Source organism: Dreissena polymorpha, chromosome 9, assembly GCF_020536995.1.
Source record: "Dreissena polymorpha isolate Duluth1 chromosome 9, UMN_Dpol_1.0, whole genome shotgun sequence".
NCBI classification, from domain to species: Eukaryota; Metazoa; Mollusca; class Bivalvia; order Myida; family Dreissenidae; genus Dreissena; species Dreissena polymorpha.
Genome location: NC_068363.1, coordinates 11,828,488 through 11,900,576, shown reverse-complemented (window position 1 = coordinate 11,900,576; position 72,089 = coordinate 11,828,488). Strand labels below are relative to the sequence as shown.

The 72,089-nt window shown below is 34.5% G+C and overlaps 5 protein-coding genes and 9 non-coding genes across 14 annotated transcripts; 9 read left to right on the top strand and 5 right to left on the bottom strand.

The window, feature by feature from the left end:
• The first annotated feature begins 19,982 nt into the window (after positions 1-19,982).
• LOC127845036 (uncharacterized) lies at positions 19,983-21,390 on the top strand. The gene has a single exon (XM_052375658.1). It carries the CDS (start codon positions 20,070-20,072, stop codon positions 21,192-21,194), a length of 1,125 nt encoding a protein of 374 aa, XP_052231618.1. The 5' UTR covers positions 19,983-20,069; the 3' UTR covers positions 21,195-21,390.
• Positions 21,391-24,507: 3,117 nt separating this feature from the next.
• LOC127845035 (uncharacterized) lies at positions 24,508-26,704 on the top strand. Its single transcript, XM_052375657.1, has 2 exons — positions 24,508-24,767; positions 25,179-26,704. Exons 1-2 carry the CDS (start codon positions 24,566-24,568, stop codon positions 26,456-26,458), a joined length of 1,482 nt encoding a protein of 493 aa, XP_052231617.1. The 5' UTR covers positions 24,508-24,565; the 3' UTR covers positions 26,459-26,704.
• Positions 26,705-27,225: 521 nt separating this feature from the next.
• LOC127845034 (uncharacterized) lies at positions 27,226-29,647 on the bottom strand. The gene is made up of 2 exons (XM_052375656.1): positions 29,388-29,647; positions 27,226-28,964 (listed from the first exon to the last, which is right to left on the bottom strand). The coding sequence occupies exons 1-2, from the start codon at positions 29,486-29,488 to the stop codon at positions 27,539-27,541; spliced, it is 1,527 nt and encodes a 508-aa protein (XP_052231616.1). The 5' UTR covers positions 29,489-29,647; the 3' UTR covers positions 27,226-27,538.
• A 131-nt stretch (positions 29,648-29,778) lies between these two features.
• Positions 29,779-31,764, top strand: LOC127844832 (uncharacterized). The gene is made up of 2 exons (XM_052375341.1): positions 29,779-30,032; positions 30,444-31,764. The coding sequence occupies exons 1-2, from the start codon at positions 29,831-29,833 to the stop codon at positions 31,721-31,723; spliced, it is 1,482 nt and encodes a 493-aa protein (XP_052231301.1). The 5' UTR covers positions 29,779-29,830; the 3' UTR covers positions 31,724-31,764.
• A 6,744-nt stretch (positions 31,765-38,508) lies between these two features.
• Positions 38,509-39,762, bottom strand: LOC127846644 (sex peptide receptor-like). Its single transcript, XM_052378079.1, has one exon. The coding sequence runs from the start codon at positions 39,751-39,753 to the stop codon at positions 38,605-38,607; it is 1,149 nt and encodes a 382-aa protein (XP_052234039.1). The 5' UTR covers positions 39,754-39,762; the 3' UTR covers positions 38,509-38,604.
• Positions 39,763-59,154: 19,392 nt separating this feature from the next.
• Positions 59,155-59,226, top strand: Trnae-cuc (transfer RNA glutamic acid (anticodon CUC)). The gene has a single exon. It is a non-coding gene; the product is annotated as a tRNA-Glu (tRNA).
• A 158-nt stretch (positions 59,227-59,384) lies between these two features.
• Trnar-ucu (transfer RNA arginine (anticodon UCU)) lies at positions 59,385-59,457 on the top strand. The gene has a single exon. It is a non-coding gene; the product is annotated as a tRNA-Arg (tRNA).
• Positions 59,458-59,897: 440 nt separating this feature from the next.
• On the bottom strand, positions 59,898-59,969 carry Trnad-guc (transfer RNA aspartic acid (anticodon GUC)). The gene has a single exon. It is a non-coding gene; the product is annotated as a tRNA-Asp (tRNA).
• Positions 59,970-62,514: 2,545 nt separating this feature from the next.
• Trnae-cuc (transfer RNA glutamic acid (anticodon CUC)) lies at positions 62,515-62,587 on the top strand. The gene has a single exon. It is a non-coding gene; the product is annotated as a tRNA-Glu (tRNA).
• Positions 62,588-64,021: 1,434 nt separating this feature from the next.
• Trnad-guc (transfer RNA aspartic acid (anticodon GUC)) lies at positions 64,022-64,093 on the bottom strand. Its single transcript has one exon. It is a non-coding gene; the product is annotated as a tRNA-Asp (tRNA).
• Positions 64,094-64,429: 336 nt separating this feature from the next.
• On the top strand, positions 64,430-64,502 carry Trnar-ucu (transfer RNA arginine (anticodon UCU)). Its single transcript has one exon. It is a non-coding gene; the product is annotated as a tRNA-Arg (tRNA).
• A 447-nt stretch (positions 64,503-64,949) lies between these two features.
• Trnad-guc (transfer RNA aspartic acid (anticodon GUC)) lies at positions 64,950-65,021 on the bottom strand. The gene has a single exon. It is a non-coding gene; the product is annotated as a tRNA-Asp (tRNA).
• A 105-nt stretch (positions 65,022-65,126) lies between these two features.
• Trnae-cuc (transfer RNA glutamic acid (anticodon CUC)) lies at positions 65,127-65,198 on the top strand. Its single transcript has one exon. It is a non-coding gene; the product is annotated as a tRNA-Glu (tRNA).
• A 157-nt stretch (positions 65,199-65,355) lies between these two features.
• Trnar-ucu (transfer RNA arginine (anticodon UCU)) lies at positions 65,356-65,428 on the top strand. Its single transcript has one exon. It is a non-coding gene; the product is annotated as a tRNA-Arg (tRNA).
• Positions 65,429-72,089: the final 6,661 nt, after the last annotated feature.

The window sequence follows — 72,089 nt, the reverse complement described above, 5'->3', positions numbered from 1 at the left end:
GTAAGCGCTAATGAAATTAATGCCAGCAATTTTGTTAATTGATCTGCAATTGAAAATTTGTTTTGGCATTCTTCAAAAACTATCCATACTTGCGAATTTTGGCAAATGAAAGCCATTATGGTTTTTATTCATACACATGACATTAATTATCAACAATAGAAACACAAAAAAGAACAAAAACATCAACAAATTGCATTTTATGATATTATTGTTAGATTGTGACTGCCCTAAAGTGATGTAATTACTACAACCAGAACAGGTGACCTACACATAAAGTAACATGTGTCTTTGTAACATGCAGTAGAAAATTTCCTGTTTTCAAATTTCAAGCCGGTTGAGTAAGTGCAGTTTACTTTACTTAGGTGAAAAGAACCTATTGTCTTTTCCACACAATATTACGTTCCTAATAATATTTTCTACAAGTATTCCTCCTTTGTTCTCAAGGACGGATAATGTTGATATCATTCTGTGTGCATATGACTGTAAACATACAATTGAATTTTTTTTCCCATTATGCATAGACTTGGGCAACAATCAATCTTGATAAAAAATTTAACACTAAATTTTACTTGTAATCATAAGACTTATAATTTTTCTGAATATAAATTAATTTATTTTCGCGGAAACGATTGTTGTTTACTGGTTTCTATAGATACGACAACGGACTACTTTGTCTGTTTCGTTATGTACGGATTGCCTTGGTCGAGATCGTAAGTACAATAGAATGACGCAATTTCCGTACCACGCGATATGACGTTATTCCGCATTTTGTTAACTGCCTGTGCTAGTGTTATGATCGTTAAAAACAAACGTTTACAATTATATCTCGAGCAATCTGCGGAAATTTCTCGAGGTAGAAAACGGAAGTAACGGGAATCAATGGAGGACTTTACCCGATTCCTTATCAAGGTATTGTTATTTCTTGATTTGGGGGTAGATGTTTCATAAAATGTTCCTTCAATACAAACAACGAAGCGGGGTGCGGTGTGCGTTGGGAATCTGTTACTACATTATGTCTTATTTAGCCAATGAGCTATACTTTGGGGCGATCCCTGAATACGGGTCAGTCACATGAAATACGGTGTTAAACAAACCGCGCACGCGCCAGACTCGCTGTAGCAACTCATTGCGAGGGGCTGATTATGTGAACGCGCTTAGTATATTCTATTTATTTTTCAAATATATATTTAGATCATTTCCGTTAAAAATGGACACAGTATTTTAAACAAATTATCTTAGTTAAGCTCACAAAATCATGTCATAAGGTTGTGACAATAAGCTATTCTACTTAAAGTACTGTAGCAAGACTATTTTCTACTATTACAGTATTACGTATTTCATATTTCATAATATTTAACATTGTTTTTGGCCATATATCATGTTCTACCAAAGTTATTAATCAATTGGGGTTGTTTGTGCACATTTATTTTATTCTCCAGACATTTCTTTTTCTCCTAACATCAACTGTTTCTAAAATTCACAGTAATCCAATACTTAATTGTGTCTACTTTATTAATAGCTTGTTTTCAGTGTGATCCCAGTCTGTTATCATTCCCTTGCCGAACCACGACGTTTCGTGTATCTGGCATTTGTTAGAAAAACATTTGTCCTACACAAGCCTCTATCGGAGATAATAACGACATTTTTTGTGGAAAATTAGCGAACACGTATTTTCGTGAACGATTTTGTCTTAAGTGTTGTTAAAATTGTTACCTTGATTTTATCAATGTCATAATTTCCTTTCAAAGAAATTCGGCATTAATTCGGGTAATATTTGTCACATAGAATATTCTATTTTCAATACAAGTTAAACTCACAGGTTTACGACACAAATTCTCAATATGATTTTTTACGAAAAGATAAGTATATAATGTGTTATGACAGGTTATGTTATTTTCCTTCTTGGTACTCCTTGCCTAATTAAAAATTGTGCAGTTAAAGTAAACCATTTCTTGCATCGTGAACAAACAGAAAGTTAATTTATTACACAGTGACAATCGCTTGTAGGGTCCATTACTTTGTTTGCAGGGAGATTCCATCCGGTCGCCCGTTTTACCTGCGGCATAACAAATGCCTTTCCCCGTATTCATATAACGCAAACTGTTAGGCAAGACCTTGAAATGTGGTTAACATTTTTGCGCTAATACCATTGAGTGTCAATTTTCAATGACATTTTCCTTGCGGTCATATGTAAGTTGGTTTCTAAGGGATATCGTGTAAACGTTACGTCGGTGTATACATACATGGATTTACTAAGTCTATTTACTCCTAAATTCAGTTGGTTCTAGGCTAAAGCTAAGTCGGCAATGCAAGCTGAAGCAATCTATTAATGCTATCCACGTTACCAAGGCTTTTCTGGATATTTGACTTTCAAGAGTAATTTAACTTTTTTGATTGCTCTTAGGGAGGTTGGTACATTATAATTTTGAGTAGAATACTTTTTCAAGTATTTTACACACTTGTCGCGAACTGCGATTAATTATACCTTGGGCGTGGATGCTGGATCTGAGAGAGAGTTTGTTGGGTTTAAGAATAAATTCGCTCTGTTTCTAGCGAGATGACATTTTCAGCTGTTTATGTTGTGAATGTTGATAAGTGTGGGTCTGTTTTCACTCGGGTGTAAACTAATTCACGTGTCATTGCTTAGATTTACCAAAAACTGTTATACTTTGTTGAAACGCAAGGCTGCAATCGAAAGGGCAAATTGGGCTACTTCTGTTAAAATGTGTTATTTCATTATGGTTTGGGTCATGTGTAGGTTTATCAGGATACGGGTAATGTTGACGCATGTTTTACACCTGTTCAAAGATCGCCTTATTTTTGTCACACGCAACAATGGCATGGGGGTTTATTCGACTCGTCAAGGTGTCAGATTATAATCATTGCTTGTACAAGAAAATACATTTTTCTTAAAAATTACCATTCTCCTATAGAAAGCGCTTGCAAAGTACAGCTGCTCCACCAACCAGTTTATTATTAAACCTGGACGACATCTTGGTATAGCGCATGCTCTTAGATATTGTCCACATTGTCTAATTGTAGAAATAACTTGTGTCATTGAAAACGAATGTCACGTATTTTTCATTGTTCTGTTATTCAAAACAATAATAATAATAATAAACTAACAATCTATTACCTTTTTTATTGGTATTGCGGACACAAGGAATAATTCGTTTTTTTAATCTTATGAAACGAAAACATTATCTACACTTGTATAAAATTACATTAATTATATATACCGGTATCTTAATGCAAAAAGTATTTTTAAAAAACCATAAATATTCTTTTATATGCGTTGAACATTTAAGCTTACAAGATAGAAGCCATACCGTACGAGAAAACCTTGTATGTGTCTAATCGCTGGTTGAACGATTCTTGGTATTGAAGGTCCGAGTAAAACAGTGTGTAATCGCTGGGTGAGCGATTATGGTGCTTACATGGCCGTGTTGTAAAAAGTGTGACTTCGCTGTGTAGGCAAGTTATAAAGCCACGTCACAGGTTACCAATAGTTTGTCGTTCAACTCGTGACTTTCGTGCTATACCGCACCAGAATTTGTGGGGGTAGATTTGTGAAATTTATTTCGGCGGAAAATTCTGTTTGCCGGAGGATCGGATGGGGAATGCGTACTTATTCTACAAAATTTATCTCTACATGCTAACATTAGCGACAATGAATCAACACGTTGGCTCGAATGGACTTTGGGCTTCAGGCGTAGTATATCAACCTAATTTAAAGGTTAAGCTTTTAAAATAGTAGCAATGCCGCAGGGAAAAAACTTATATAGCGCTTATACGTATTAAATGTCCGAGATAAAGAGTGTGTACTGGTCAAGTGACCATTGGTATTAAATGTCCAAAGTATTAAATGTCCGAGTTGTGTCCGAGTTAAAAAAAATGTGTGTAATGGTCAAGTGACCATTGGTATTAAATGTCCGTGGTATTAAATGTCTGAGTTTAAAAGTGTACTATAGCTATAGAAGGAATATTGTCCCGTGCCCCTGGCGCTCCTGTTTTTTATTGAACTAGAATCATTATCATTCTCAGATTTTATATTGTCAGAACAAATATTCTCACAAAGATTCACAAAGATTGCAGTACAATGTGACTTCTAGAGTGTCAAAAAGGTTTAAATATAATCACATAAGGCAAATTGGCGGAATTTCTTTCAAAGAACCGGAACCATGTTGTCAGAAGAAAAGTTGGATGGACATTGTGAAAGAGTGGACGTCTCTCCCAATGGTTTAAGTTCTCTAAACAGCCCACAACAGACCTGACTGGCGGAGGGTCTCTTTGTCGTCGTTCCTCATTTCCCCATAACGGCCAGACCGGTCGTACACAAGCCTTTTTAGAAATTCACCCTTTTGCCGGCGTTGTAGCGACGCTATTATTATGGTTTTCAACAAATCCATAATTATATTTCTAATACTGATTTTTTAACATCACAATTTGTTTGTAATAATCGCGGGAGTGGAAAAGTGCACAAACACTGGCATACAATTTAGCAAAATTATGCCCTTTTATGTCCTCAAAGTGAGTTCCTTCGAAATTGCTGTAAATTTGTATTACACTGAAGGGCCTTACAATAAAAATATTCATTATTATTATGTAAAGCACATAAATCAAGATATGCAATATGTCATTTTGGACAAATTACAACGAAACCATTTAAATTATAGAAGACTACATTTTTATATTTTGTTATGTATACTTAATTCGAGTTATTGATCAGGTTAAAACACCCACTGCGTTTCAAGCCGGTGACCCTAAAGTTAAGGCTTGTGTAAAACAAGTACGTGTCTCGGTTTCAATAGTTCTTATTTTAAAGAAAGCAAGATGAAACGCATTGAATATTTATTTCGGCGTTTCAATTGACGGGTCGCCAAATTATCGATCGCTCCGCCCACATAGTCACCTGGTATAGTGATTGGAAAACTCCGACAAGAAGATCGCAGTGATAGCGGAATAGGCGGTGAAATCGTATATTTTGTAATGACGTATCAGGCTATTTTCTACAATATTAAGTGTTATCAATTACTTAAAACTTAAGATTCAAATTGAAAAGAAATTGCCCTTCACACTGATACACTTCAAATGGAAAAACATTAAACTTACATAAACAAGTCCAGTATGCTTTATACCCACTTGATGCAACTCATCCTTATTCATAACTATTCTGTTGTTTTCGTTGTTTTTCTTTTCCTTTAAAAACACCTATTGTTCTAGTATTATAGAGTTTACCAGGTTTAAGTCACGTGATGCACTTAGCTGACTGTACCTATAAACATGCATACACTGGAGCTCTGCGCTCTCTCTCATACCAGCTTTCCATCGTGTTAAATCTATTGTATTCGCATACTGTTATATTGGTGCTTATTAAAAGTAGTTAGAACACGCCAGTGTCGTTCTTTATTAACACCAACAGACAGATAACAAAACATGGTGTCAGAAGCCTAAATAGCTCTTGAAATAAAAATGGATTTAACTGGTGTACCTACCCCGCGGATGGACTGGGATAGTGCCAACCTTTTAGAGGCATTCCGTCGTTTCCGTCAACATATGTCTTTAATTTTTGATGGGCCGTACAAGGACAAATCGGACGAGGCAAAAGTTGCATATCTTTTGTTATTTGTCGGAGAGAGAGGCCTGGGAAATATACAATACGCTGAATTTGAGTGCAGATGATCGCAAATCAGTAACAACAATAAGCAACTTTTTTTCAACACCACCTTCAACCAAAATCAAATCCTGTATTTTGTCGATATAAATTCAATAATGAACGCCAGGGAACCAGCACTATCGAGGAATTCGTAAGCAAAATCAAAGTTCTTGCTCAAGACTGTTGCTTTGGTGCCTCATACCGAGATGATATGATAAGAGACAGAATTGTATTTTGGCTTTAGTCAAAGAAAATTCGGGCCAAACTGATCGAACAAGGTGACAAATTGGCTCTAACAAAAGCCATTGAAATTTGTCAGTCGTATGAATACGCACAGTCGCAGCTCAATCAAATGAAACCGGACTGTCAAACCATAGGTTAATGCTTTAAAAACGAAAAGAAATCCAATCACCAACATCAGGCATCCAAATCGTCTATCAAGTGCACAGGTACATCTGGTGCAAAGCAGACAACACTGTACCGTAGACCAACGGAGGGCGCTTCCACGAACCGAGGATCAACGTCGAACGGCAACACATGAGGGCCGACGTCGGGTGCATTCAGTCGTGACCGAAAATGTGGAAACTGCGGGGGTCAGTGGCACTCGTCGCGTGACCATTGTCCAGCAAAACGAAAGCAGTGTAACAAATGTCACAAATGGAACCATTTTGCAAATGTGTGTCGGTTGCAAAATGTGAACCCCGTCGCAGAAAATGTCGTGTTTGTGGACAGTGTAAAATTTGGCGTTAACAATGGCCAAGCGTTTGTATCATTTTGTGTTGGGACTAAGCAAACGTTGGTCAGTTTCAAAGTTGATACAGGATCGCAGGTAAACATATTTTTCCATATTCTGTATATCAAACATCTGGTGTTAAAGGGCCATTACAATTGTCGAATGTCCGTCTGTCAGCGTATAACAATACACCTTTAAAATCAAAGGGTATGGTAACTTGAATTGTACATATTCAAAGACAGGTGAAAGAAAACGTGTACTGTTTCATGTTATAGAAAACAGGTCTTCTCCACTTTTGAGCCTCCAAACATCGCTTGAGTTTGGTCTGATTCAGGTCTCATTTGCTGTGGAATCCCAGAACAGTGATACGTTCTTGACAAAACAGAAAACACTAAGGGACTTCCCAGATCTTTTCAATGGTATAGGTTTAATGCCAGGTCCATGCAAGATTCATTTAAAACATGATGCAATTCCTGTTATTCACCCGCCAAGGAAAACCCCAATTGCACTGAGAGATAAGGTCAAAATCTGAGTTAGATCGAATGGAAACTTTAGGAGTCATTAGTAAGGTCATTGAACCTACAGAATGGGTTAACTCGATGGTAGTTGTTGAGAAAGACCAGGGCAAACTGCAAGTTTGCTTGGACCCTACAGACTTGAACAAATGCATTCAACGTCCTCACTACCATATAAGAACATCAGATGATGTATTACCATCACTATCAGGTGCAAAGTATTTCACCAAGCTAGATGCTAGGTCATGTTACTGGTCAGTAAGACTTGATGAAGAGTCATCCTACCTCACTTGTTTTAACACTGAGTTTGGAAGATATAGATACCTCAGGTTACCATTTGGTCTTAGTATGAGTGGTGATGAGTACATTCGTAGAATGGACCAATGTTTTGAAGGTCTAGATTGTGTCGTAAGGATTGTTGATGAGATCTGTGTGAGTGGAAAATCGAGGGAAGATCATGACGAAAATCTACTAGCAGTGCTATCAAGAGCTCGTGAGAAGGGTGTTATCTTTAATGATGAGAAAATATTAGTAGGTGTCACAGAAGTTCAGTATTTTGGACACGTACTAACTTCTGAAGGTCTGAAGCCCGATCCAGCAAAGGTCGCTGCGATCACCGAAATGTACATCCATCAAACAAGGGAGAGTTGCAAACATTTATGGGCATGGTCAATTATCTCTCTAGGTTTGCTTCTATCTGAGATAACAAGTCCTCTGAGATAACTATTGCAAACAAATGTGGCATTCTCATGGTTAGAACCACAGCAGCAAGCATTTAGCAAAGTGAAAGATTTGTTGACAAGGCAAGGTCAAGTCTTAGGATATTATGATCACAAAAAACCTCTTGTTTTGCAAACAGATAGCTCTAGAATAGGTCTTGGTGCTACTCTCTTGCAGGAAGGTCGACCAATTGCTTATGCAAGCAAATCACTTACCTCAAGTCAACAAAACTATGCAATGATTGAATTAGAGTGTTTAGGAATTATGTTTGGTATTAAACGGTTTCACCAATGGGTCTATGGTAGACATGTTACCGTAGAAACAGACCACCTGTCACTTGTTCCTATCTTTAGGAAGCCGCTTCACGGCGCACCTGCTCGTTTGCAGCGCATGTTATTGCAAATGCAGCCATACAACATTGAAGTAAAGTATCGTCCGGGTAGAGATATTCCCGTCCCATATACATTGTCTAGGAAACCACTGCTGGATACATTTCCAAAATTATCCGAAAAAGCTGACATTCATGTTAATATGGTTATGTCAAATTTACCAGTTAGTAACAGAAAAATGCAAGAAATTAGGCGTCAAACTGCAAAAGAAGCGCAAATGGTCACACTGAAACAAACAATTTTGTCGGGTTGGCCTAATTGCAAAAGGCAATGTCCTTCCACATTAACAGAAGTGTTGGTGTTACAGAGATGAATTAACCATCAGTGATGGTATCATCATGAAAGGTCATAAAATTGTGATACCGCCATCGTTAAGAAAAAACATGCTTGAACTTGTTCATATGGGTCACATGGGAGTAGAAAAATGCTTGAAAAGAGAACGTACCGTAATGTTTTGGCCTCGTATTTCAAGTGATATCAAACAGCTGGTGCTCAATTATCCTGTCTCATTAGAGCATCGCAGTTAAAATGCGAAAGAACCCCTTATTTCACATGACATACCAGAGTATCCGTGGCAAATGGTTGCTACAGATTTGTTAACATGGAATGGCAAGAATTACATAGTTGTAGTTGATTACTATTCGCATTACTTTGAGGTAAAAGAATTGCCAAATCTGCGAAGTGAAACAGTTATCAATCGCATGAAAGGTATATTTGCTAGAACGGGCATCCCAGATATTGTGCTTTCTGACAATGGACCGTGTTACAGCAGTGCTGAATTTGCAAATTTTGCAAAGCAATATGATTTCATTCACAGAACATCCAGTCCACATCATTCTTCGGGAAATGGTTTTGCAGAGGTGTATGTTAAAATCTGTAAAAAGATTTTATCAAAAGCAAAAGCTTCTAAAACCGATCCAATGCTAAGCATACTTGAATACAAAGTCACTCCAATGGAATGTGGTTACAGTCCTTCTGAGCTTCTTATGGGCAGACAGCTTAAATCAAGTATTCCCACGGCTAAGTCAAATTTGCTACCCAGATACGTTTCTCCTGAGATAGTTATATAGAAAGCAAAAAGCAAAATCCATTATGATAAGAATGCGAAATCACTGCCTCCACTTGATATAGGAGAGTCGGCAAGAATTCAGAGCAAAAGCCTAAAATGGAAACAGGCTGTTGTTACTGATAAACACAATCGTAGATCTTATACTGTACAAACCCCTGATGGAGCCTCTTACCGGCGTAACAGGCGTCATCTTCTAAAAACTAATGAGAAATTACCGGAAATACCAGATTTTGATTTCCAGTCTATGGTTGATGAGGAAAGTACTTTTGAAAATGCAAATAATTCTCAAATGCAACAGAACGTGCAACAAAATTATCCAAACGAACAGCCAAACATTGAGAACCAGCGGCCAGTCTACACTTCACGTTATGGTCGACAGGTCAGGCCGAAAGTGATAATCGACTTGTGAAGACATAGCAGACATCGTAAATGAGTTTATTAATCTGTTCCACGGGTGGAAGTGTGAAACAACTGTGACAGTTATAATTGTTCTCGCCTAAATGCTTCTGATAAGATCTGTTACTTGCAAGGATAGGAAATTACCAGGAATTTCATTCGAGTAATTGTATTCTGATTAAAGCAACAATTTCATTTTGCTGTTAACTGCGCTTGTACACTTTAGTTTTGCTGTGTTTTACATTTTGAAATTAATTTGAATTAAAAGGGGGCGATGTTCTAGTATTATAGAGTTTACAAGGTTTAAGTCACGTGATGTACTTAGCTGACTGTACCTATAAACATGCATACACTGAAGCTCTGCGCTCTCTCTCAATCCAGCTTTCCATCGTGTTAATTCTATTGTAATCACATACTGTTATATTGGTGCTTATTATAAGTAGTTAGAACACTTCATAGTCGTTCTTTATTAACACCAACAGACAGATAACATAACACCTATCACACACAACTAAAGGAAATCAAAGCGCTGAAGGCACTGAAGATGTTCGCTATTGCATAATTTAACACGCAATTCATTTTTGAAAATCAATCGCAAGTTTGAAATGAACACACGCCATTCAACTTTATAAAGTGTGTGTCATAGCGCACGGGTCGAGTTTTGTGTGCACTTTTTAACATCCTTATTATTTCATAGAAATAACTAAGACAAAATGAAAAAAACATGCTTTTTGGAAGTTCTAAAAGCATAGAAAGTATGATGAAAATGGTAATGAGAACTTAATATAAAGAAAATTTGCAGTCACCATCATATTAAAGGAATATTTTTTCTAATATAAAATGACTATCTCACCAAGAATATAAATTCATAATGAAAGTTCCGTGTACAAAACTTTTGATTTTTGACACCATATTAATTCAAAATATACAATAATCTTCGTATCTTGTATATGGAGGAATAAAAGTATATAAACATTGCTGCTTATGCTTTACTTGTTACCCGAGCAGTTCACACGGTGTCAACAACGCTAACATAAACATAGGTATAGAGCACTAATGCGCTTTTAGGCGTAGCTGTTTCAGTTTTCATCTTAGTGACTATTACACAACGCCAACAGACACGCATGAATATTTTCGAATATTTTATAAGCTGATTCGAGATACAACCTCTGAATTTTTGCTACATCACTGCGTATGTGCTCAATTCAAAGGATGTAGCACTGTTCAGTGTATGGAATTCCGGACTACTCTCTGTATGCTCAAACGACACAAATTGTGGCCCTGTTACAATTACGCGTTACAATCCATCTCGCAGAATTTCACTTTCGCCTCCAAGATGAGAAAACAATCATTAGCGAAATATTATAGTGTCACGATAAGAGAAAATCGTTTAATTATCATACCACAATGTTTGCCGTACTTGGTCAGCACGTCTGGAAATCATTCCTTAATGTGTGGATAGGCTGCCATTATTAACAAGTTTGCTATTTTGAATTCAATTTTGTATCAAAAAGCATTGTTCTTAAATGTGGCATTTTCATTCGCAATGAGATTTGTAATGACCCTCGTCATGCGAAAATGGGTCTTATTATATATGCGCCCATAATATAAATAGCCCACTCAGCTATCCCTCCTTCTGGTAAGGAGAAACATAACATATTGAGTGATTTTAAAGCGAACAGCATCGCCTATGGCCTGACTGGGCAAAAGCACATGTTGGGTTTAACAAACGCTTGTCGAATCGCATAAGACCCATTTTCGCATGACGGCGCTATTGACGTGTGATTTAAATGTGTCGAAAGAAAACTGCGTTTAAATCAAATATAAACATACGATATATTTCGATAGTGAAGAAATATACTCATAACAAGGCATATGAGGACACATGTGAAGTGCTCTCCCGTAGTATATTTTTTATTTACTCACACTTTTGTGTGGTTTGACAATGCTAACACACATTTTATGCGGTGAATATGCAGCTAACAAGTGAAAAACAAAACACAATTGTTTAACATTTGTTTAATTGTTTTTAAGTATTTAGAAAAGTAAATTGCTCACTTTATTTCAAAGTCAGCGTATACGCCGACTACATTTTTAAAAGACAATTATTGTTATAAATATATTTAAAATAATATATTAAGTTGTTTTCGGTTTTAGCGATTAAAAAGCATTTTCGAGGTTGCCTTTATTATGCTTATAGTAATTGATGAACTCATATCCAACTGTCTATGTATTGAGAACTGTGAATATAAACAAGCTTAACCTTCTACTAACCTTCTACTATTGCATTCGTATTATTATTATAAATTGTTTGTTATATTCGGGTTTAGCGATTATGAAACTTTTATTGTCTATCGTATCGCTGAAGTTATTGTTGAACTTATGTTCAACGTTTTATAAATTGAGAATATAAATAAGCGTCAACTTTTTCCCGAATCTCTCAATTTACGACCTGTACTACGTCATTGAGTTGTATGCGAGAGCGTAACCTATTGCGTTGTAATAACCCGTAAACTTTCCTTTGATTATCAACAGGTGCATCTATTAATACCCTCATATCATGAATGCCAAAACACCCGCGAAAAAGAACCACGTGACCAAATAGGACGCAAAACGCAAATACCACGCGACTACGACTTTTATTATATAAGAACGCTCCGAATTCCATGAAGCCGGAGCCTTGTGATTACTATTACGTAAAGAATTGACCTCTTACTGAAGTAAGCAAACGAAACGCAGCACCTAATTGACTCATTCCTTCTATGTGCGAAGGCAGATTGAATTTTACTAATGTATGGTTTGCCTATTATAACACACATTATAATGCGGTAAATATGCGACTAACAAGTAAAAAACACTATAATTAAACTTTTGTTTTGAATTAAGTTATTTAGAAACCAAAATGCCAAACCTTATTTCAAAACAGCGAGACTACATTTTTTAGAGAATATTCTTGTTATATTTAAATGTTTTTTTTAACAGTTTCAGCGATAATGAAACATTTTTTATGTTGTCTATTGTATCCCTGTAATAATTGTTGAACTCGTGGTCAACGTAGTATTAATTGAGACCTGTGAATATAAACAAGCGTAACCTTATACTAGTGCGTTATTCTCACCCGGACTCCCCTTTGTTTATCGCCAGCCTCAGAGTTATGAATGAGATGAGCGAAAATACTACGTCACGCAGAAAAAGCAGAAAGAGGACTATTTTAACCATTCATAAACAATCTCCTCCGCGACACGTACAATACGATCATTGTTTTTTATTCTTTTCTATAAAACACCATTCGAAACTATTGCATTTAACAGGATATTAATATAATGTTTCCATTTGTGAATAAACATAATTGGAGAACTCAAACCTCTTGCATAAATTATACAACTCTTTCTTGCGCGTAGTAAGCGGGAATTGGGTTGATAATACCTAGGCCGAACCGACCTGAATTTTACACTAAGCACTTTAGCGACCCATCTAAAAATACATATTAACTTTTTTTAACCAAAAGGAAACCACAAGGTCAAAAAGTATATATTAGCATATCTTGTATAACTATGTATGAATATTATTACCATTACATGATATCACTTTGTTTTATGATCATATACATGTATACATTATATGTCTTATATTGAATAAAAAAATTAAGTGTTAAGGCCACAAAATAAAATAAACTGCTTTGTAAAACTTCAATACAATCATATATGCTGTAGAGAGAAATTGCGTAATCAAAATAAATGAGTAAACGAAAGGCTGACTATCAGAAACGTTTCATATACATATACAGAGAGCTGTTTAAAGATCCCTTGTAAAAATGAACATTTATTTTTTATTATAAACTTGGATTTGTATTTAACGGCCTTATGGCTATTTATATATAATTATTTGGATGAATATATTAAGTACCCAATCCAAATGACGCATCTATATCATTATGAATGAGTGCGTTTTTTTCCGTTTATTTAAATGTATAAATCTCTGGTTTATTGTGTTATGTTCAAAAATACACCGATTCTCTTAATTTAGATATAAATAACATTTTTAGTAAAACCATAATTTAATATATGTCTAGTTCCGTGGTTTCATTTACATATAGTCTGATTTGCATTTTATATCATGCTTTTTTAATGCAAACCAGTTACAGTTCACTCTCAAAAATTAAATAATGGTTTTCCAGTGCTGGAATTTTTTATGTATATAATGCATTGTTTATAACTAGATCACCTTTATATGTTCATTGCAATGTTCACATTTTCCCCCGTATTAATATAATGCATTGTACACATGAAGTCACTATAGCTGTCTAAGCCGCGTTGAAAACACATTTTTTCTGTTGTTTTTTTTACTTAGGTTAATTTTTTTAATTTAAGTTAGTAATAATGAATGTTTCCGTTGCTTATAATCCACAGAAAATAAATATATTATTGAAAGTAACTAAACAGTTTTCTTTTCTTGTGTACAGTACCTAACAATGCCTCAATGTTAATACATTCTGATGAACATATACTGTAATTCATTAATTATCGACAATTACACCGAGAATATTAAAAATTATTAGGTTGCCCAAACTGGTTAATAATATTTTGCATCAAACGGTTTAAAACGTTTTAGAGAACGCACAACAGTTGTGTTCATATTTGTTTTCATTACTCGTTCATATTTTCAAAAATAATAAGAAAAATAATGTCCTTTTCTACAATGTGTATAACACCTTCAATTTTAAATTATGATCAAACAGCAATGAATTTCAAATAAAATCTGTGTAAACCCTTAAAAGTTACGCTCATTCCATATGAACGACACGCTTTGTTTGTCGGCAAAAATGGCGGTCATATAAGCGCTGCTAAGAGATGTGTGAAAAATCGATTTCTGATTGGCTAATCGGAAAATTTGATTTACAGTTGGCGACTGGTTAATTATACCCATTGTTGATTAAACGTCTTTTGGTAGCTTATATAAATATCCAACAAAAAAAACTAGAAAGTGGGAACTGACTTCAAATGGTAGATTGGGTTTACTGAGATTTAATCAAATACATATTTTTGTATTTCTCCTTTAAACATGCTATATTTATTAACAGCAATATATATTTGTACCCTGTAAATATAAATGTGCAAATGTAATTCTCCATTAAGTTTTCCTTTAAACATGCTATTACAAAAAAATCTGATAATTTTAACATGAAAGCATACAAGTGAACTAAAATGTCATTTTATTTCTCCATTGAGCTTACCTTTGAACACTTTGAACATGTAATATTGCTTTACAATTATATAATTGTACCTTGAACATATAACTGTTTTTATTAAATGCCCAAGTTTTTTCTCAATGAGATGTCTTTTAACATGCTATATTGTTGTATGCGCATTAAACCGGTTAAAACACTCACTGTTTTGCAACGACCGTTCCAAGGCGGTGACACAAGCGTTAAGACTTGTGTGCAACAAGTACTTATCTCGGTACCTACTGTTTTAATTTAAAAGATAGCAAGTAGCTTTGAATATACTTTCGGCGTTTCAGTTACACTCATCTTTGATAAAATGTTAGTTTGAAGCTGATATACATATAAAATTAAAAGAACGGTGAAAGTGAGATATGACTTACACACAAAACGAAAATATATAATGACTAAATGATAGATTGGATAAACCACTGTATCCTGTATTTTTTATCAAACATCTGATTTTTTAAGGTAATAATATATATGAATTATTTATAAGATAACTGATATAAAATGTACAATAAACTGTCGAAGCGTACAAAGGGTGGAGCGTTCTGTTTTGGAAAAGCTGTCATCGTACTTATTTTTAAAAAATCGTTATATTATTATTTTAATACATCAAATGTTGCGGAAAAATTGATATCATTTTTTCTTTGTCATTAAAGTTATTGTATTAATCTATCGAAATGTTATTTAACCGCTTTGTAATACTTAACAGCCCCATTACTGTTCCCCTACAATAAAGATAGGTGTCTTTTATGTCATCCGAACATCCATTCTGTTATATTTTTATTCTTCCGTTGTTCCCATCGATGCTACCATTTTCCATTGATCATTAAAATTTATCTCTTAAGCACTATGATATTTATAAAGTATACCCATCTGGATGCCCACCGTTACAAGCTTAATTGTAATGTTTAACTAGTTAAATCTGTTTTCATCATGATTAATATTTCGAAGTAATAAACGTGGTAATTCTCTATGTCTCCTAATTAGAGCGCCCTTTAGCTAGGGTCACTGCCCTCGACTCCTACGAAATAATAGCTGAAAATCCGCGATGCTATTTTAAAAGCCCTTACTTGACTAATGGAAAACTTTGATAAGTGTATCTAAGACCGGATGTTTATCGACGTCAGCAGGAATTTCATCGCCCCAGAAGATGAATAACTTGCGTTCTTAGTGAGGTCAGATAAATGTACTTGGGATCGAGAGATCAAGAACATGTTATTTTTTTTAAAGTACACCTGACTTAATTGAAAAACACGGATACGCGCTTAAGTAATATGATCGTCAATGGGAACTCGTTAAATATGAAGGGTAGGTGATCGAAAGATCCGCGATGTTGCAAACCTCAACTCGACTGATTTTTATTCGTAAGTGATCAAATGTATATCAAAATACACAGAATATTTTCAAGTATGTCAATGTCCCACTTAACTTTGTTTTATTTTGCTAATAGGCCTTGACATTGAAATCAGATTTGAGATAATGTGTTCATCCATTCAGCCAGTAAGTTCTTAATGCTTAACAGTTATAATATTTAAAACTTTCCATTCGTCTCTAAACGGTGCTGGAGGACGGTATTCATGACCTGGTTTTAGTAAACCTTCATCATTTTCAATTAAGAATAATAACATATTACAATAATTGAAACAACTAAACAAGTATGTGGATTAAGTTGGAATTTCAGAATCCTTTTATCAAAACTATTGCCCAAATAATGTGGAAATGGCTATTTTAAGATGTTAAAGCAAGCTTTGCAAAATAAATTTGTTACAGACAAACTTATGGAAGAGAAAATCCGTCAGCACATGCATGCTGTTAAATGACATTCTTATTTTAATACAGAACATGCATGCTGTTAAATGACATTCTTATTTTAATACAGAACATGCATGCGACTAAATGACATTCTTATTTTAATTCAGAACATGCCTGCTGTTAAATGACATTCTTATTTTAACTACTGTCATATGCTTTTTGATACATGTTAGTTGCATTTTTCCTAGTTATATTTGCTGTGAAAGCACGTCATCAAATTGTCACTTATTGATAAGTTTATAATTACTTCATATGTATCTTTAATTTGTGTGTGTTATTGACAATTGCACTTTAACTTTTAAAATGTGCATTAATGCTCTACGCAGCTTCTATGTTTACTGAACTGTTCATTTTATGTGTGGGTATGTTCTATTCTCAATAGTTCGTTTTCAGCTACACTGCACTACTTTTGTCAATTGTCATGAATTCATAAACAAGCCAAACAAAAACACTGTGCGAGAATCAATACAAACTTGTCATAATCATATTGATAAATTAAAGTCTATCTATGCTTGTGTCAGACAATACATCGACACCAGTACACACACACACAGTATAAAAGCTTTATAATTAGGAGAATGGATCGAATATCTAAAGATCATTTATAATGTAATTAAATGATAGTTAGAATATGCTGCAGGATATTCCTACTAGAAAGTTTAATATATGTGATACAAATATTCGGCTGTATTTGCGTTGTTGCACACTAATGTCACAACTGTATTATGTTCAGTGCGATGAATTTAACGCCAATTGAATTGTACAAACGTCACTAATTTAGGGAAAGACAAACCTTACTCTTGAACATTTTAGTGAACCTTGACGCGTATTTTTACAAGAAAATGTTAAACGATAATAAATAATCGTCGTTGTTCATGATGTTGTTAAATGTCGCGTGCCATATCGTGTGTGAAACTGAACGGGCATGAGCTGGAGTCCTCATATAAACTTTCTTAGAAGTATGGTTTGTGTTCGAGACCTTGTGTCAAAACGAATTAATATTCGAGAGACAATATCTCCCTTAACGCTTTCTGAAGCGGAACGATATTACAATACGCTACAATACGCCCTGTAAGAACCATAACTTCCTGAGATCAGACGCAAAACTTTCATAAGAAAACGTCATATTGTTAATCACTGAGCAATAACTCAAAAGGTATTGGAGAAGAACAACCCAAACATGTACGCATATCTTCTTCATAGGCATGCTGTATATAAAGTATATAAAGTTGAATAAAATTCGGAATATAAGTGCCGAGACGAAAATAAATTATAATTGAAAGGCCGATAACTTAAAACATCTTCAGATTTTATAGAATGCGTAGGTTTACCCTTGACGAAACTTGCATATTCAGTTTTTTTTAAGGCAGATCATAAGCTCATATGATCTCGCGCGCAAACAAAAAGCATGAGTGCTCGAAAGACAACCGGAAGTATCAAATGACAAAAGTACATCGAGTAGGGCGAATAGGTATAACAAATATGTGACTTAATGCTGCTCCTATTAGGGAAGCATACATATATTTGTTTTGAAATATGCCCCTAGTGGGATTCAAATGCATGTAAGCCAACATCGTGCGTTTCAATTAGAATTTTACTTGATTACAACAAAATTGCGTATTTATTTCATGTTCATATCGTCATAATGATTCAACTACTTTTAAATTAACGTATTTCCCCGCTCACTTTGAAAGTGTACACAGGAAACTTTTGATAAATAAAAGTTTACTGCGCGTGTATGAGAGCGAGTCTTACATACATCTCAACCATGTAATTAATATTTCTTAAATGATGATATTTTAAAGGTAGCCGCTTAACACATACATGCTCCTTTACACAAGAACGCTTGAAATGATCTCTTAGTTAGTATTGATTCGCCATATGATCGCACTTGAAATGTTGATTGAGAACATCATAAAGCTCCATGAAGGTGACTATAGGAAGGGTTCTTTCTCAAATGCAGACACGCGAAGTAATGAAGATCGTATTATGAAATTTGCCGAACCATCGCTGCAGTCGCAAAATGAAGAGCAAGAGATGACTTGAGCGAGCTATTAACAGCGACGCCTTCTGCTGACCGTGTTTTGGATTGTGTTGTCACGATTGGTTGAGCAAACTGTATCATTAGCTCATAATACAATTCATTAAAGAACATGCTATTAACGTTAATTTGTTCTCTATACTAGACGGCTGATCACAGAATAAAATTAATGGAAAAAACAAAAGAGCAGCGCATCTCGGCACCAAAATGCATTGGTTAAGTATTTTGTATTGGAACTACTTTAAATTGATATCAGATGTAGTGCTGATATAAAATAATATTTTTATAAAAACAGTTGCATGCGGCACGCTACGTTGGAATATCGTTAAAACGCCAAGGGACTCTGATATAAACGGACTGCTGTTATTAGTTCTTAAAAAAAGGGATTACGAGTTTTTAAGATTGCATTGTTTCATTTAAAAACAAAATGTTAGTTTCAGATGATAATGTTTCAGGCAATAATGTATCAAATCACCCTTACCAGCCTATTCTGTTTGGGACGTTATTGACTCTTGAGATATTAATTGGACATCTCTTTTCTACGACGCTTTGGCAGGTAGTTTACGACATTTATTAAAACAATGAGCGACTTTAGTGAGTAATGTCCCCTGTTTTCCGATATAGGTGGCGCTCTGGTCGAGTAGGTTCATCTATGCGGATATGTTCGGATTTTATCATAAAATTATCGCCATTGTTATTCAGCGAAGCGTTTGACAGCTTGACAATAGAAACATAAAATAATGCCTCAAACCATGTGTTGCGTTCCCTTTTGTTCACGAAAAGGTCGACACAAGTTCCCGAAAGACAAACAACGTCAAGCAGCATGGGTACAAGCTATTCGACGGGTGAAAACAAAGTTCGAAATCTGGACTCCATCCGAATACTCGTACGTGTGTGAAAACCACTTCACCGAAGATGATTACCACACAATAACATATGCAGGTAGGTTGTTTGTTTAATTTATGTTGAAAAACATCACAAATGCAAAAACATATTACGCTTATAATGCTGAATTTGTGTTTTCTCTCCATTAGATAATCGTGGCAAATATATCATTTTAAGTGTATGGACACGGTGAACGTGTACATGTATATACTAAAAGTCTAAATGTATTTGTTTCCAGGCTTATTTTTCATATATTTTCTATCACCAATGACAGTACTGCTACACAATGTTATTTTGTTGATTTATTAAATATGCAATAAGTATATTTGACATATTGCTGGTAATAAATTAACACTATATTTTGGTGTAATAAGGCAGACTTTTTTCTGTTTACTCATTCTGTAATCCATTAACAAAATCTGCAGCAAATTCATACATGCATTTGTTTATGGCATACTTTTTTTCCAGGAAATGAAAGACGTAAGCGGGCATTGCGAAAAACAGCTGTCCCTAGTATTTATTCCTGGAAGAACAAGGCGACTGTTGCTAAGAGCCAGGAGAGAAAGGAACGTCGTCTAGAAAGAGAAAACCGGAAACGTAAGCTGTTTGAAGATGTAACAAATATGGAACAGTCTGGTGAAAACACAAGCTTTGAACCAGAGTACATTGCCACAAAAATTGACATTGTTACCTCTGATATCGATGTGGGTGCTAGCAAAGAAGTTGTGACACAGCAGGAATGTGTCGAGCAAATAATCTCGATCACAGATGAAAAGGTGACATTTATGGACTCATTTGTACAAACAGAGTGTGAAACGGAAGATGCGGCAATACAAACAACAACTACACTTGCATTTAGCATCAACAAGTTCGAGGATGATGAAGCTGCTGTTCATTTCTACACTGGACTCGAAAATTACATGAAGTTCTTTTTTGTTTTGAACACACTCGGACCAGCAGCATACCATCTTAATTATGTGTATCATTCTATAACAAGTATAAGTGTTGCTGATCAATTTTTTATTACGTTGATTAAATTAAGGCGACACATGACAAACTTTGAACTGTCGCGATTATTTAATGTTTCGGAAAGTGTTGTGTCAAACATTTTTATTACGTGGGTCTTGTTCATGGAAAAACAGTGGAAAGAAATTAACATTTGGCCATCACAAACTTTAGTCCACTATTTTGCTCCAAGCAGCTTCAAGAGACTGTACCCCAAAACACGGGTTATAATTGATGGTACTGAGTGCCCAATTAAAAAGCCGAAGAATCCAACAGCTCAACAAGCCACTTTTTCGACTTACAAGAACCGAAATACAGTTAAGGTTTTGGTTGGCAGTACCCCTGGCGGTCTTATTTCTTATGTGTCTCCAGCCTATGGGGGTGCTACAAGTGATAGGCAAATAGTTGAACGGAGTTCACTGACCAGGCTTTGTTCCAAAAGTGACAGTATTATGGCTGATAAAGGTTTCAATGTGCAGGACATTTTTGCACCACATGATGTGCATATCAATATACCAACCTTTTTTAAGAAGCAAAATAGAATTTCGAATGAAACTGCTATTAAAGATAGAAAAATTTCAAGTAAACGTGTTCATGTAGAAAGCATTATTGGGCTAGGAAAAACATACACAATTTTAACTGAATCTTTGACTAGCACAGAGACTAAGTTGTCATCAGAGATAATTTTTGTTTGTTTCATGCTATGTAATTTCAGGAATGGCATAGTGTCTACATATGCTTAAAGAATAGCTACAATCAAAGTTTTGTATGCAGCTAAGAGGATTAAAATGTCAAATTTGTATTGTCAATAAACATTCTGCAAAAAATATGTCAGATGTGCGCTCTGGTTATGAGTGTTAAGAAGTACATGTAATGAGAGTAATTAAGCTAATGGACATGTGATTGGAAGACTGTTTTTTTATAGTTTTCATTTCTTAAGTTTAGGTTGATGTATTACATGTGATTGCTTAATAAAGTTCTAAAATAGTGTTTTGTTACTTTCCCATCTTTTAAAAAGCCAAAATGTATGTGAACTGTCAAGGCTAAGAACAGTTTTGACCTGAAATGATTAACGGTATGTGAGTCGACGCTCCTTTGTAAAGTACCTCAAACAGCACTTTCCCAATCTAGGGAAAATTACATATTTCCCAAATGAAGGTTACATTGTTTGTTTTTAACCCTTTGCTTGCTGGAAAAATTTTCATCTGCTAAAATGTCGTCCGCTGAATTTATAAAATTTGCATTTTTCGATTTTTTTTCAAAGAATACTATCAGAATAGCAAACAGTTTGGATCCTGATGAGACGCCACGTTCTGTGGCGTCTCATATGGATCCAAACTGTTTGCAAAGGCCTTAAAATTTTGGTTGCCGCGCCGTAAGGATTAATGAACTTAAATTAATTAACTTATGGCGCTCTATGGCTAGAACCTTAAAGTAAATATAATATTAACAACTTGGTACAGTTATTTTTAATTTTAAGGTATATGTAAGCAAAAAATCAAATACGCTAATTTCCGAATTCGAAGAGTTCACGACGCATTTTTCCCAATTTCAAGGTGTTCACGAGTAGTAATATTAGTCAGTTCATGAGACGGGTTCCACTTTACAAGTATACAATTCTCTCATCATCATAAAATAATAATCCTGACAATATGGTTTTTAGAAGCGAACTGTTGAAAAAACAAATTTTTAAAAACAAATATTTATTTCTAATACAATGCATTGTATAACACATATAATAGTCAAACAAATATTTTAGAACCAAACCAGGAACTACAAGAAACATGGTAACAAAAGTATTTACACATGCAGGGAACTTATTTTAAACATCCTTGTAATACAACTTTTTCAACAATTCAGTCTTAAAATAATTCTCAAAGAAATGTTCAAGTTTTAACAGCATCTGTGAAATGAAGTCCTCATTTTTGTGTACCCTTATGTACTTTATGTCAGTCAATGTATAAACGATCAGGTCACAGTACTTGCGTTCCGAACAAAACAACTGGCCCTGAATCTGATAATAATAAGGATGTTTTGCACTCAATTTTAGTTTACCGTTCACATCCTTAAGATATGGCACTGTCACTGAGGAAATCTCTTTATTTATAGCACTGAATGGGCATTTCACCTCAACTATCAAGTCTTTATTTACAATTCCATCTGGAGATGCCCCTAGAAATGGGTGTGTCCGTGAAACCGTTATGCCACAAGACTTGACTTTAACATTCCTTGCACTCTCATAAATGTGTATCGCAGTTTTTTCATACTTGCATCCATGTCGCATCGCTTCATTTTGCCTCACAACTTGTCCCTGCACTATTGTTGAGGCCAATCCAACTAAACTTGTCTTTTCTGTCGCAGCACAGATTCGGTGGTAGTTTGAGGACTGAATGCGCTTTCCACGCTCCTCATGCCATCGATCATTGGTATTTTGTCCCCTCGTCTGTTCTTCAATACATTCACACTCTTCTGATGTTATTTTGGTAATTTTGTTGAGGTTTAGAAAGTTCTGTTCATGTGACGTACTGAAATAGTCGTGATCATTGCTATAAGCGTACATATTTGCTGGCTCGAAAGTTTGAAAAATTGGAGTTTTTGATATTGTAGCAAAATTCATACATGTGTTGTAGAAATGGTCTTTGTAATTGGCAGCATTTCTAAACTGACTAGGCCTGGGGTCAAAGTCTGCAATATTACAAATCTCAGCTCCACCTATCTTGAGGTCTCGAGCCTTTACCGGGGATCCTGTGTGTTTCTTCGATTTGTGGAAAGACTGAAGCTGTTGGGTACAAGATGATTCCACCTTAACTTCTCCGGATTGAATAAATTTCACACACGCATACAGAACAGTCCTTATATGTTTACAATGTCCGAACGGACCTTCACCAGCACCACATTCACACTGTGCCTCATGCACAAAGCCATGTTTGGTGAATGTAATGTCAACGACATAATCAATTTTCTTTTTCATTTCTGCCCTACATGAACTTTTTACATAGCACAACTTTTCTGAAGAAAACATCCTAAGGTACAACAAGAACTTGTCACCATACAAAGAAGTCACCACTTGGTCGAACTCAACTCCAAACCGTTCCATATATGCATTCGCCTTCTCACGGTCAAACGAGGCCATCTTCATGTCGGTGTTGACATCTTTGTAGCAATGGGTGGCTAGAATTTGCATTCGAAACTCTGGCATAAGCTCCTCGCAGTTGTTAAAGTTCTGATTGCGATCATATGCTTCAAGTCTGAAAGATCAAATATGAACATACAACAATTTTTCACTTTCAGTAAACATTAAAAAAAACTTGTATAAACAAAAACTTATGCGTCAGAACAAAGAGTAATACATACTCAGCATAGACCCCTACACATTCATAGAGTCCCCTAAATTTAATAAAGAACATGGGTGGGTGCTGTTGTAAAAAGTTTTGTCTTCTAAAAAACAACAGAAGTATACATGTACATTTCCCCACCCAACCTTTTAACAGAATTTACATTAACTTGTAAATAAGATATTTAACAATAAACCTTTCAAACAGTGATGTAAATAATAAAAGAATGAATCCTGTATGTATGTTTTTAAAGCCTTTAAACTGATTTGGTTTTTAGAAAAGACCGCGCAGGAATTTTCACGACATGAATCAAATTAAAAAATGGTTTCATATTACCTCTCGATTAATTCCTTTTTTCGTCCAGATAACTTTGCATTTCTCTTTCTTAATTCTGTGCGAAGTTGTCCTAAAGATAAACTGCTAAATTGTGAAGCCATAGTTTAAGACTTATCGTATAAACTATCATAAAATTATTGTAAAAGATTGTGTCTAACTCGGTTAATCGCTTGTCAAAATATGCGGAAGTAAACAATTGGAAAGAACAATAGACCTATTCGACAACAGCGCCACCTTTACGGGCACCTGCTAGACAGGGGAAGATAATCCACTAAAGTTCCCCAATGAGCGACTTTAGTGAGTAATGTCCCCTGTTTTCCGATATAGGTGGCGCTCTGGTCGAGTAGGTTCATCTATGCGGATATGTTCGGATTTTATCATAAAATTATCGCCATTGTTATTCAGCGAAGCGTTTGACAGCTTGACAATAGAAACATAAAATAATGCCTCAAACCATGTGTTGCGTTCCCTTTTGTTCACGAAAAGGTCGACACAAGTTCCCGAAAGACAAACAACGTCAAGCAGCATGGGTACAAGCTATTCGACGGGTGAAAACAAAGTTCGAAATCTGGACTCCATCCGAATACTCGTACGTGTGTGAAAACCACTTCACCGAAGATGATTACCACACAATAACATATGCAGGTAGGTTGTTTGTTTAATTTATGTTGAAAAACATCACAAATGCAAAAACATATTACGCTTATAATGCTGAATTTTTGTTTTCTCTCCATTAGATAATCGTGGCAAATATATCATTTTAAGTGTATGGACATGGTGAACGTGTACATGTATATACTAAAAGTCTAAATGTATTTGTTTCCAGGCTTATTTTTCATATATTTTCTATCACCAATGACAGTACTGCTACACAATGTTATTTTGTTGATTTATTTAATATGCATTATGTGATATTGACATATTGCTGGTAATAAATTAACACTATATTTTGGTGTAATAAGGCAGACTTTTTTCTGTTTACTCATTCTGTAATCCATTAACAAAATCTGCAGCAAATTCATACATGCATTTGTTTATGGCATACTTTTTTTCCAGGAAATGAAAGACGTAAGCGGGCATTGCGAAAAACAGCTGTCCCTAGTATTTATTCCTGGAAGAACAAGGCGACTGTTGCTAAGAGCCAGGAGAGAAAGGAACGTCGTCTAGAAAGAGAAAACCGGAAACGTAAGCTGTTTGAAGATGTAACAAATATGGAACAGTCTGGTGAAAACACAAGCTTTGAACCAGAGTACATTGCCACAAAAATTGACATTGTTACCTCTGATATCGATGTGGGTGCTAGCAAAGAAGTTGTGACACAGCAGGAATGTGTCGAGCAAATAATCTCGATCACAGATGAAAAGGTGACATTTATGGACTCATTTGTACAAACAGAGTGTGAAACGGAAGATGCGGCAATACAAACAACAACTACACTTGCATTTAGCATCAACAAGTTCGAGGATGATGAAGCTGCTGTTCATTTCTACACTGGACTCGAAAATTACATGAAGTTCTTTTTTGTTTTGAACACACTCGGACCAGCAGCATACCATCTTAATTATGTGTATCATTCTATAACAAGTATAAGTGTTGCTGATCAATTTTTTATTACGTTGATTAAATTAAGGCGACACATGACAAACTTTGAACTGTCGCGATTATTTAATGTTTCGGAAAGTGTTGTGTCAAACATTTTTATTACGTGGGTCTTGTTCATGGAAAAACAGTGGAAAGAAATTAACATTTGGCCATCACAAACTTTAGTCCACTATTTTGCTCCAAGCAGCTTCAAGAGACTGTACCCCAAAACACGGGTTATAATTGATGGTACTGAGTGCCCAATTAAAAAGCCGAAGAATCCAACAGCTCAACAAGCCACTTTTTCGACTTACAAGAACCGAAATACAGTTAAGGTTTTGGTTGGCAGTACCCCTGGCGGTCTTATTTCTTATGTGTCTCCAGCCTATGGGGGTGCTACAAGTGATAGGCAAATAGTTGAACGGAGTTCACTGACCAGGCTTTGTTCCAAAAGTGACAGTATAATGGCTGATAAAGGTTTCAATGTGCAGGACATTTTTGCACCACATGATGTGCATATCAATATACCAACCTTTTTTAAGAAGCAAAATAGAATTTCGAATGAAACTGCTATTAAAGATAGAAAAATTTCAAGTAAACGTGTTCATGTAGAAAGAATTATTGGGCTAGGAAAAACATACAAAATTTTAACTGAATCTTTGACTAGCACAGAGACTAAGTTGTCATCAGAGATAATTTTTGTTTGTTTCATGCTATGTAATTTCAGGAATGGCATAGTGTCTACATATGCTTAAAGAATAGCTACAATCAAAGTTTTGTATGCAGCTAAGAGGATTAAAATGTCAAATTTGTATTGTCAATAAACATTCTGCAAAAAATATGTCAGATGTGCGCTCTGGTTATGAGTGTTAAGAAGTACATGTAATGAGAGTAATTAAGCTAATGGACATGTGATTGGAAGACTGTTTTTTTTATAGTTTTCATTTCTTAAGTTTAGGTTGATGTATTACATGTGATTGCTTAATAAAGTTCTAAAATAGTGTTTTGTTACTTTCCCATCTTTTAAAAAGCCAAAATGTATGTGAACTGTCAAGGCTAAGAACAGTTTTGACCTGAAATGATTAACGGTATGTGAGTCGACGCTCCTTTGTAAAGTACCTCAAACAGCACTTTCCCAATCTAGGGAAAATTACATATTTCCCAAATGAAGGTTACATTGTTTGTTTTTAACCCTTTGCTTGCTGGAAAAATTTTCATCTGCTAAAATGTCGTCCGCTGAATTTATAAAATTTGCATTTTTCGATTTTTTTTCAAAGAATACTATCAGAATAGCAAACAGTTTGGATCCTGATGAGACGCCACGTTCTGTGGCGTCTCATATGGATCCAAACTGTTTGCAAAGGCCTTAAAATTTTGGTTGCCGCGCCGTAAGGATTAATGAACTTAAATTAATTAACTTATGGCGCTCTATGGCTAGAACCTTAAAGTAAATATAATATTAACAACTTGGTACAGTTATTTTTAATTTTAAGGTATATGTAAGCAAAAAATCAAATACGCTAATTTCCGAATTCGAAGAGTTCACGACGCATTTTTCCCAATTTCAAGGTGTTCACGAGTAGTAATATTAGTCAGTTCATGAGACGGGTTCCACTTTACAAGTATACAATTCTCTCATCATCATAAAATAATAATCCTGACAATATGGTTTTTAGAAGCGAACTGTTGAAAAAACAAATTTTTAAAAACAAATATTTATTTCTAATACAATGCATTGTATAACACATATAATAGTCAAACAAATATTTTAGAACCAAACCAGGAACTACAAGAAACATGGTAACAAAAGTATTTACACATGCAGGGAACTTATTTTAAACATCCTTGTAATACAACTTTTTCAACAATTCAGTCTTAAAATAATTCTCAAAGAAATGTTCAAGTTTTAACAGCATCTGTGAAATGAAGTCCTCATTTTTGTGTACCCTTATGTACTTTATGTCAGTCAATGTATAAACGATCAGGTCACAGTACTTGCGTTCCGAACAAAACAACTGGCCCTGAATCTGATAATAATAAGGATGTTTTGCACTCAATTTTAGTTTACCGTTCACATCCTTAAGATATGGCACTGTCACTGAGGAAATCTCTTTATTTATAGCACTGAATGGGCATTTCACCTCAACTATCAAGTCTTTATTTACAATTCCATCTGGAGATGCCCCTAGAAATGGGTGTGTCCGTGAAACCGTTATGCCACAAGACTTGACTTTAACATTCCTTGCACTCTCATAAATGTGTATCGCAGTTTTTTCATACTTGCATCCATGTCGCATCGCTTCATTTTGCCTCACAACTTGTCCCTGCACTATTGTTGAGGCCAATCCAACTAAACTTGTCTTTTCTGTCGCAGCACAGATTCGGTGGTAGTTTGAGGACTGAATGCGCTTTCCACGCTCCTCATGCCATCGATCATTGGTATTTTGTCCCCTCGTCTGTTCTTCAATACATTCACACTCTTCTGATGTTATTTTGGTAATTTTGTTGAGGTTTAGAAAGTTCTGTTCATGTGACGTACTGAAATAGTCGTGATCATTGCTATAAGCGTACATATTTGCTGGCTCGAAAGTTTGAAAAATTGGAGTTTTTGATATTGTAGCAAAATTCATACATGTGTTGTAGAAATGGTCTTTGTAATTGGCAGCATTTCTAAACTGACTAGGCCTGGGGTCAAAGTCTGCAATATTACAAATCTCAGCTCCACCTATCTTGAGGTCTCGAGCCTTTACCGGGGATCCTGTGTGTTTCTTCGATTTGTGGAAAGACTGAAGCTGTTGGGTACAAGATGATTCCACCTTAACTTCTCCGGATTGAACAAATTTCACACACGCATACAGAACAGTCCTTATATGTTTACAATGTCCGAACGGACCTTCACCAGCACCACATTCACACTGTGCCTCATGCACAAAGCCATGTTTGGTGAATGTAATGTCAACGACATAATCAATTTTCTTTTTCATTTCTGCCCTACATGAACTTTTTACATAGCACAACTTTTCTGAAGAAAACATCCTAAGGTACAACAAGAACTTGTCACCATACAAAGAAGTCACCACTTGGTCGAACTCAACTCCAAACCGTTCCATATATGCATTCGCCTTCTCACGGTCAAACGAGGCCATCTTCATGTCGGTGTTGACATCTTTGTAGCAACTGGTGGCTGGAATTTGCATTCGAAACTCTGGCATAAGCTCCTCGCAGTTGTTAAAGTTCTGATTGCGATCATATGCTTCAAGTCTGAAAGATCAAATATGAACATACAACAATTTTTCACTTTCAGTAAACATTAAAAAAAACTTGTATAAACAAAAACTTATGCGTCAGAACAAAGAGTAATACATACTCAGCATAGACCCCTACACATTCATAGAGTCCCCTAAATTTAATAAAGAACATGGGTGGGTGCTGTTGTAAAAAGTTTTGTCTTCTAAAAAACAACAGAAGTATACATGTACATTTCCCCACCCAACCTTTTAACAGAATTTACATTAACTTGTAAATAAGATATTTAACAATAAACCTTTCAAACAGTGATGTAAATAATAAAAGAATGAATCCTGTATGTATGTTTTTAAAGCCTTTAAACTGATTTGGTTTTTAGAAAAGACCGCGCAGGAATTTTCACGACATGAATCAAATTAAAAAATGGTTTCACATTACCTCTCGATTAATTCCTTTTTTCGTCCAGATAACTTTGCATTTCTCTTTCTTAATTCTGTGCGAAGTTGTCCTAAAGATAAACTGCTAAATTGTGAAGCCATAGTTTAAGACTTATCGTATAAACTATCATAAAATTATTGTAAAAGATTGTGTCTAACTCGGTTAATCGCTTGTCAAAATATGCGGAAGTAAACAATTGGAAAGAACAATAGACCTATTCGACAACAGCGCCACCTTTACGGGCACCTGCTAGACAGGGGAAGATAATCCACTAAAGTTCCCCAATGAGCGACTTTAGTGAGTAATGTCCCCTGTTTTCCGATATAGGTGGCGCTCTGGTCGAGTAGGTTCATCTATGCGGATATGTTCGGATTTTATCATAAAATTATCGCCATTGTTATTCAGCGAAGCGTTTGACAGCTTGACAATAGAAACATAAAATAATGCCTCAAACCATGTGTTGCGTTCCCTTTTGTTCACGAAAAGGTCGACACAAGTTCCCGAAAGACAAACAACGTCAAGCAGCATGGGTACAAGCTATTCGACGGGTGAAAACAAAGTTCGAAATCTGGACTCCATCCGAATACTCGTACGTGTGTGAAAACCACTTCACCGAAGATGATTACCACACAATAACATATGCAGGTAGGTTGTTTGTTTAATTTATGTTGAAAAACATCACAAATGCAAAAACATATTACGCTTATAATGCTGAATTTGTGTTTTCTCTCCATTAGATAATCGTGGCAAATATATCATTTTAAGTGTATGGACATGGTGAACGTGTACATGTATATACTAAAAGTCTAAATGTATTTGTTTCCAGGCTTATTTTTCATATATTTTCTATCACCAATGACAGTACTGCTACACAATGTTATTTTGTTGATTTATTTAATATGCATTATGTGATATTGACATATTGCTGGTAATAAATTAACACTATATTTTGGTGTAATAAGGCAGACTTTTTTCTGTTTACTCATTCTGTAATCCATTAACAAAATCTGCAGCAAATTCATACATGCATTTGTTTATGGCATACTTTTTTTCCAGGAAATGAAAGACGTAAGCGGGCATTGCGAAAAACAGCTGTCCCTAGTATTTATTCCTGGAAGAACAAGGCGACTGTTGCTAAGAGCCAGGAGAGAAAGGAACGTCGTCTAGAAAGAGAAAACCGGAAACGTAAGCTGTTTGAAGATGTAACAAATATGGAACAGTCTGGTGAAAACACAAGCTTTGAACCAGAGTACATTGCCACAAAAATTGACATTGTTACCTCTGATATCGATGTGGGTGCTAGCAAAGAAGTTGTGACACAGCAGAAATGTGTCGAGCAAATAATCTCGATCACAGATGAAAAGGTGACATTTATGGACTCATTTGTACAAACAGAGTGTGAAACGGAAGATGCGGCAATACAAACAACAACTACACTTGCATTTAGCATCAACAAGTTCGAGGATGATGAAGCTGCTGTTCATTTCTACACTGGACTCGAAAATTACATGAAGTTCTTTTTTGTTTTGAACACACTCGGACCAGCAGCATACCATCTTAATTATGTGTATCATTCTATAACAAGTATAAGTGTTGCTGATCAATTTTTTATTACGTTGATTAAATTAAGGCGACACATGACAAACTTTGAACTGTCGCGATTATTTAATGTTTCGGAAAGTGTTGTGTCAAACATTTTTATTACGTGGGTCTTGTTCATGGAAAAACAGTGGAAAGAAATTAACATTTGGCCATCACAAACTTTAGTCCACTATTTTGCTCCAAGCAGCTTCAAGAGACTGTACCCCAAAACACGGATTATAATTGATGGTACTGAGTGCCCAATTAAAAAGCCGAAGAATCCAACAGCTCAACAAGCCACTTTTTCGACTTACAAGAACCGAAATACAGTTAAGGTTTTGGTTGGCAGTACCCCTGGCGGTCTTATTTCTTATGTGTCTCCAGCCTATGGGGGTGCTACAAGTGATAGGCAAATAGTTGAACGGAGTTCACTGACCAGGCTTTGTTCCAAAAGTGACAGTATAATGGCTGATAAAGGTTTCAATGTGCAGGACATTTTTGCACCACATGATGTGCATATCAATATACCAACCTTTTTTAAGAAGCAAAATAGAATTTCGAATGAAACTGCTATTAAAGATAGAAAAATTTCAAGTAAACGTGTTCATGTAGAAAGAATTATTGGGCTAGGAAAAACATACAAAATTTTAACTGAACCTTTGACTAGCACAGAGACTAAGTTGTCATCAGAGATAATTTTTGTTTGTTTCATGCTATGTAATTTCAGGAATGGCATAGTGTCTACATATGCTTAAAGAATAGCTACAATCAAAGTTTTGTATGCAGCTAAGAGGATTAAAATGTCAAATTTAAAAATATGTCAGATGTGCGCTCTGGTTATGAGTGTTAAGAAGTACATGTAATGAGAGTAATTAAGCTAATGGACATGTGATTGGAAGACTGTTTTTTTTATAGTTTTCATTTCTTAAGTTTAGGTTGATGTATTACATGTGATTGCTTAATAAAGTTCTAAAATAGTGTTTTGTTACTTTCCCATCTTTTAAAAAGCCAAAATGTATGTGAACTGTCAAGGCTAAGAACAGTTTTGACCTGAAATGATTAACGGTATGTGAGTCGACGCTCCTTTGTAAAGTACCTCAAACAGCACTTTCCCAATCTAGGGAAAATTACATATTTCCCAAATGAAGGTTACATTGTTTGTTTTTAACCCTTTGCTTGCTGGAAAAATTTTCATCTGCTAAAATGTCGTCCGCTGAATTTATAAAATTTGCATTTTTCGATTTTTTTTTCAAAGAATACTATCAGAATAGCAAACAGTTTGGATCCTGATGAGACGCCACGTTCTGTGGCGTCTCATATGGATCCAAACTGTTTGCAAAGGCCTTAAAATTTTGGTTGCCGCGCCGTAAGGATTAATGAACTTAAATTAATTAACTTATGGCGCTCTATGGCTAGAACCTTAAAGTAAATATAATATTAACAACTTGGTACAGTTATTTTTAATTTTAAGGTATATGTAAGCAAAAAATCAAATACGCTAATTTCCGAATTCGAAGAGTTCACGACGCATTTTTCCCAATTTCAAGGTGTTCACGAGTAGTAATATTAGTCAGTTCATGAGACGGGTTCCACTTTACAAGTATACAATTCTCTCATCATCATAAAATAATAATCCTGACAATATGGTTTTTAGAAGCGAACTGTTGAAAAAACAAATTTTTAAAAACAAATATTTATTTCTAATACAATGCATTGTATAACACATATAATAGTCAAACAAATATTTTAGAACCAAACCAGGAACTACAAGAAACATGGTAACAAAAGTATTTACACATGCAGGGAACTTATTTTAAACATCCTTGTAATACAACTTTTTCAACAATTCAGTCTTAAAATAATTCTCAAAGAAATGTTCAAGTTTTAACAGCATCTGTGAAATGAAGTCCTCATTTTTGTGTACCCTTATGTACTTTATGTCAGTCAATGTATAAACGATCAGGTCACAGTACTTGCGTTCCGAACAAAACAACTGGCCCTGAATCTGATAATAATAAGGATGTTTTGCACTCAATTTTAGTTTACCGTTCACATCCTTAAGATATGGCACTGTCACTGAGGAAATCTCTTTATTTATAGCACTGAATGGGCATTTCACCTCAACTATCAAGTCTTTATTTACAATTCCATCTGGAGATGCCCCTAGAAATGGGTGTGTCCGTGAAACCGTTATGCCACAAGACTTGACTTTAACATTCCTTGCACTCTCATAAATGTGTATCGCAGTTTTTTCATACTTGCATCCATGTCGCATCGCTTCATTTTGCCTCACAACTTGTCCCTGCACTATTGTTGAGGCCAATCCAACTAAACTTGTCTTTTCTGTCGCAGCACAGATTCGGTGGTAGTTTGAGGACTGAATGCGCTTTCCACGCTCCTCATGCCATCGATCATTGGTATTTTGTCCCCTCGTCTGTTCTTCAATACATTCACACTCTTCTGATGTTATTTTGGTAATTTTGTTGAGGTTTAGAAAGTTCTGTTCATGTGACGTACTGAAATAGTCGTGATCATTGCTATAAGCGTACATATTTGCTGGCTCGAAAGTTTGAAAAATTGGAGTTTTTTGATATTGTAGCAAAATTCATACATGTGTTGTAGAAATGGTCTTTGTAATTGGCAGCATTTCTAAACTGACTAGGCCTGGGGTCAAAGTCTGCAATATTACAAATCTCAGCTCCACCTATCTTGAGGTCTCGAGCCTTTACCGGGGATCCTGTGTGTTTCTTCGATTTGTGGAAAGACTGAAGCTGTTGGGTACAAGATGATTCCACCTTAACTTCTCCGGATTGAACAAATTTCACACACGCATACAGAACAGTCCTTATATGTTTACAATGTCCGAACGGACCTTCACCAGCACCACATTCACACTGTGCCTCATGCACAAAGCCATGTTTGGTGAATGTAATGTCAACGACATAATCAATTTTCTTTTTCATTTCTGCCCTACATGAACTTTTTACATAGCACAACTTTTCTGAAGAAAACATCCTAAGGTACAACAAGAACTTGTCACCATACAAAGAAGTCACCACTTGGTCGAACTCAACTCCAAACCGTTCCATATATGCATTCGCCTTCTCACGGTCAAACGAGGCCATCTTCATGTCGGTGTTGACATCTTTGTAGCAACTGGTGGCTGGAATTTGCATTCGAAACTCTGGCATAAGCTCCTCGCAGTTGTTAAAGTTCTGATTGCGATCATATGCTTCAAGTCTGAAAGATCAAATATGAACATACAACAATTTTTCACTTTCAGTAAACATTAAAAAAAACTTGTATAAACAAAAACTTATGCGTCAGAACAAAGAGTAATACATACTCAGCATAGACCCCTACACATTCATAGAGTCCCCTAAATTTAATAAAGAACATGGGTGGGTGCTGTTGTAAAAAGTTTTGTCTTCTAAAAAACAACAGAAGTATACATGTACATTTCCCCACCCAACCTTTTAACAGAATTTACATTAACTTGTAAATAAGATATTTAACAATAAACCTTTCAAACAGTGATGTAAATAATAAAAGAATGAATCCTGTATGTATGTTTTTAAAGCCTTTAAACTGATTTGGTTTTTAGAAAAGACCGCGCAGGAATTTTCACGACATGAATCAAATTAAAAAATGGTTTCACATTACCTCTCGATTAATTCCCTTTTTCGTCCAGATAACTTTGCATTTCTCTTTCTTAATTCTGTGCGAAGTTGTCCTAAAGATAAACTGCTAAATTGTGAAGCCATAGTTTAAGACTTATCGTATAAACTATCATAAAATTATTGTAAAAGATTGTGTCTAACTCGGTTAATCGCTTGTCAAAATATGCGGAAGTAAACAATTGGAAAGAACAATAGACCTATTCGACAACAGCGCCACCTTTACGGGCACCTGCTAGACAGGGGAAGATAATCCACTAAAGTTCCCCATTGAGAACATTCACGAATAACGATAATCGGTGCTAGTTCGGGACAGCGATAGTTCATTTCGTATGGAAAGTGTTGTGGTCTTTGAGCCAATCTAGAAGCCTAAGTTGTGCATGGCCGACGTACTCATACGATAAACCATGTGCTAATTAAAACCGTCAGGGAACAATATTGCGATTTATCCTGTCACATGCCTTTAAATCAGCCCGATAACCAGGTAACCTAATATCCCAAAAGATATTAGGCTAGATGACCACGTGACCTCGAATATCTGTCAGTTGCTATCCGCGCATGCGCATGCATTTACTATTTTCTATTAATAAAATTTACTTTTTTCTACTAATAAAATACCAAATACATGTAAAAAACATTATTATTTAAACAGCATAAATTCGTCTTTGTGTATTGAATTAATAACGAGTAACTCGATTTCTGTGTGTTTTCAACAAGATGGAAGCTAGCCTAAGCGCTTTGCCTGACGTGACATCACAATGTTTTTTTCGCGCGTGATGTTTACCATATTACATATTTAAACACAAAATCCTCAAAAACTAGATATTTTAGAAACATGTCAACGAATGTTGTAAATGTGACAGGATAAATAGAATAATAGGTTGGTGACGTAGATGGAGAATGGTTATCTGGCTCGTCATGGGATCTTATCGGGTGAGCCGAAATAAATTCCTCCGACTTGCCAGATAACCATTCTCCATCCACGTCACCAACCTATTATTCTCTATTACGACTGCAATACGAACATAAATGCATGTAAAAGTAGATTATTTTCGTTTTCATACAGTTAAAATGTTATAGAAACTTTACATTCGTTGAACGTGCTAATACTAAGCTTACAAAATATCGTGTCTGCCTTCAAAGCAATATTAATATGAGGTCGTATCATTGCGTAAACATTAACTTTTATCAGTATTTCCTAAAGCACATGTAACACGTTTATAAACAAAAACATCATTCTTTTTCTTTGGGAACATTGCTACTGAATTATCGGCAGCAGTTTATTTCAATATTCGTTCACAAAATATACTTGACATAGCTCTAGACTATCACCCTTTAGCCGTTTGACGTTTAAGGTTATTCAAGGGTTTAGTCCTTTGATCTATGGGCTAAGCTCTGTTGATGCTGTGGTTTGATAAGTAGTAATTACGACACTTCACTTCCTATATACGAGTACATTTCTATATAATTGGTAATTTTCATGCACTAACATAGCCTACCCTTCCGCACTTTATGAATCTAAGTTCTGCGCAAAACCGAACCTCATGTTTCCATGATTTTTCAATACGGAAACTGATTGCAAATGTCATAAATTGCATCCAGCTGTCGTTTGCCTCATCGTACGCGTTTTAAATCTATGACATTGGGTATGCTTTCGCAATTTCTCATCTCTTGGAGGTATATCTATGTAATTTAATAAATTGCATTTATCTAATATGGAAATATCTATGCAACTGCATAATTCCATTCGCCCTCATTACTATTTTGGAAGCATATATCTATAATTGCGTATAACTGTCGGTATGTCTCATCGAATGTGTGTATATCCAATCATTGCGTTTGACTTTTGCAAATAATCATTTCTCGTTAGCATATGTATGTCATTGCGTAACACTATATCGCAGTAACTCAACTCATGTGTGCGTATTTAGATGGAACTAGGTTATGCTATATAACTCATTTTATATGGTCTTATCTATAAAGCGGGTTCTTTATAGAAGTATTGCATCACTTGAGCACATATGTATGAAATTGGGTTGAACTACTATATTAACGCCCATATGTGGTTATATACGTGGTTCTTATGTAGCACTTACACCATATTTGCATTCCTAAGCTTTATGATTCAGCTTATGTAATATGTAAAATCTCAGCTCTTGAGTGTTTCTACTTCTTTATGTATACAGTACACATGCGACTTCTGCTATTTATGGCAGACGTACATTTGTTCTGATTTTACATTTAAATATAGGTAAGCGTCGTATGACTACCACCTCGCCATACATGTCGGCACTGGCTGTTGCAGACTTGCTAGTTTTGTCGTGTTTGGCCATTGAAGTTTGGTTGTACTATAAGCTGAAAATTCACATTCAAGGTATTATGTAATTGTGTCGTTTTATCTGCGAAGTAATGATAAACTAATCATGACAATTATTAGGTATATGTTTGTTTATTGTATCGTGTGTTTGAAATAGTTTTTTATATATTTTAAATTTCCCAAAACCTTTGCTTTAAACATGTACTATTTCCAAGTAGCACAGTCTTGAGGTGCAAGAAAACTCACGCTTTATGAGATCTTTTGTAATACAACATGAGTTATATAGCCACTGGTTCGTAAAACCTGATCTGCCTCAGCCCGTATCGTACTTAATAACCCAGTCACACTGTCTCAGGATATTTCAGGCAATAAACCCTTATTTAATTATGCCCCCCCTTCAAAGGAAAAGTGTATATTGTTTTGCTGGAAATCGGTCGGTCTGTCGGTAGACTAGTTCGTTTCCGATCAATAACTCGCCAACGAATTTACCGATTGACTTGATACTTTACATGCGCATTAGCCTTGGACAGTATATGGCCCTATCGAAATTAAGGTACCTAGTTCAAAGGTCAAGGTCACTTTCACAATAAAAGTTAAAATCGTATCCGATCAAAAACTCATTAACGAATTGACCGATTGGCTTGATACTTCACAAGTGGATGAGCCTTTAACAGTAGATGACCCCTATTGAAAATGGGGTCACTAGGTCAAAGGTCAGGTCACTATCACAATAAGTGTGAAAATCGTTTCCGATCAATAACTCGTCAACGAATGAACCGCTTTGCTTGAAACTTCACAAGTACATTGGCCTTCTACAGTAGATTACCCCTACTGAAGCTAGTTTGACTAGGTAAAAGGTCAATGTCTGGTCATTATTAGTGTGAAAATCGTTGTCCCCAAGGCTTCCTATGCCGAAAGTGTGCTGATTATGACGATTGTTTTTAATTTTTGTGTTATGGTATGCTTAGTAGCGCTATCGGTATATTTATTATTAAATTTAACACGCGACAAAGAGAATGACAACCAGAATATGAATATAATCATCATCAGCAGCAGTAGCAGTAACAGCAGCAGCATCCACAAGTAACGTTATAACAGGAGAGAAGTGTGCGCGTCTGTATTATATAACGTCGTCGTGTGTATTCGTGGCATCATTTAACGTCACTAAATTAAATATGAAAATGTACCTACCTATAATGGAAAATACGCAGTCGGAATGTCACCTATATGAGATGATGAAAACGAGTGTCCTGTCTAAGATTATATACAATACAATACAATTGGATATTACAAATTTCCTGCACATTTTACGCTATTAACGCTACATGTAATAAGCAAATCATACAAAATAAACTGTAGGCCTTTCACCCGCCTAAGGTAATGAAAACGAGTATTCTGTAAGAGGTCATATAAAAATACCACAGAATGAGATATTAAATATTTCTTGCGTACTTTACGTTATTAATTATTATTGATCATTTGAAACTGACAACTCATTATTTTTAATGGTATATTTAAACTGATTTTAACATTGCCATTGAAACCGATTTCAATAATAAATATGTTCTTAATTTGACCTTTTTCTTAGACTTTTTGTAAAAGCAGTATGCTGGTTACATCGTTGAGTAACATTTACATATTTTCACATTTCAACGTCTTCAGCCTCTTTTTCTGAGACACCAACAAGTTCATAACTCATTTTCTGAGATGACGTGCGCTCGCGCTCAAGGTTTGAAAAGGTGCCTTCCTTGCACCGTGTCATCTTAAAAAGAGTTTTAATGACAGCCCTGAAGCTTCGCATCATCACACAGTACACCCAGAAATTCAGATGAAAGCTTAGCACCAAGGCCAGCTCATACGTGGCGTGGATAATCCTGTTAGTCTTAAGAGGTAGTATTTTCTGCACGCTCAGTTTCAATATCATCGTCAACATGTAGGAGAGACCGTAAGGCAGCTCCGGTATAAGAAATATGACGACTATCAGTAGAACAGCGATGGTCATGTTTCTCTTTTGCTCTCTTCTTCGCGTAACGTTGTTGTCAAAACTTGTGCTAGCAGGTCTCTGGCGCACTGATCGCAACATTAGTGTCGTGAACACCACCAATGCCACGCAGGGAATTGCGTGACACAGGATAAACGAGGTCCATATATAAGCACAGCCCCATCCGCATGGCTCTTTGAGTGTCCAGTTGCAAACCCCATTACTAGCCTTACTGTCAAAAGCATGATACATGTGCAATAGAAAAGAGAGGACGTACATTACAGCAACAATGCCGATCGTTTTCTTTATCGTGCACCAACGGTTAGCGGCAGCAGGGTGTCGTACATGCAAGAACCGTTGAAAACCGAGGAGAACGGTTTCCCAGACGGAAATGGTGTGAAATGCACGTGAAATGTACAACCTAGTTATCATGGTAGCATTGCACCAGTCTTTAGAAAGCCACATTTGTTCAAGTGAGAACACATAGAACGTTGCTGGAAGGGTCACCAGTCCGGTAAGGGAGTCCGATATTGCGATGGAGACCAAAATAATATTAGCAGAAGTTCGCATATGCTTTCGTAAGAATCCAACGATCACAAGGCAATTGAATAGACACGTAATTATGACCAAGACTGGCCAGATATAACCGTAGATCACAATCTCAAAGTCGAATATGCTGTACTCGTGTTCGTAGTCGTACGCGTACACGTAGTCGTCGAAAGAGTAGTAATCGTACCCGAATATGGGATGAGTGTCGTTGTGGTTGATATGTGGTTCCGGGCCGAGGTCATTGGTTTGGATGTCCTCCATGGCACTGCACTGTCTATTTAAGCATGCAAAAAGTACAAGGTATTAATGAAGGAATTAGACATAATGAATGAGCAATTTCATCAAGTTCTTGAGTCATGGTTTTGTTATTTCATTATCCACTGAAGGCACAAGTAAGAAGAACAATAACGAGTAGTAATTGCATCAAATTTTGGAGCATTTTATTTTAACTGCCTAATATTGTTTCAAATATGTACACCAATATTTTAAATGATTTAGTTTATGAAATGTAATTTCAAGTATGTAAAGGTATTTAAGTCAATTATGTAAAGATATATAACTTGGGTAGGTGTAACAAAGAAGTTAGTGAATTTGAAATCATTTAACCTGCATTTGCGAATATATACAATTAAAGAACAAGAGAGCCATGATGGCCCTGTATCGCTCCACTGCTGAAAAAAGGCTATTCAAATATTCACACATGTGTAAATACTTAAATATAGGCCCGATTTAAGCACATGTACCCTTTTGTGACCCCCTGGGCTTGGTCAAATTTAACCCCAGGGGCATAATTTGAGCAAACTTTGTAGAGGACTACCATATCTCACAACATGTACATACAAAATATGGTAGCCCTAGGTCCTAGAGTTAAGGACAATAATATTTTAAAAGTTTTCACAAAATAAGCAAGATATAAGCGTATATAACCCTTCTCGAAAAAGTGCACTAAATGCGCATTTAATTCGCATTAAATGCACATTTAAAGCGCATGTTATTGGCACCGTATTTTTTGCTTAACAAGTGTATTTTATTCTGTTAAAAAACACTTTTTACTAGTGTGTTTTTTTCATATAAGTGTATTTTTTCCACGAAATAATACACTTAAGTGCGTTTATTATGATTATAAGTGCTCTTAAGTTTATTTTTAAGCGCATTTATACACTTGAGTGTATTTTAAGACATACAAATAATACACTTCATGGTCAAAGTAAATTTTTTAAAGCGCATTAATACACTTGAGTGCATTTCCATTTATTCAAATAATACACATTACAGAATTAAAAGCGAATTTTTTAAGCGCATTATTACAATTGAGTGCATTATCAGTCATACAAATAATACACTTATCAGTAACTAAAGTAATGTTTCAAGTGCATTAATACACTTGAGTGTATTTTAATTCATACAAATAATACACTTCATGTGGTATTCCAAGTGAATTTTTTAAGCGCATTAATACACTTGAGTGCATTTCCAGACATACGAATAAAACACTTCATTGAGTATTTAAAGTAAATTTTTGTAAGCGAATTAATACACTTGAGTGCATTTCAACTGATACGAATAATAAACCTTACAAAATTGAAAGTGATTTTTTTAAGCGCATTAATACACTTGAGTGCATATCCGGTCATACAAATAATACACCTTACAGTATTAAAAGTGAATTTTTTAGCGCATTAAATTAATAATACACTTGAGTGCATTTTCAGTCATAAAAATGAAACACTTTATGAAGTGTTGGAAGTGAATTTTTTAAGCGAATTATACGCTCAAGTGTACTTTTCATCACTTCAAATAAATATGCTTAAAAATTAACCAAATTTTAAAAAAAATCCAAGCATTTTGAAGCCAGCATTCATTCTTTAAATGAAAGGTTTGTTTAAACACATACATAAAAAACAAAAAGTACAATTCAATAGATAAGTACACACTTTTATTAGAATGTTTAACCTTAAAAAAACAAAAACAAAGGTTACATATCCACATAAAAAAGAGGATTCAAACGGGCTATTGCCTATCTAGAATTAACAACTTAAAATATCAAGCCCATACCAGTGATTTTTCTCCCCTCTGATTACCGGTAACTGATTTACAGCCAAAAACAGGTGGTTTCCGCTTCAAAAATATTATAGTTTTCCCCTCCTTAAGCTGAAATGTTTTCCCTATCATTTACTAGATTTGTATATATTACATTAATTCCAAATCCCTTTTAAATATGGACAAAAGCAGCACATTTAATTCAATCATATTCTGGATCCTAATATATGATAAATGAACCGTATTCATGTAATTTATATAAATCTATACCTTATTTTTAAGATCTTCCTTTTTGTTCATTATTGCGCTGAAATATGCCCTTCTGAGAGCCAGTATGTACAGGTTGTTTTGAATTTTCAAAGAAAATCACTGCATACATGCTGACAATATTTAGCAGCTTAGCCCCTGTCACTATATTTGTTATTATACACTGTTCCTTACAAAGAATGCATTCATAAACCACCCTTTATAGAGCAGTTCACCAGCTGATCAGGTCTGAATACTACTGTCATGGTCTGCCAGGCGCTTCTCGTGCATGAACTCATTTGAGATCAGGTCCTGAAAGATATTTTATAATGTAAGTGTTAAATATTGCTGTTATGGTAATCTTGTTCAACAGTTGCTATCAATATCATAAATTTCAATCAAAACAAGTTTGTGGGCTTGTTGTTTTTGTTTGTTTATTTTTGCAATTTTAATCGCGTGATCACATGTGACTTAACGCTTTTTATAAATAATTTAAAGAAGTTACGTTTGATAGTAAATGCTGTTTATAAATGTACTAATATTTGTGGTCTCCTTTGGCTGTGTGAACTGGTCGAAAGTGTGACGTCTTTAAAATGCAATAACCTTTATTATATAGTTTTACCTCTCAACAAATCCATCTTTTCATGGTCAAGGCCAAGCTACAGGGCGCGGTTTCCCACTCCTGTTCCCCTCAAGTTGGCCTGCTCGTGCAGGGTAAAACCTGGTATAAATGTCCATACATCAGGTAGTCCCCCTTTTACTCCCTTTTGTGGCTGGCGATGATGCGCATTCTGTCCAATGGATCTTCCGATCAATGTAAATTTCACCTTGGGGTTTAACCTTCAAATATAAAATATAAAATTTTGTATTAAATATGGGGGAAAGAAATCTGTTCATTAATGACAAGAAATAGGTATAAATAAATTTTAAGATGACAATAACCATAAAATACAGCCATAATAATTCAAATGGTATTTTTTTCTTTAAAATTGCATTACATTTACTTATCCATTTACATTTTCCAGTGACAATACATAAATATGATAATGATCATAATTAATTAAATTAAAAAGATATGCAGAAATTAAAATACAAACCTGTTACAGCTGTTCTTCAGAATTCCCAAAAAAATGGCAGGTGTTGAACTATGAGACCATCTCACTTTAACCACCCACTTTGAATCTTCTTTGCAACAAACTTATTGTTGATTTACACATTGTAGTAAATACACATTGTTTTCATCACACAATAGTTCATGTGCTGAAAGAATTTCAAGACATTTGACACTAGAATTATAAGTCTTAATGTTGCTCAATAATTTAAGTTGCTGAAACCAAATTGTTTACAAAAAATAACTTCCTGTGCTCCAAATAACTTGCTGTGCTCCAACCAATCAAAAGTGGTTTGTTTTCAAATAGATGGTGCCAGAAGCAATCAAAAGTCTATAAACACCCCTTTGATTGGGCTAGATGGAGCACTGTTATGATGGATCTCTTATCTGATCCTGATCTTATCTGATATTTATTGAATAATACACAGCACACTTCGCATATTATATTTAATTGTAAATATTTCAATATAACATACTGAATGGTGTTAGCAAATAATAATAATATTATAAATATTATTTAAATTGTCTTTTAAAATGTATGTTAATAGTCAATGTGGTAGACATTAATTGAATTGGGGTTAAATATCGGTGTAAGAAAGTTCAAATACTTATTTTTTTATGTTGTGGAGATATAATTGATTCTGGCAAGCCCACATAATATTTTTGACACTTTCAATATTTTTAATTAGTTACCCACAGCCTGATTTAGTTGTACTTTTCACTTTAAAAGCTGCTCTACTGATTCACATATTTTATGAGCAGACAAATTGCAACAATAAGACCATAAACCTTATGTGAAGATAAAAAAGAATTCAGTACAATCCTCCTATTAAACACTATATCTCTGTCCGTTAACTTCAGTTATTTGCTTTAGTGTTGCTCTTTTTTATGAAGATGCACTAAAACTACACTTGTATAGAAAGAATTATTTTTTTGCAAATCAGAAGATACACTTATATGCACAAAAATGCACTTCATTAAAAAAATGCACTTATTGCATAAAAAGATGCACTTTGTCTACAGAAGATACACTAAAAGTACAGTGAAATACACTTAAAGATAATGAAAATACAGACAAATGCACTTTAGTGCACTTAATTATTAAAAAAGTGCAGAAAAAATACACTTTTCAGTAAAAATGCAGAAAAAATACACTTTTTAAAGCGTATTTTGTTAAAAAGTGCATTTTATTTTGAGAAGGGAATGTTCAATTTTGTGACCCGCGGGTCAGGGTCAAATTTGAACCAAAGGGCATAATTTGAACAAACTTGGTAGAGAACTATAAGATGTTACTGCATAACAAATTTGGTAGCCATAGTCTGAATGGTTTTCAACAAGATTTTTTTTTAAAGATTTAACAAAATAGGCGCTTTATAAGCGTTTATTCAATTTTGTGACCCCCAGGGCAGGGTCAAAGTTGACCATAGAGGCATCATTTGAACAAATTTAGTAGAGATTTATTAGATGTCACTACATACCAAATTTGGTAGCCCTAGGCCCAATGGTTATGGACAAGAAGATTTTTAAAGTTTTCACAAAATATGCCCCCCATACTAGTTAGCGTATATTCAGTTTTGTGACCCCCCGGGCAGGGTCAAATTTGACCCCAGGGGGGCATAATTTGAACAAACTTGGTAGAGAACTGTTAGATGTCAATACATACCATATTTGGTAGCCCTATGCCTTATGGTTAAGGACAAGATAATATTTCAAGTTTTCACAAAATAGGCACTTTATAAGCATATAATCGATTTTGTGGCCCCCAGGGCAGGGTCTAATTTGACTCCTGGGGCATAATTTGAACAAACTAAATGGAGGACTATACAATGTCACTACAAACCAAATTGTGTAGCCTTAGGCCTAATGGTTATGGTCAAGATTTTTTTTTAAAGTTTTCACAAAATAGGCAATATATAAGCATATGTTCAATTTTGTGACCTCCGGGGCAGGTTCAAATTTGACCCCAGGGATAAAATTTGAACAATTTTGGTAGAGAACTATAAGATGTCACTATATATCAAATTTGATAGCCCTAGGCTGGATGGTCCTGGACAGAAAGATTTTTGAAGTTTTCACAAAATAGGCCTTATATAAGCATATGTTCAATTTTGTGATCCCCCGGGACAGGGTCAAATTTGACCCCAGGAGCATAATTTGAACAAACTTGATAGAGAACTATAAGATTTCACTACATACCAAATTTGGTAGCCCTCGGCCCAATGTTTATGGACAAGAAGATTTTTGAATGTTTTCACAAAAAATGCCTCATATAAGCGTATGTTCAATATTGTGACCCTCGGGGCAGGGTCAAATTTGACCCCAGGGGAATAATTTGTACAAATTTGGTAGAGAACTATAAGATGTCACTACATACCATATTTGGTAGCCCTAGACCCAATGGTTATGGAAAAGAAGTTTTTAAAGTTTTCACAAAATAAGCCCTTTATAATATATATTCAATTTTGTGAGCCCCCGGGTAGTTTCAAATTTCACCCCAGGGGCATAATTTGAACAAACAAAGAAGAGAACTATTACATATCACTACATACCAAATTTGGTAGCTCTATGCCATACATTTATGGACAAGAATATTTGTTAAGTTTTCACAAAATAGGCCTTTTAAAAGCATATGTTCAATTTTGTGACCCTCGGGGCAGGGTCAAACTTGACCCCAGGGGCATAATTTAAAAAAAACTTTGTAGAGGACTATAAGATGTCACTACATGCCAAATTTGCTAGCCCTAGGCCCAATGATTATGGACAGAAAGATTTGAAAAGTTTTCACAAAATAGACCCTATATAAGCATATGTTCAATTTTTTGACCCAGGGGCAGAGTCAAATTTGACTCCAGGGGCATAATTTGAAGCAATTTGGTAGAGGACTATTAGATGTCTCTACATACCAAATTTGATAAACCTAGGCCCAATGGTTATAGACGAGAAGATTTTGAAAGTTTTCACAAAATAGGCCTTATATAAGCATATGTACAATTTTGTGACCCCCGGGGCAGGGTCAAATTTGACCCCAGGGTCATAATTTGAAGAAATTTGGTAGAGGACTATTAGATGTCTCTACAAACCAAATTTGATAGCATTATGCCCAATAGTTACGGACGAGAAGATTTTGAAAGTTTTCACAAAATATGTCTTATATAAGCATATGTTGAATTTTGTAACCCCCGGGGCAGGGTCAAATTTGACCCCAGGGGCATAATTTGAACAAATTGTAAAGAGGTTCACCCCAGGAACATTCCTGTGAAATTTCATCAGAATTGGACCAGTAGTTTAGGAGAAGAAGATGTTTTAAGGAAAAGTTAACGCACGCACGGACGCACGCACGCACGACGGACACAGGACCATGACATAAGCCCCGCTGGCCTCTGGCCAGTGGAGCTAAAAATAAGAAAACATAGAAAAACATACCATACACGAAAAAAGGATCCAGTTGTAATTAAATGTTAACTAAAATTATGTACACATTACCATCAAAATACACTTTAAAGAACATATTTTATATAACCATGGGATCGTTTCTGAAAACATTTCGTTTACCACACATCCGTTTAGAACCACAAAGCGTTCCAAACAAGCAATTAATGGTAAATTACAAATATTTCGTAAGTCTATTACTCTTAGTGGCCCTTAAGATCGTGCTTATATTAATATGCTTAATTAAGACGAATATCAAATAAGCGGAACAGAACAAAATATGTATTAAACAGGATCAGCATTTAATAAATTTGGATCAAGAGGTTCAAAGCTTGATATATATATATATATATATATATATATATATATATATATATATATATATATATATATATATATATATTAAGAAGTATGCAATAAATTGGTGATAAAAAAAACAGCATTGGCAGACTGCAAGCGTTAATTGCTATAAAAACCTGCAGCTAATTACAACTTTAAGTAAGATGAATTATCTTGACATAAATGAAAACACTGTTTGTTTAAGCATAGACAAACAAAGACGGTAAAGGTTAAATTAATAGAACTATTTGGATGTAATGTTTCAGTAAGTAGTAGTATCGTATGTTACTTAAATGTATACAATTGATGAGAATGTGTCGATACATTGATCTGTTTTGTGAGAGACAATAACTATGTCTTTATTTACACAACCATCCACTTTTTTTTTCGGAATGTTAAAGCTTTACAAAACAACGAGCTCGTATTCTATATACATGCAATATGGATGTATATTACCATTTATTTACAACGTATGGAAAGTTCAAAAAAGGACAATAAGAAATCAGTTGTTTTGTTCACAAAAAAATCAACAACAAAATAGTCGAAATAAAACAAGAAAAGAAGTGTCTGACAATCAATATGTTCCTCAATTCCACGTAAACGTAAATGGGCATCGATATCAAACCACAGATAATTGCGAGCACAGAGCATTCGGCCAGCGAGGCATATTTATATTTTTGCTCTCCAATTTCCTAGTTCATTTGTGGGACAGAAAAACTTAACAACAAAAATGGATTGAAAAGGGCTAGTGCAAAGCGTAAGCAAATTAGTGCAAAGAAATTAGTAAATATATGCAACATATGGAGTTAAAAGGGCTGGTGCAGAAGCTCCAACCGACATTTATTAATTGTCTTAAGCGTAAGCAAATTAGTGCAAAGAAATTAGTAAATATATGCAACATAGTCCCATAAAGTTGGACGAACAACAAAGTCGTAGACAATCTCAACATGGCATATCATATTATGCAAGAAAGAAATATGGTATGGCATACAAAATGAAAACAATTATTTTGCAAGAATTAAGCATTGCACTTCATACATGAAACATTAAAAAACACCGGAAATTTGAGGTAAAAGGTCACAATGTAAATACACCACAACAAGAAGCAAAACGACGATGGAGGAGGGGGAGTAATGGTGGTTAAAATTGCTTTTGTTTGAAAATACTGATCTGTGCAGTGCTGAATCCTGTTGAAGAGTGATGCAACTTCCGTAAAATAGAGTAGGTTACACTGCAGTAAGTAATTTCGATATCAAAGGCTTCACACCAGTATGCTTAACAAAAGGGGAGGTACGCTACAAATATAAATCAATTTTTAAATCCTGCGTCTTATAAACTATGATTTTATATTTTTGCTCTCCAATTTCCTAGTTTATTTGTGGGACAGAAAAACTAGACAACATTAAATAGATTGAAAATGGCTGGTGCAGAAGCTCCAACCGACATTTATTAATTGTCTAAAGCGTAAGCAAATTGGTGCAAAGAAATTAGTAAATATATGCACCATAGTCCCATAAAGTTGGACGAACAACAAAGTCCACAACCTTCGATAGTGGATACTCGACCACTGAGAGTACAGATGGAATACTCTTCGGACAGGCTGTGCAGGGACTGATGGACACCTTTGTACAAACTTTCACCCTGCTGTTCCCAATACTCCAGATACAGCTCACAAAGTGTTGTCTGAAAATATTGCACCACAATGTCAAATAATGGAGAAAATAAACTAAAATAGGGAAGCACTATTTTAAACAGACTCAGCTTGATTCTCTGCCAATAGAAGCCTGCGTTCTGCAAAAAGCAAAGAACTGCGCACCGACATAAAATATCGTGGCATGCCCTGGGTAGGATGGAAATGTACGCCAATCATCAGCAGCAAAATGTTTTGTAAAGCGCAAGTTAAAATTGTTCCGTGAGCCCAGAAAATGAATTGACAAGACGCTCTGCAATATGCTGAAATGAGAGCATTTGCCTGGCGAGCACGCATATTAAACATGTTGTCATTTCGTCTTTGCATTATTTCCGCAATGATCACCAGTTTGCTTCCAGAATTAAGAATTGTGGCTGCAAGATCAAACAACGCCTGCACTATGCCTTCAACAGACAAAGACAAATCACACAGATCATTACTTCCAGCCTCTACAAAAGTAACATCAATGTTTAGCTCAGAGACAAGGTATTTGGCTTGCAACAAGGACTTGAGTTTGTTTGTTGGCAGGAGAATTCCTCCACTTACACCATGCCAGTAAATTTGTATCCTATTGGAGGATAAATTTAAATTATGTTTGTGATTTGAGGCACACCATAAGTGAAAACGTTTAACAAACGAGTGCCCCAGCAACAAGACTGAGGTAGACATTGCACAAATCCTTGTCACGGTAGAGATGCTATTGGTATCTTATCAAATTAGCGTACCCACGCTATGAAAGTAGGTCAACCACGCTATAAATAAAATCAAAGATACAAGGGATGCTGATTAAAATTAATCAACGCACCAATCATTAAAATAATATATTTGACGTTATTTGTCAGCTGTAAAGCAAATATCACCCATAATAAATGAAATATTCGCTCACAGACATATTCAGTGAAAATTTAAGAACTGACCCTACGGCACTACGAAAGGGTTGCCGGACGTTTACCCCCAAAGACGTTTCCTCCTCAGTCGTTACCCGCCCCCATTTTAGTTTAAGTGCAGACGCCCCCCCCCCCCCAATAAATTTATAATTGTTTGGTTGAAGTATAATCTTTGTGTACTATTTGTCTTTAATTAACTTTTAATATCTATGAAGCAGCAGTATGGTTATTTTTTGGTTTTAGAATTGTTTTTTGGAGAGTTTAACTGTGTAAGGATTGCATGTAAATCATTAGTAAGTGCATGTTGGTGTTCTAGTGGAACAAATGGAATATTCTTAAAATCTTACTGAGTATCTTATACATGTTGCTAATTTGGGAACACAAATGCAACCAAGAATAATGTGTAATAAAGACCCGTTTTGAATACACAATTAACACCTTGTTTCAGTTTGAGTAAACCTGGGCAGGGTTGCGCAATTGTAGTTGTTTGTTGTTTTTAATGAAATTAAATATGGTGAATTGAAAATGGTTAAATCAAATTTAAATCAATTCAAAACTGCTTTCCTTTTTTTATTATAAAACATATAATGTTAACATGTGCATAAGCACAAGCATAAGCAAGAACAAAGTTATAACATGCAGCAATGATAATGTTAAACATATTATACAATATATGCTAATATTGATATATTTTTTACCTTTTGTTTTTCTTTAAATTTTAAGGTTGTTGGTTTGTGGGATTTTTGCTTTGTATGTTTGTGATATATGTTGTTTTAATATATAATAATTAAACTATATATGAGTTTCATAAAGTGGGGTAGATAACCAACTGGACCTATTATGAAAATTTAATGTGTTCCATTTTTGTTCAAAAATGTTAAGTGTATCGTTGTTGAGGGCTATTTCTTTTTCAATTTGGATCTTTAGTTTGAAATAATTTATAAAACAGTTTAAAGTCGGTTTTTGTTTGTTATATTTCATGCTGAATATGAAATATTTCATTAATATAATAATGTGGTTAACAGTGTTATTAATTTCTGGTATTTTAAAAGTATTTACACCGAAACTGATATTTAAGAGAGACAGTTTTATTCTATATTGTTGTTTCTCTAGAAAAGTTGTCAATTGATTCCATAGAGATTCAATATGTTTACACTCCCAGAAAAGGTGTTCTATTGTTTCAATATGTTCACTACACATATCACATAGATTAGTGTTGGATAGGTTGCACTTAAAAAGATATTTATTTGTAGCTATGATTCTATGGATATATTTATATTGAAAATTTCTCAGTGTGCTATCTATAGTTGTTTTATACAGCATGATAAATATTTGTTTCCAATTAAAATCTTTTTTTTCAAGAAGGTTTTGCCATTTAGTTTGAGCTTTGGAGATTTCGGCAGGGTTTTTAATTTGAAGTGTGTAAAATATTTTGTTCGTTTTGTTTTGTTTTGCAGTTATGTTTTCTATGAATGTTTTTTGAGAACATGGTGTGTTATTTGTATTGGTGGCAGCTTTAATACGTATGGGTATACTTTTGATCAATGTGTAGTACATCAGGAAATTACTTGTAGGTATTCCGTATATGTAGCATATGTTTTCAAAATAATAGAAGTCGTTTATTCTGTAGTCGTACAATTGATCTACATATTTTATGTTTTGTTCAAACCAATGTTTATAGAAAAACGTTTTATTGTTTGTAGTTATATCTTTATTGTTCCATAAAATAATTTTACTGTTTATCTTGGTTTCTAAATTATGAGTAACTTTACACCATGCCGATAGAACGTTCGCTAGAAATATGTCTTTGGTTGAAATTCCATCTAAAACATTATTGTCAATTTTACATTCAAAAAGTAAGGAGTCACCATATTTTTTTAAGATTTTCTGGTAGAATAATTTCCATTTACTCGTATTGGTATTATCTAGGTATCTTTTAACCCAGCCGCATTTGATTGCATTCAAGAATGAGTAAATGTCCGTTAATTTGATACCTCCATTTTCTACAGATTGAATTAACTGAGTTCGTTTAATTTTATCAGGTTTACCGTCCCATATAAAATTAAATATTTCTGATTTTATATCTTCAATAATATAATTTGGCGGGTTTGGGATAACTGTTAGTGTGTAAATCAATTTAGGGAGCGCAAACGTTTTCAACATGGTGTTTTTACCGATTAGTGTTAGTTTACGATGCTGCCATGATTTTAAACAATTTTTATTTTTTTGTAATTTTGGCAATATGTTTTTTAGAATTGTTTCATTTTCATTGTTTGTAAAGGTTATTCCTAACGTTGTTGCTTCATCTGATGTCCAATTAAATTTCATTTCTTTTTTAAGATGAGTATTATTTTGTTTAAATTTTCCTACTCGTAGCACAGTGCATTTACTTTTGTTTAGTTTAAGACCCGATGTCGTTCGGAAAAGGGTTAGCGAATCTATTAGGTTATAAAATGAGTCACTATTGTCATTTAAGATATAAGTTGCATCATCAGCAAATAGGGACTGTTTAATTTCGTCGTCAGCTTCTAATGATATGCCTTTTATATTTTTATTTGATTGGATGTGATGTGATAGATACTCGATGCATTTAATAAATAGCGATGATGAGAGTGGACATCCTTGTCTTACCCCTCGTTCGATGTTAAAACTGTTTGAGAAGAAGCCATTGTTAATGATTATACTGTTAACATCGGTGTAGAACAGGTTGACCCATTGAATGAGACTTTCACCAAATTTCATATTATCTAGGCAAGAGAACATAAATGAATGATCAAGTGAATCGAATGCCTTTTCAAAGTCTGCAAAAAATATTAGACCAGAATTATTTGAATTGTTAAAATAGTTTATGCATTCTTGTATAAGACGAACGTTTTCACCAATGTAACGTCCTTTTATGAAACCAGATTAAGATCTTGAAATGATTGATGGCAATATATTTTTTTAATTCTGTTTTCTATACTTTTAGTTGCTATTTTATAATCGTTGTTCAATAAGCTTATTGGGCGCCAGTTTGACAAGGATTCTAAGTTTTTTCCGGGTTTTGGAATGAGTGATATTATACTTTGTTTTTGAAGCGCAGTTAAACTTCCGCTGTTAAATGAATAATTTAGTGAATTAGTTAAATGTGTTTTAATATCGTTCCAGAATATTTTATAAAACTCGATAGTGATGCCATCAGATCCCGGGCTTTTGTTATTTGGCATGTCTTTAAGAGCAAATCCACATTCATATTCAGTCAGTAATCCGTTGCATAATTGTTTTTCCTCTTCATTTAAAGCATGATGTGTATTTTTAAAGAGGGTGTTATTTTTCGACATTCTTTCGTTTGTAGAGGTTTTCAAAAAATAGAAGTTGTTCTTCTAGTATTTGATTTCTGTTTGTTATATCTTTGCCGTCGACTACTAGTTTGTGTACCGTTTTTTGTTCGCTTCTACGGTGTTCAATATTTGCAAAGTTTTTTGTATGTTTCTTTCATTGTATTCAACATGCTGTGCCCGCGCTCGAAGAATTATGCCATTGAGGTGTGTATGATAGATGCCTTCTAATATTTGTTTTTTGCAGCCATTTTATCTTCAATGGCGGTGGTATCATTTTTGTTTGTTTCATGCAATTGTTTTTCAAGTGTTTCAATGATGTTTATTGTTTCAGTTTCAAGTTTGTGTGTTTCTTTTTGTTTAAATGACGTGTTTCTTATTGTTGTGTCACGTATATTACCTTTAATTATTTCCCATAAGGTGTTAGGGTTTGCATCTTTGTTATCTTGAACTGTATTGGTTATTTCCTGTTTTATTTGCGTTTGGTATTGTTGATCTAATAAGATGCTATTATTAAGTTTAAAGTATTCTGTTCCTCTTTCAGGTTGTATTTTATGCATTTTAAGTTCAACTAGCGAGTGGTCAGTCATAAATCCTTGTTTTATGTTGCATGAGTCAATAATATTGCACAGTGACTCAGATATTAAAAAATAGTCTAGTCTGCAAAATATTGTTGGTTTTGTGTTTGAGTGCCATGTGAATTTGCTCTCATTCGGATTAACTGTACGCCAGATGTCTATCAAATTGTAGTTTTCAATTATGTTATTCAGATTGTTTCTATTTTTTTTGAGTGAGTATAAAGGTTTCCATTCCTTTTATCTAACAATGGGTTAAGAACAATATTGAAATCACCTCCGACTATAATGTTTTTAGCTTGGTTATTTATTATAAAGGATTGTAATGTTTCGTAAAAATTGGATATAATGACGATTAATATGTGATGAAAAGGTGCTACCGGTACATATCTTAAATTATTTAAATGTGTTAAAAGACTTAAATGTGTTATAACTATAAGGAAGTATATTTAATGTACCAATTCATTAAAATATGTTGTGTTATGTATCATGGTATTGTTATTTAATAAAGCAGTATAACTTTTTAAGATATTGTGTTACTTTTAGAGCATATTTTTATCTAAAAAATTGAATAACACAGACAAAAACACAATTAACGCGCTTCAAAATTGACCCCACCATTTTTCAATTTGACTCCTCAAAATTTCAGTCCAGGGGTCATTGACTCCTGGTTTTTAAAATCTATTGAAATCCCTGTGTCTGTCCAGTTGATTTTTATTATCAGACATAGGTCAATGAAAGTTTTATATGTTTTGGTGTTTGATGTAAAAGTGATGTGTATGTACAAATATAGTAAACATTTTATCTTGACATATACAATGTAATAAAGGGAAAGAAAAAAAACACTAGCAAAAAAGAACACAATAAACAAAAACAACAAACAATTGAAACAAAGTGATGCAAAAATGGATAAAGGCATACGATAATGGTATGGGGGTGTTATACAGTAATGATATGTCCAGTTTACTGTTGAAATATCTGAGACGAGAGTGAATTATGTAAAACGTTTGGTTTAAACATATTTATTCTGGAATGCATATACAGCAAATAAATACACAGTAATATGTGGATTGACCTGGAAGCTAAACTTAGCTTATTGTAGGTCGTTCCACGAGCATGAATAAGCGATGCATTAGGCGAGAAGGACTTCACTACATAAATGTTAATGAAGAGTGCTTGTGGTGGAAAGTACATGTGTATAATTATATTGAAGTAAGGTTTAATGTGGGAAAAGTAGATGAGTATGGATACATAGATAAAGTGGATGTGTAAATGATAGTAGGGAAGAGTTAGAGAAATGGAAGCGGAGATATAGTGGTAGAACGAGGTTGGAGAAAGAGTTTGAAGGAGCTGTGGAGCACGTTATAATAATGTGGGAATTGGTACCGAAGGCGTCTTATCAAAACGTTTAGATATATCAATAAAGGTATGTACTGCTGCAAAAATAGTACAATTGTCTGTAAAACGTTTACACATGATGTTATGAATCAAGAATCCACATACATACATACACACGTACATTCATATACTTACATATACATATATACACACTCGTACACGCATACATACACATATACATATAAACATATACACATATATATATATATATAGCAATAAGATAAATTTATATATAGCAATAAGATAAATTGCCTATTACAGCACATCTCTTTTTGAAAAAGGAGAAAGAAGAGCTTGATTTAACAACCATAATGTAAAAATATATTATTTATATAATACATTGTATATAAATCAATATATGCATTTACATTCGTTACGAACAGGAAACATTTGATAACAAATTGGCTGAAGTATGTTCATGTTTATTCTAACATTCATGTTGGTTACTGATATAGATATAGACTCTCCGTTATATAGAAAATCCCTTCAAAATGAAGAGGTATCTTCGGAGGAACTGTTTTCATAAAAAGAACAAAAACAAAGACAGCATCAAAGCCTCTAAGAAAACATCTCTTTCGAAAAGCGAAACATAAGAGATCGTTTCAATGGCCATAATTTATTATATATTGACAAATACGTTTATTATGCTTATTTGTAAATGTATAACTAAACATATGATATGCATAGAAAAAAATGCTATGGTTGTTGAAAGGGTGTATTGCAAAGTAAATTTTTCTTAGATTTGTAAGACACAAACACTTTTGTTAATTGGATACAAAAATGCGTGTATTATGCTGTATAACACTATACGTAAGCCACGATAAGGATGACCTTTAGATAATAAAAAAATACACTGGCTTCTAATAAAAACGTCTATTTCAAAACATGAAAAAGGGAGATTGTTTTAAGTAATTTGAATGTCAATTTATTTAATAATCTTATCCATTTTAATAAATGTTTATTAATAAACCAGGCTACAGTGTTTAATTAATTAGCGCATTTGTATACTGTGTATATATATTTTTATAAATTTTACATTTCTCGTTGCTAAGAAATAGTATTTTACTTAGAATAGAAAGCAGCAAAATATATATATATATATATATATATATATATATATATTTGTATAATAGATTAGGCTACAGTATTTAATTTATTAACGCATATATATAAATTATACATGTCTCATTGCTAAGATATAGCATTTTACTAAGAACGAAACAGCAAAAAATACTATGTTTATGGCTATTTCCATATGTAAGTAATCTTCCGATGATTAAACCGATGATTAAAAGGATGCCTAGATATTATATGTTACAAAATATTGAAGATATTTTTAATTGTCAAATTTATATATATATGTGTGTGAGTTATAAGACATGCCATTATCATATCAAGATAGTGTATGCTTATAAAAAACAAAACAAAAATATACAGCGACGTTAGCCATATCCTAAGCGTATCATTAGGTATTTTTTTACATTCAAGCATATTGACAGAATGTTTAGTTTTTATATTATCGACGGTACAAAAGGCCATGCATGAGGTATTTTACACTCAACCATACTGACAGAGAACAAAACAATACGTGCGCATAGTGCCTGAGGCAAAAAACAAAGTGTTACTCAAGCGAGACTATTATTAATAGTGCAATACACTGTGGCAAGAAGAAAGTGTTCCAACGACAACAGGGTGATTTATGCACTACGTGGTGAGCTGTTTGGCCATGGCAAATTTATCCAGTGTTCGTATTCTTCAAATTTAACCATTTCAGTTTTGTTCATGTGGTTCTTGTATAGGATCTTCCCGTTAGAATACCAAGCATCGCTAATTTCATCTGTCATTTTCTTTTTTACACACATGAGCACATGAAGATTTAGTTTTGTCAGGTCATCGTTTATGTATATATTACTCCCTTTCAGTTTCTTTCTGTTGGATGGAATGTCACTTTTGGTTTGCCGGCTTCTCAGTCGTACAATAATGTCTCTATTTTGGTTGTTCTTGTTGGGAAGTCGGTGTGCAATGTCGATATCTGCCATGGATATATTATAAATGCTGTTTTCACGAAGCGTTGTTTTGACCTTCTCCGCAGATTCCCGTGCTGTTTCTCTAGGGTTTGTATCTTCGATTCCTCGTACTTTTATATTGTTGGCGCGTGAGTATTGTTCACATTAATTTTAGTATTTTTGCCTTTTTGCATCGACATTCTTCAGCTCTTGAAGCACCTTGTCATTTTTGTCCTTCTGGTTTGTTAATTCAGTGTCCAGAGTTTTTGTCTGAGCTTTGAGCTTTTCTACTTCCTGTTCCTTTTCGAACAGCCTTCCCTCAAGGATTTCCACGCTTTTAATCATAGACTTCAAAAGATCTTCCTTAATTTCTAAAAGGCTTTCCTTTATTGCTCCTTGTAGAGACCCGTCGCCTTTCACTAAGACGCTTTCAAGTTTTTTGTTAAACTTGTTCAACTTGTCATCGAGTTTATCTAGCCTTAGATTGATTTTCTTCATTAGCGTGATACGATCACGATTATCTTCAAGAGAGTTCGCCATATTACCACTATTGTAATAACTTTGCTTTTGCTTTGATTTCTTTTTCTTCTGTTTCTCTACTTTTGGTGTTGCAACCACACTGCTATCTAGCTCACTTACACTGGACGCTTCTCTTTTTCGTTTCAACTCCTCATCTTTAGGCGATTCTCTGTTCATGATTGTTCATAATTGTTCATGATTGTTCAACACAGTATCTTTGTTGAACAGTATACATTTGAATTGTTGAAAACACGTTTTGGAGAATGTGTCATCTTTCACAGTTTTACTCATAATTTGATTTTGTATTGCATATCAAAAACATGTAAAAGAATTCCTTACTTTGCATTCCCATCCATTTATCCAGCCTTTTACCACGTTAAAAATCACATATTTACATTTTTTTAATAAGACGAAAGTTTGTTTACTTCACTAGAGGTTACACACCACCAACAACTGCTTTCCTTATAACAGTAAACAATGATAAATTAATAAACTTTGTAACTGTCAGCTTTTTTTTCATGCATTCATATGTTATTTATCAACTTATTTGATGTCACTGATATTATTTTTTTTACTAATAACTTATTTTGACATATTAAAACAGAATTGAACTTTCCTTGCACATTATTTCATTATTAATAATATAATTAGCAAATGTAATAAAAACGTCAATTCAAAGCAATTCATTAATAATAATTTAAAAAGTGATAAACTATTTAAAAATGTTTTTGTATGATAATTTGCTAATCTCATCTTATGAATGACTATCCCCCTTCAAAGATGTCACTTATCTCATCAATGCTGATTAATGGGCCTGTATATTGCACCATAAGTATCCCTTTATACAATAGCTGTTATCTTGTAATATACACTTGCTTATCCAATTAACGCTTGTATATTGCACCATAGGTGCCTGATATATTGTTTAATGGTAGGTGTGTGTTGTTACTTAGTATTAGCGGAAACATAACTTTTCTATAATTTGCCTGGTTTTGAAAATATTTTCATCCTTGAGTTTCCTTTAATTTTTAAAGAATATTTTTGAGAGGTAACATTTGAGTACTATAAATCAATGTTAAATGTTCATACTAGCTGTATTGGGCCATTATAATTTAAATGTTAAATAACAATTTTATTTACTCAAAATAAATATCCGAATATGATATTTATTTTGTCAAAATAATTTGTGTTTCAGTTAAAATTTGAAGATAGTTATTATTCTTCATTAAAAATCACAACTCATGGCTTATAGACGATGTACTTTGTATAAGTCTTGAATAAAAAATCTGTCTGTCTGTCTGCTAATCTTCATTACATAACTATTATTTGTAACATACTATTCCATTAAAATGATTATCAAAGAACATCAATGGTGTGCTTTTACTCAATTTATATATACAATAGTTATAATTGTTTAAGTATTCCACTTAATGTATTCTATAGGTCTTTGCTTTTACTAACTTGAGACTCAACTAGCATATGTATTTATTTTTAAATTAATTATTAAGACACATAAAATGCACCGAATTTTAATACTAATCGATAGTTATTTTTTTCCAAATATCCCGAAATTATAACAAATAACTACTTCTTATATACATTTTCATATTATGTGGACGTTTCACCCCCACAATGGGGGTGAAACGTCTAGGGAGGAAACGTCTGGGGAGGAAACGTCTTGGGGGGGGGGAACGTCTGCCACCCCTACGAAAGTAGGTCAACACTTCAAAGGAAATTATGTATCTTTATATATTTATCGAAATTATCAATACCGTTAAACCCCTGTTATACAGAGTAAAAATAAAGCAAAATCTGCTATGATACGGTTTACTAGGAACCCGAAAGTCCAAATATTCACAATAAAACAATTAAAAATACTTTTTTTGAAAATAATGATCTGTGCAGTGCCGAATCCTGTTGAAGAGTGATGCAACTTCCGTATAATAGAATAGGTTACACTGCAGTAAGTAAATTCGATATCAAAGGTTTCACACCAGTATGCTTAAAAAAAGGGGAGGTACGCTACAAATATAAATCAATTTATAAATCCTGCGTCATATAAATTATGATTTTCTACTACATACTTGACATGTGAAGCTTAAGTTTCTCAAGTGGTCTAGCGGTAAGGATTCCACGCTCTCAACGTGGCGGCCGGGGTTCGATTCCCCGCTTGGGAATTCTCTTTTGCAAAGTTGTGTTTATGTTGTAAAATAAAGCGCATTTCAGAATCTTGTAACAGTATTAATAATTGGCATTATTTTCTCGTGAACAACATTTCATCGAAACAAGTTCCAACGTGTGGCTGTGAAAAGATGCGACGGACCGGAAATTTAAAGTCCCCGTAGCGCAGTTGATTGCGCGCTGGACTTCTAATCCAGAGGATGCGGGTTGGAATCCCGCCGGGGATGATTTGATTGTAGTTTTAGAAAAGGTATGCTTATGTGGGTCTCTATGTGCACAATGTTGCATTTAGTTTCTCATTAAGTTGTCGTTTTTGCATTGAATTATACAAGGAAATTATTTTGTATATTGTGGCCCCAAGCTTTACCGCCACGTTTCAAGTTCACTTCATGTAGTCTCTTACATTCAAGTAAAACTGTGAGTTTGGAGTACACAACAATCTTTCTCCAACCACACGTACCAATAAATATTCCAAAATCAAGGCCTGGCAAGTGTCATTAAAGAAAAGTTGGTCTTTAAAAATGGGTGTTCATTTATTCATAGAATATAACACAGTTTTTTCGTCGTTGATACATCTAGATGAAGCAGTCAGCATGAAACGAAACCTTGGCCTCATTTACAATTAACAATAGTTACAATATATATGAAGAAAAGCAAATTGCAGGTGCTCCCCGACTGGGAATCGAACCCCGGTCTCCCGCGTGACAGGCGGGGATACTCACCACTATACTATCGAGGAAGCTGATAATGGGCATCGATATCCAACCACAGATAATTGCAAGCTCAGAGCATTCGGCCAGCGAGGCATATTTCTACTACATACTTGACATGTGAAGCTCAAGCTTCCCAAGTGGTCTAGTGGTTAGGATTCCACGCTCTCACGGGGGGTCGATTCCCGCTTGGGAATTTTCTTTTGCAAAGTTATGTTTATGCTGTAAAATAAGGCGCATTTTCAGAATCTTGTAACAGTATTAATAATTGACATTATTTTCTCGTGAACAACATTTCACGGAAACAAGCATTCAGACTTGCCTAAGACAAAAGAAAATTCAATCTGAATTAGTTTCAAATATTCAATGGATACACACAGATAATTGCGAGCACAGAGCGTTCGACCAGCGAGGCATATTTCCACTACATACTTGACATATGAAGCTCAAGCTTTCCAAGAGGTCTAGTGGTTAGAATTCCACGCTCTCACCGTGGCGGCCGGGGTTCGATTCCCCGCTTGGGAATTCTCTTTTGCAAAGTTATGTTTATGCTGTAAAATAAGGCGCATTTTCAGAATCTTAATCTTGTAACAGTATTAATAATTGACATTATTTTTTCGTGAACAACATTTCACGGAAACAAGCATTCAGACTTGCCTAAGACAAAAGAAAATTCAATCTGAATTAGTTTCAAATATTCAATGGATAAAATTAAACTGTTGCATTTTTTCATAAATGAACACATTCCAACAGTGAATATCTCTGCTAAACTCAAACGTGACTGTTAGATCTTTGATCATGTTTATCAAAATTCTGTTCCCAGAACTCATTATAAACATAAATTGTTCAAACTTGTTAAAACAAGATAATTTGGTATTTAATTTTAATAACCTTTTTGTGTATTGCTGTAGACTTCGATTAATCTTCTGCATCACCATGTCAGGAGGAACTTCAGTCTTTTGTTGTTGAAATAATAAATAGAAAATTGTTAGCCTTATTATTAATTTCTATTTCACATTGTAAATAGTTACTTGTGCACAATATTTTTCCAACATGTGATTTTTTCACATGCTATTTTAAAATATTTTCTCTAACTGAATGCTCATTACAGTTAGTAACATGAATGTATTGTTACACATACTCTTAAAATTGAATAATACCAAGATTACCTATCATGCATGTACAAATGTGTATGTTTCAGTGATTACTTATTTATACTGAGAAATAAAACATAAATGACTTTTATGAATTGCCTTGCCTTCAAATTCTGCTGATTTTTATTCAATACTTGAACACGAAATCACGAAAAGACTTTCAGTACTACTATGGATATCATGTTCAAAAGGAGTCCAACAAAATAATATAATGGCATGCGAACCTTCATTGTCTCGGATGATAAAGAACAAATATACATTTTAAATTGTACGCAATTGACAGGCGTTGATAATGTTGATATTTGTCACACAGCAGAGTAACATTTCTTATTAATTAAAAGACCGGTCTTTGCTATAAGCACACACGTGCGATATACAATGGCAATTAAGACCCTGAGAAAAAAATGGTATTGTTAATCGTCAACGCATCCGGTTATTGGGTTCCGTGTAACATACTGCGTGTTAATATTACTATCTTTTTATTTACAAGATTCACAAGGCAAAATTGAACAAATATGTATTTGTTTATTAAACAACAAAAGTGGTGGCCGGGGTTCGATTCCCCGCTTGGGAATTCTCTTTTGCAAAGCTATGTTTATGTTGTAAAATAAGGCGTATTTTCAGAATCTTGTAACAGTATTAATAATCGAAATTATTTTCTCGTGAACAAAAATTTAACGGAAACAAGTTCGAACGTTCGGCTGTGAAAAGATGCGACGGACCGGAAATTTTAAGTCCCCGAAGCGCAGTGGATAGCGCGCTGGACATCTAATCCAGAGTTCGCGGGTTCGAATCCCATCGGTGATGATTTGACCTTTCAGAAAATGTATCCTTATGTGGGTCTCTATGTGCACAGCGTTGCATTTATTTTCTCTCTAAGTTGTCGTTTGTACATTGAATTTTACAAGGAAATTATTTAGTATAATGTGACCCCAAGCTTTACCGCCAAGTGTCAAGTTCACTTCGTGTAGTCTCTAACATTCAAGTACAACTGTGAATTTGGAGTACACGACAATCTTTCTCCAACCACACGTACCAATAAATATTCCAAAATCAAGGCCTGGCAAGTGTCATTAAAGAAAAGTTGGTCTTTAAAAAAGGGTGTTAATTTATTCATAGAATATAACACAGTTTTTTCGTCGTTGATACATCTAGATGAAGCAGTCAGCGTGGAACGAAACCTTGGCCTCATTAACACTTAACAATAAATACAATATATATGAAGAAAGGCAAAAAAGCATGTGCTCCCCGACGGGAATCGAATCCCGGTCTCCCGCGTGACAAGCGGAGATACTCACCACTATACTATCAAGGAAGCTGATAATGAGCATCGATATCAAACCACAGATAATTGCGAGCACAGAGCGTTCGACCAGCGAGGCATATTTCCACTACATACTTGACATGTGAAGCTCAAGCTTTCAAAGTGGTCTAGTGGTTAGGATTCCACGCTCTCACCGTGGCGGCCGGGGTTCGATTCCCCGCTTGGGAATTCTCTTTTGCAAAGTTATGTTTATGCTGTAAAATAAGGCGCATTTTCAGAATCTTAATCTTGTAACAGTATTAATAATTGACATTATTTTTTCGTGAACAACATTTCACGGAAACAAGCATTCAGACTTGCCTAAGACAAAAGAAAATTCAATCTGAATTAGTTTCAAATATTCAATGGATAAAATTAAACTGTTGCATTTTTTCATAAATGAACACATTCCAACAGTGAATATCTCTGCTAAACTCAAACGTGACTGTTAGATCTTTGATCATGTTTATCAAAATTCTGTTCCCAGAACTCATTATAAACATAAATTGTTCAAACTTGTTAAAACAAGATAATTTGGTATTTAATTTTAATAACCTTTTTGTGTATTGCTGTAGACTTCGAATAAATCTTCTGCATCACCATGTCAGGAGGAACTTCAGTCTTTTGTTGTTGAAATAATAAATAGAAAATTGTTAGCCTTATTTTTAAGTTCTATTTCCATTGCAAATAGTTACTTGTGCAAAATCTTTTTCAAACATGTGATTTTTTCACATGCTATTTTAAAATATTTTCTCTAACTGAATGCTCATTACAGTTAGTAACATGAATGTATTGTTACACATACTCTTAAAATTAAATACTTAATACTCTTAAAATACTTTGGTTAATATTACTAATTTTTTTATTTACAAGATTCACAAGGCAAAATTGAACAAATATGTATTTGTTTATTAAACAACAAAAGTGGTGGCCGGGGTTCGATTCCCCGCTTGGGAATTCTCTTTTGCAAAGCTATGTTTATGTTGTAAAATAAGGCGTATTTTCAGAATCTTGTAACAGTATTAATAATCGAAATTATTTTTTCGTGAACAACATTTCACGGAAACAAGTTCGAACGGTTGGCTGTGAAAAGATGCGACGGACCGGAAATTTTAAGTCCCCGAAGCGCAGTGGATAGCGCGCTGGACATCTAATCCAGAGGTCGCTGGTTCGAATCCCGCCAGGGATGATTTAACTGTAGTTTTGACCTATCAGAAAAGGTATGCTTATGTGGGTCTCTATGTACACAATGTTGCATTTATTTTCTCTTAAAGTTGTCGTTTTTTTATTGAATAATACAAGGAAATTATTTAGTATATTGTGACCCCAAGCTTCACCGCCAAGTGTCAAGTTCACTTCTTGTAGTCTCTTACATTCACGTAAAACTGTGAATTTGGATTGCACGACAATCTTTCTCCAACCACACGTACCAATAAATATTCCAAAATCAAGATAAAAGAAAAGTTGGTCTTTAAAAAAGGGTGTTAATTTATTCATAGAATATAACACAGTTTTTTCGTCGTTGATACATCTAGATGAAGCAATCAGCGTGGAACGAAACCTTGGCCTCATTTACACTTAACAATAATTACAATATATATGAAGAAAGGCAAAAAAGCAAGGGCTCCCCGACGGGGAATCGAACCCCGGTCTCCCGCGTGACAGGCGGGGATACTTACCACTATACTATCGAGGAAGCTGATAATTGGCTTCGATATCAAACCACAGATAATTGCGAGCACAGAGCATTCGGCCAGCGAGTCATATTTCTACTACATACTTGACATATGAAACTCAAGCTTCCCAAGTGGTCTAGTGGTTAGGATTCCACGCTCTCACCGTGGCGACCGGGGTTCGATTCTCAACTTGGGAATTCTCTTTTGCAAAGTTATGTTTATGTTGTAAAATAAGGCGCATTTTCAGAATCTTGTAACAGTATAAATACTTGACATTATTTTCTCGTGAACAACATTTCATCGAAACATGTTCCAACGTGTGGCTGTGAAAAGATGCGACGGACCGGAAATTTTAAGTCCCCGTAACGCAGTGGATAGCGCGCTGGACTTCTAATCCAGAGGTCGCGGGTTCAAATTCCACCGGGGATGACTTGACTGTTGTTTGGACCTTTCAGAAAAGGTATGCTTATGTGGGTCTCTATGTGCAAAATGTTGCATTTATTTTATTTTTAAGTTGTCGTTTTTACATTGAATTATACAAGGAAATTATTTAGTATATTATGGCCCCAAGCTTTACCGCCACGTGTCAAGTTCACTTCATGCAGTCTCTTACATTCAAGTAAAACTGTGAGTTTGGAGTACACGACAATCTTTCTCCAACCACACGTACCAATAAATATTCCCAAATCAAGGCCTGGCAAGTGTCATTAAAGAAAAGTTGGTCTTTAAAAATGGGTGTTCATTTATTCATAGAATTTAACACAGTTTTTTCGTCGTTGATACATCTAGATGAAGCAGTCAGCATGCAACAAAACCTTGGCCTCATTTACACTTAACAATAGTTACAATATATGAAGAAAGGCAAAAAAGCAAGGGCTCCCCGACGGGGAATCGAACCCCGGTCTCCCGCGTGACAGGCGGGGATACTCACCACTATACTATCGAGGAAGCTGATAATGAGCATCGATATCAAACCACAGATAATTGCGAGCACAGAGCATTCGGCCAGCGAGGCATATTTCCACTACATACTTGACATATGAAGCTCAAGCTTTCCAAGAGGTCTAGTGGTTAGGATTCCACGCTCTCACCGTGGCGGCCGGGGTTCGATTCCCCGCTTGGGAATTCTCTTTTGCAAAGTTATATTTATGCTGTAAAATAAGGCGCATTTCAGAATCTTGTAACAGTATTAATAATTGACATTATTTTCTCGTGAACAACATTTCACGGAAACAAGTTCGAACGTGTGGCTGTGAAAAGATGCGACGGACTGGAAATTTCAGTCCCCGCAGTGCAGTGGAGAGCGCGCTGGACTTCTAATCCAGAGGTCGCGGGTTCGAATTCCACCGGGGATGACTTGACTGTAGTTTCGACCTTTCAGAAAAGATATGCTTATGTGGGTCTCTATGTGCAAAATGTTGCATTTATTTTCTTTTTAAGTTGTCGTTTTTACATTGAATTATACTAGGAAATTATTTAGTATGTTATGGCCCCAAGCTTTACCGCCACGTGTCAAGTTCACTTCATGTAGTCTCTTATATTGAAGTAAAACAGTGAGTTTGGAGTACACGACAATCTTTCTCCAACCACACGTACCAATAAATATTCCAAAATCAAGATTAAAGAAAAGTTGTTCTTTAAAAAATGTGTAAATTTATTCATAGAATATAACACAGTTTTTTTCGTGGTTGATACATCTAGATGAAGCAGTCAGCGTGGAACGAAACCTTGGCCTCATTAACACTTAACAATAAATACAATATGTATGAAGAAAGGCAAAAAAGCAAGTGCTCCCCGACGGGGAATCGATCCCCCGGTCTCCCGCGTGACAGGCGGGGATACTTACCACTATACTATCGAGAAAGCTGATAATGGGCATCGATATCAAACCACAGATAATTGCGAGCACAGAGCATTTGGCCAGCGAGGCATATTTCCACTACATACTTGACATGTGAAGCTCAAGCTTTCCAAGAGGTCTAGTGGTTAGGATTCCACGCTCTCACCGTGGCCGCCGGGGTTCGATTCCCCGCTTGTTGTGTTAATCTGGTTTTTAAATTTGAAGGAACGTTATTAAAAATGTTCATTACACAATCCTTGCAATTCTCTTTTGCCATGTTAAGTTGTAAAATAATGCGCATTTTCAGAATCTTGTAACAGTATTAATAATTGACATTATTTTCTCGTGAACAACATTTCACGGAAACAAGCATTCAGACTTGCCTAAGACAAAAGAAAATTCAATCTGAATGAGTTTCAAATATTCAATGGATAAAATTAAACTGTTGCATTTTTTCATAAATGAACACATTCCAACAGTGAATATCTCTGCTAAACTCAAACGTGACTGTTAGATCTTTGATCATGTTTATCAAAATTCTGTTCCCAGAACTCATTATAAACATAAATTGTTCAAACTTGTCTCTGCTAAACTCAAACGTGACTGTTAGATCTTTGATCATGTATTTCAAAATTCTGTTCCCAGAACTCATTATAAATATACATTGTTCAAACTTGTTAAAACAAGATAATTTTGTATTTAATTTTAATCAGCTTTTTGTGTATTGCTGTAGACTTTGAATAAATCTTCTGCATCACCATGTAAGGAGGAACGTTAGTCTTTTGTTGTTGAAATAATAAATAGAAAATTGTTATTATTCATTTCTATTTCACATTGCAAATAGTTACTTGTGCAAAATCTGTTCTCAACATGTGATTTTTTCACATGCTATTTTAAAATATTTTCTCTAACTGAATGCTCATTACAGTAAGAAACATGAATGTATTGTTACACATACTCTTAAAATTAAATAATACCAAGATTACCTATCATGCATGTACAAATGTGTATGTTTCAGTGATTACTGATTTATATTAGAAATAAAACATAAACGACTTTTATGAATTGCCTTGCCTTCAAATTCTGCTGATTTTTATTCAATACTTGAACACGAAATAACGAAAAGACTTTCAGTACTACTATGGATATCATGTTCAAAGGGAGTCCAACAGAATAATATAATGGCATGCGAACCTTCATTGTCTTCATTGGATGATAAAGAACAAATATACATTTTAAATTGTACGCAATTGACAGGCGTTGATAATGTTGATATTTGTCACACAGCAGAGTAACATTTTTTATTAATTAAAAGACCGGTCTTTGCTATAAGCACATATGTGCGATATGCAATGGCAAATGAAACTCTGAGAAACAAATGGTAATTGATGTATTTGACTAACTTTATTTAATATTAATACATTTATCTTGATATGTCTTCCATTGCAGTTCCAAGCTGTTTCAGTAAACTTTAGAGCATGACAAACATAATAAAGCAATATATGCATATGAATCTGATTATAAACAGATCAACTAACATATACATGAAACCATGTTTGCCTTATCCCATTTTCTAACGAATATAGTGTCAGATGTTTTAACTTTGCGAGTATAATGAATACAAACACTCATTTTCGTATCGTTTCCGTTACATATATCCACTGAGTAGATAACTTATAAATATGTTGTTTGTATCGGAAACGTTTTTTGAATCGTTTGTTATCACATGCATTAATTTGCATTTCAGTAATCCCTTCTAAATGTTTGATCTCCATAATGTATTTGATCGTTAGTTGCCATTTTTGACGAGAGTCACAAATTATTTTATGTATTGCCCACCATCTTGTTAAAATGATGTAATCAACAGGTGCTCATCTCTACGTAAAATTGTATATTTCCATCTAATACGCGATTCGCATTAAATTCAATATTTTTAATGTCTGACGAAACTATGTTATTTCCGACAATTTCTATTTTGAAATAATGCCGCGGACGCTGTCCATTATTATTGTTGTCAACCCAAACTTTCGAGCCCGCCATTTTGCTTGCGCAAACGAAGCTTTTATTTAAACACAAATACGATTGGTTTATTCTATTTAAAACAGCCAATGAAATTTGCCGATAGTAAAAAAAACGGATGCGATAAAACGCTTGAGAATATAAATTTTAATTGTGGTCGTCGACAGTTTTATTTTTTCACGCGGGACTTAAACACTGTCGGCGGAATTTATGAAAATAAGATTGCAGATAGATACTTTTATATGTATTTCATTTTGACATAAAATACGATCGGCGGTCCCGTTAATCAATTTATTTTAAAAAATTTGGCCTAACGTTTAACATTTTACTGGACAGAAAAGTCCAACAGCATATTAACGAAATAACCGCTGAGAGATTGGTATTATTTTCATTTATGTTCCCTATTTTACCTATTTATCTTTGTAAAAGTTAGAATATTAACATAAGGCATCATTGGTGATGTATCAGCATATAAATCATGAACCTTAATAATACTTAAGTCTTTAAAATTGAAAATCTCTTTGCTTTACTACACAAAATTCGAGTTAAAGAAATGTCCGTGTTATTTTAAAGCTCAAACGTTGAAGTAAATTAAATAAAGCTTTTAATGCTAACCATCTTATCAGAAATCCGCCTTTTAAAATAACGTAAATGATCTTTCGTCAGTTTTAGAATTTTGAATGGTTTTTGTCAGAAAAACAGCCTTACTTATATACTTATTGGTGGCCGAAGGCCGAGGCCGGTGGCCGATGGCCGAAACAAGTTGCCGATGGCTGTGGCCGTGACCTAAAATACAGGGAATGAGCGCTAAATGTGCCGAAAATATGACGTCACGGCCTATCATCATCAAACAAGCGGCGAGTTGATAATTTGTGTTAAGAATGGAATTCTACGCATACAAAGTATGTAAACACTTACATAAACATGGATTCTGTACATCGTCACTGACGTGAATGAAATAAGTGTTATTGTTAAGGAATTTAAACAACAAAAGACTGTGTCATTTCACAAATAGACTTGTTACTTTTTCTTCAGAACGGCTTAAGGACAATATAAAAACATTTTTTTTGTAATTTGAAATATGAACAACATGGATACATGTCAAATAAAGTGGTTTGAATGGGAATTGGAGCGACAGGCCATCCTGGCGTTCATGAACAGATATGGCCTGTCGTGATATTTCAGGGGCATCAAATAAGTACGACTTAAGCAGGTTTTAATAGGTAAGTGAACATTACATATTTAAACTAAACACGATAATGCTGGGGCATTACAGCATTTCATCGTAGCAACACAAGAAATAGTATCTAACGCAATAGCATATTTACGGTCGTATTTTTACTCACTTTATGATATAATTTCTTAAATAAATGTTTAAAATAACCACACCCAAAATCGCCTGACCAATATAAACGTTATGTAGTAAAATGAATACACGTTATTGTGATACATTTTTGAACAACATATTCATCTGCATGTGAACTTTTACACGTGGACATGAATTGTAAAACTACATGTGTTATTGTGGAAAACAGTATACACCTTCGTGTTCAATGAAGGCATATAGTTAGATGTCATTATTTCAGATATACATTATAAATATATAAATACAATTAAATATAAATAAATATAAGTACTGAAAATAAGACAGATAACCATATGCCTTCATGTAACAAGAAATTGATTAATGTAACAAGAAATTGATTAATGTTTGAAATTGTACTTGTTAATTGCCCTTCTCTATTCTTACCAAACGTATTGGCATCGTGATTCAGAATATAAAATTAAAATAAATTGAGCGACAACAACCAACACCGATTACATGTCTTTATAACTGCTAAAATCTCTAAACACGATAATTGCAAACGTATATATGGTTGATTCTGTCGGATTTGGAAACGTAGTTACCACGTGACATCACAGTCCTTGAAATCTCTCGTGGAATAAAATCTTGCTCCAGGATTCAGTTTGCAATTCTGCATCAGAAAGTTGCGATATCTTTAATTCGTTTCAATTTTTTTATTACGAAATTTTCAGAATGTTGAATCCGCGGACTTAAGAGTTTATGGACAGATTTGACAGCTGCCTATCGGATGTAAATTTATAATAATTATTGCTCGAATTTGGCAGTTTGAAAGCAAAACATAAACAGTGTCGTGCACGTACAACTTTTGTTCATGATACATTAACATGTTAAATATCGCTATACGAACAATTATCCAGAAAGCATCTTTAACAAATTGATACTCATTTAAATTCATTTTAGCGTATTCTTCAATTTCAATAAGAAACACAGGATATAAGCCAAAATAGAAAATACTCCAAAGAGTATAGTTCAGAAAGACAATGTTATTGGCGATTAAAAACCAATTTACAGTCATTTGAACATAAAATAAATAATTAAACTATATAGCATGTCAAGGGAATGTGTTTTGGTTAAATAACGTTTACATGTTCTTTTGGAGAATTTTTTTAACGTATTTGATTTTAATGTATCTTAAACTTAGTAAAAGTATAGCTGAAATACGTGGTTCTTACTTATGAACTTTACAAACAATCAACATTCATGTAGATCATTAATACATGTACATACAAACACTAATATACAACACATGTAATAAAAATTGACAACTGTCGTGGCCTCAATAGGGGAAAACTTTAAAATTAAAAATAAAATTAGGAATTGGCGATTATCAAACAAAAATTTATCATGTTACTGGTAAATATTAATTAAATCGGTTCTATGTATCATTGTTTCGGTTTTTATTTTGATTAGACCTTGTTTTCTTAGGGCCATATTTTTTGTGTTCTCGTTATTTACTTCGTAACCCCATTATTCACAATAATTAAATAAATTATTAAGACTTGTTTGTTAATTCTTATATGACTTTCTAATCAAAACAATGTCATCGACAAAGAGAAAATTGACTAATGACAAATAAAACAAGATCGACGTCTCCTTCCGTACCATTTTTAATAGTTTTATATTAATTCAAGGTTTTCAAAAATGCAAACATGAGCGCTTCGTTGTTTTGTCGTTGTCTTAAGGTTCATGGGGGGGGGGGGATAAAATTCATTGAAACTTCGCTTTGGTTTTTCTTCATTCAATGTTGTACAATATGGTCAAACTATATATAATTTTAAAGCTAAAGACGGATAGAATAACATAAACACATTTTTGACATTCAATACTTGTGTGCTTTATTCATATTTTGGTTTAAAACCAATATCTTTTTACACTAATTTACAAAATCTCAATCTCAAGTTAGGAAGGATATGCACTACTTTAAGTTGAATAAATAAAAAGCTATATTCATATACAAGGTCAAGTTAGCAACATTTCACAGAAAATTATTGTCATAAAAAAACAAATGAGTTTTTATTCAACTGCCTTTTTTATGATAAATTTCCTAAACAAAGTTCTAAAAATAACTAAAACGTAACTACTTTTTACAAATCCATGTATGGTGGATAATAAGAGTCACAATTCTATTTCAAAGGCTTAACAATTTTGTTATTTACCTCTCAACCAAATTGCAAATTTTAATCCATCTCAAATTGAAATAGATTACAGACGACATATAAAAATGTAAAGGAATATAAAGAAATTGGCAAACCGATTGATTTTATATTTCGATTCCTTCTACCCATTTTGAAAGCGTGGCCCTCGCTGTTCTCCGTAGAAAAACGTGCAAAACAAATCGGTCGAAACCACGTGCAGTGGTGAGAAAACCGGGAATGTGTATTCACATACCTGAGAAAACACATACTTATTTTGACAGTTGGGTGGCAACTAGTAAAACAACTATTAACATTAATCAGCAAGAGATCGCACTAAATAACAGAAATGACCACGTAGAGATATCATCACATACACTATTTCAAATATTTTCCAGCTGAAAATTGTCCCCCACGCGTCTTTTTTAGTTTATTTGTATTGTTTTTCTGGAGCCGAAGTGCATCTCACAGAATATCCATCCAACTTCCGTTGTTTTCACTTTCGTTATTAAAAACTCCGTTTAAAAGAATTAAATTCTACTTTTAGATTGTTAAAGCGATGTATTATTATATACTAGTATTATCAATAGAATAGTATACCGTGATGAATTAAACGGAGTTACTTATCGATCTTTCTGTCCGTCTGTAAGCGTACTATT

Coding starts and splice junctions, on each gene's coding strand:
- LOC127845036 (XM_052375658.1), top strand. CDS start 20,070: ATGGAACAGTCTGGTGAAAACACAAGCTTTGAACCAGAGTACATTGCC.
- LOC127845035 (XM_052375657.1), top strand. CDS start 24,566: ATGCCTCAAACCATGTGTTGCGTTCCCTTTTGTTCACGAAAAGGTCGA. Junction 24,768..25,178: donor CCACACAATAACATATGCAG/GTAGGTTGTTTG, acceptor CTTTTTTTCCAG/GAAATGAAAGACGTAAGCGG.
- LOC127845034 (XM_052375656.1), bottom strand. CDS start 29,488: ATGGCTTCACAATTTAGCAGTTTATCTTTAGGACAACTTCGCACAGAA. Junction 28,965..29,387: donor AAAAAGGAATTAATCGAGAG/GTAATGTGAAAC, acceptor TTGATCTTTCAG/ACTTGAAGCATATGATCGCA.
- LOC127844832 (XM_052375341.1), top strand. CDS start 29,831: ATGCCTCAAACCATGTGTTGCGTTCCCTTTTGTTCACGAAAAGGTCGA. Junction 30,033..30,443: donor CCACACAATAACATATGCAG/GTAGGTTGTTTG, acceptor CTTTTTTTCCAG/GAAATGAAAGACGTAAGCGG.
- LOC127846644 (XM_052378079.1), bottom strand. CDS start 39,753: ATGGAGGACATCCAAACCAATGACCTCGGCCCGGAACCACATATCAAC.